Genomic DNA, 70760 nt, shown 5'->3' with positions numbered 1-70760 from the left:
TGAGATTTGAATGAGAAGCAGTTCTACCTTAAGCGAAGAACAAAGACGCATCAGGGACATCCAAGAGTACCTCTCTAGAGTTATTTAAGATTTAGGGTAGAGCTGTTTCCTCAGCGACTCTCAGAAAAGAAAAACTTATTTCTGCTCAAAATTCTTGCTTGGCAGAGATTATGAGTCATTGCCAAGAATTCCAGACTGGTTTGACACCCATTAGAACACAGAAATACATCTTCCAATCTGAGCAGCATGAGAAGAAATAAGGAGAAGGGATACACACCCATACAAGCACCACAGTGTTGGACTGTGTCTTGTGTTGTGGTGTTCTAAAGAAATCCCTGCAGAATAGCTAAAGTTTCTGCAAAAATACTCTTAGCAATACATCGCTGGTAAAGAGCTTTCTGTGATATATAAGGTCTGAGAGGCTGCAGCACTGTGGCCATAATTCACTACTTTTTCTTGAAAATAAATCTTGCTCCAAGTAGCATGAAATGAAAGTAGGGAAAGGCAGGGAGAGTGGAGATATTTCAAAGAAAAGCAAAGGGATAATTGCTGTGCAGGACCAATTTTGTCTTAATTCAGCTTGTACATTTTACAGGTCCATGCTCAGCCCTTCTTCACCCATCCTGCTGAGTCACAAGGCCTAAGATTTCTTGCAGATCAGATAATACTGATACTGCAAAAGGACAGCTTGTACACAGTAGTCACATTGTGTAGATACAGAAGACGTGAATTTGGTCCTTGTTTCTGGAAGGTAATCTTTGAGTAACAGCAGAAGAAGAAAGATGAGAAGAGTATACAGATAATAAAAGTCATTCTTCTGAGTGAGTGCAAGTGATAGATATTGAACACTTCATTCACCCTTCTCAGCATAAGCACATTTGAAATGCCTCGGGGTAGCCAAAACGTTCATAGAGTGTTGGAAGATATTGTGCAGGATCTGAGGGACAACTTGGAGTAGCTGCTGGAATCCAGACAGAGTATGTAGGACATCCCAGATGACTTTAGATGGCTGCAGTGAGACAAACGAACAGAGCCCTGGAGCCTTTCCTTGTCAATGTGGTTTGGAAGCCTGTATGCAATAAATTGATATATGCTATTTTACCTGCCCATTCTCTTTTTTTTTTTTTTTTTTTTTTTTTCTGTTATGGCAATGAATTTGCATCTAACCACCTTCAAACTGAAGCAATGATATACAAGATGTATAATAATAGGAAATATCTAAAGTGAGAGCTGATATTGAAAGTACTAGTCCTCCCATTTTATATGGCCACATGGAAAACAAAGGTAAGCAGTGGTAAGCTCACTTTTTGTGTAGGACTGCTACGGCTTAGATCCAAGGTAGGAGAGCACCAGAGAGGTAATATTGTCTGAGCAGCAGTGGTGGGTACTTATTTTTGTGCTATAAATTCGTATGGAAAACTATGAAGCTATTCATAGGGGCATAGAAGATGTAAATCCTCAATTTGCCCACAAATCAAACAAAAGAAAAGAGTCCTGGCCCAAACATTGGGCTAGGATTATTTAAAAAAAAAAAAAAAGAGAAATTTGTATCTATTTCTTAATCATAAAAACGAAAGTGGAGAACAATCACTCGAACTTGCTATCACCTCTCTGTTATTGAATAATCTTATATCTAAGCTCAACAAGACTAGAAAAAAAATCTTTTTGTATAAAATGCAGATGCCATTTTACATACTTACAAGAAAGACAGGAAATTAAGGATGAATAATCTTTGAGAGGAAGAGATGAGGAGAGAAAAGGAGTTAAGAATCCACATATAGCTCCAAGGAAAGCTGACAGGAGCAATTAGATACAAAATTTAACATACTTTTCTAGCTCAAGGATATCTCCTATAAATGTAAGTTAAGATGCAGATTGTCCCCAGGGACTGATTTCCTAACCACATGGGTTAAGTAAATGCCTAACAGCTTGTCAGCTGGGAACAGGGAAAGAGATCAATCTTTAGATTTAATCTCAGAATAAGTAGATTAAATATAGTTTTCTTTCTGTTTTGTCACATATTTATAAATCTTCATAGAGTTTATTTTTTGATTTTATAAGTAAATATATTCTTTATTTGCTTTTGCCTTTACCTCCCTTGAGATGATGATGCTTCAAGGTAACTGCATAGTACCATTGTGCTCTGCCTCAAGACATAACGTAAACCATATAGATTCATTCCTTACCCAACCTCTGAGTACCCTGTACCCAAAGGAAGAGTTTGAAAGTCTGTGATTTAGTGGAGTTTTTCACCATAGGCTTCCTCATCTTGGTTTAAGATGATTATGGAGAAAGCAACATGGCAGCCATACTACCACCACTAGTCCATAAGATTGCTTGGTACGTGCTTGGTTAATGGGAAAATTCCATGATCCTAAGAGCTGCTGTAGGAGCTTGCAGAATAGCTCATTGGGGGAGCTCACTCAACACAGGGAGGAAACATGTAGTTTTAAACAGCCTCAGACCTTTCATCTGGCTCTCCTCCTTTAAGATATATGCCTAAATTTTCCATACAGTCTCCAACAGGGGCAGCTTACATTCTCCTTGCTGCTATGAAATCTTCTGGATGAGACTGTGGGCTTGTTGTTCCTGGGCTTCCTACCTTTTAACTTGGTCTAACACTGATCTTCAACAGCAGGCAAAGTCCCCTTACTGTTCATCCACCTCCGGGGCTGTGGAGGACCTCCACGTGTCCTCTGGTATTGGACAGAGAGCCTTAAATTGCCACTGCAAGCAGACCCATCAAACAGTCCATGCTGATATTACTGCAGTATTCATCATTTGTGCCCCACAGAGACGAATGCTTTCCCAAAGCTGGAGCTCTGGGAGTCAACACTGCAAAAAGTAAAGTATACTCTCTTTTCTTGCCAGATACTCCTTGCGGGATGACTGGAGATCATGGGATCAGAATCAGTTTTACATTTTTCCTGCCTGTGAGCATTATGTAAACCTTTGAAATGATACACAAATATTTCCTAATAATACATTAATAATTTGTAGACGTAATTTATTGCCAGAGAAAGCCACCAAATCAGTGCAGGGATTGGAACTTAAAAAGGATGAATGCTTTTATGGTCACTGACAATATTTGTATTTTTATTAACCCAATAAAGGAGAGGTTGAATCTCATGGGCACAGGGTCAGGAACTGTCCTGGCCTTTTCTTCATAGCACAATGTAACCTGCCAAATGCATTAGATTGCTTCCCAACTGCTCCAAGACTGTGTGACAGAAGTTATTGGGTCACTGTGAAATTCAGTGCAGTCCTATAACGTTACTTAGCGCTGATTCTTTAGTGATAAAAATAAGATAAATTCTTTCTTGTATTGCATGTTGATGAGCAGAATTTAAAAGAACTCACTTCTATTTTTCATCTGGTGGCAAAAAGGTAGCAGCTGTAATGAATTGCGGTTAGAGTTTAAGTATTTGTTTGACCCCTCAAATGAATACCTTAACTCTACAGCTTTTAACCTTTCTAAACTGTTAATGGAAGGCATACGTTCCCGTTAGGTAACTAATATGTGTGAATCATCTCAGGATAAAAACATGACACAAGCTGAACACTTCAGTAAACTAAATCTCCTCATGTGAATCCATTTGTAGATTCACAGCTGGAAGCTTGAGATATAACATTATGTAAATGAGAAAATATCATAAGTAAGAGATTTTTTATGACGATACTTTTAGCATCCTTTTTAGAAATTCCATACCAACATACAGTATTTCGGCAAGCAACATACAATATTTAGGCATGCGTTATTTAAACAATTTCTGTTATTTTAATTCCTGAAGTATTACACAATAGGTAAGAGCACCACAGTAGTTCATTTCCCACAACCCACTAACCCTTTTTTTCTTCTTTTTCATGGTTTTAGAAAAAAAATGCACTGACTGTCATATCTGGTGTTTTATATATCTTTGTGGTTAGTTAAGGGAGACTTAAAGCTTCATCGTGCATGAAATTACTTAGGAAAACCTATTCCACAACTTCTGAGAACATTTTTACATTTAAGACAGGATTAATCTTTCTTACTTTTGCCTCTAAACAGTAAGTGTCACTGCATCCTGGTCACAAGTAGATAGTGACTCTCTTAGATTCTGTCTTAGAACAGGATGAATTGCCTGTGGGCATGGCACTATCTCTCCACCACTTTTAGAGGCTATAGAAGAAGTCTAAGGTAGAATAGGTGCCTAGCATTTTATCTGAAAGACTGACTTAGGTACAGACTTACTCAAGAGCAACTTGGCCTCACTACACTTTAATATAGCCTGCTTGGATGGTGGATTTAGTTGAATAGGGGTAAAATACTATATGTGGACACTCAGCAAGCATATCTGCATAGAGAGTATGGGCAGGAAATCAACTACAAACACACAAATTTTCTTACTAACTACTGATGATCAGTATTAAGCCTCATTACCTTACAAGCAGAATGATCACAGATTGTCCCAACAGAGATTTAGTGTGGCTTGATCAAAAGCCAGTGATTTATTAAACTACCATACTTGCAGGCGGGTTGTGTACTTGCATTCACAGAATTATTCCAGAATATATATTACACTTCAAATGTACGTGTTACTGTAGTCTGAATTAACTTTCAATTGAAGATATGGCTGTAATGGTAGATATTCAGAGTAACAATTTCAAATGTACTTAGAGCTCAGATCCTCAAAGATATTTCCATTCAAATGAACAGAAGTTACAGGATTAAATATCTTTAAGGATCAGAAGTCTCGTTTATAAAACAACAGACACTTAAGAGATTAAGCTTTACTGAGAGTCAATGGAACGGAGGTTCCTGAATTCTTTTGGTAAATATAACCAGATTATAAAGTGTGTGCTGACATGCTGGAACATTTTAAAAAGAACTGAGCTAGCTAATTCACAAAAGCAAAGTACAAATTCAAGTAGTCAAGACATGCTTCTTTTACATCCACCTTTTAATATTGTTCTGTATATGGTTATATTGTAGATAATCTGATACATAATAAAGACTCATCCTGGAAAAAAGCACAGATAATTTCTCAAAAAACACAAGGTAAGGTTCTTACTATGCTCTGCTGGGTCTAATGGTACACTCTTCCATAAAATAACTGTACCTCTACTTCCCACATACACACTTTAAATATATATACAGATAAGCCTATCCAGTTATTAACATTTTTCACGTTAAGTCTCTGTCACTTGAATTTGTTACAATGAATGTAAATATAAAAATGATCTTTATGAAACTCACCTCCATCAGAAAGAAACTCATGAGGGATTAATTTTGTCTGTGGCCAAAGGAAAGTGGTGTAGCCATCTTTACCTGTATTCCCACTGCTGTTCTCTGGCTTCTATGAAAGATGTATCAAAAGTCCTCCAAAAAAAAAAAGTCAGTTTGACACTTTTATTGCAGTAGCTCAGACAAGGTACTGCTAAGTTACATTCAACTTTCTCTGTAGCAGAGATTACTATGTCAGTCAGATTTATCCAATGGCGATGCAGGAGGTTATTGTCATCCATATATAAAAGTGAATTAAATTCGTCAAGACTAATGAACAAGGTTTCCTCTTTTGATTTTTATCTTTCTTATCCTGCTCAGGTGTTCAGGTCTTATGGATTATAAGGCCATTAGTGAATATAGGGACATCTAGTCTTACCTTCTGCGTAAGCAATTTTAATCACTTGTTCCACAGGAACCCAGGAATGAGTATTCTTCCTGTCATTGTTCTGCTTGTAATTTGCTCTAAAAAGGGCCATAATTCTAACTTATGTCTGATGGAATCAATCATGGATAAAGACCTACACTATACAAAGATGTGGCAATAGATAAATGAATATTTCTACATAAATTCCTCATAAATCTCAGCTATCAGACACATGTCCAGCTTCTGCTTGCCTATGGAGCTCTTACATATCATCTCTAACTCTCTATGTGCATGTTCTTATCTTACGTAAAATGTAAGACTGTGATGAAGTTCAATCTACTTCTATTGCCTTAAAATCATAGAACCAAGAATCAGTTGAGTTGGAAAGGACCCATGAAGGCCGTCTGGTCCACCTCCCCTGCAATGAACAAATACCCACAGCTCAATCAGGGTGCTCAGAGCCCCTCCATCCTGACCTTAGATGTCTCCAGGGATAGAGCATCCACCACATCTCTGGGCCACCTGTTCCAGTGCCTCATTACTTTTACTGTAAAACCTTCTTCCTTATATCCAATCTAAATCTCCCCTTCTACAGTCTGAAACCATTTTCCATTATTTCTAGCACAGAAGACCCTTTGTCCCCTTATTTCTATATTCTATATAGAATATAGAAATATTCTATATATTCACCTCTATATTTGCAACAAGCTTACGTGTATAAGCATGGGTGTTTTTTTGATCTGCCATATGTTCATATTTTTACACTGTTGAAATTTGACTATTTGCATGAACCATCAACATGTTTTGCTGGAAACAAATGGACTGCATTTTTCCATGAAGAATCCGGGTGCATGTTTGACCCGAGATGAAAAGTGAGCTGAAGGGCTGGCTATATCCCTCCACAGTTAGTGATGCACTGCACACACATCAGAACTCTGTTCCAAATAATACTATTTCACATCCTCCTGATGCTCCCATGTTTGAATTTAATCTGTATGCAGTTCACGTCACATAGGAATGAGAGGAAAGAAATAACACAGTTGTAGTACATGATAATAATGCCTTTCTCGCATTTTTTTATATCTTGACTAACTGAACTACAAATTCTGTGGGACAAAGCATGATTCTTAGTGTGTCTGTTCAGAATGGCCAATATACCAGAGGCCTCTGAGAGTACTGGAAAATATTCTGTGAAAAGCTGGGAAGAACAACTGCTGTCAAGTCTCCACTGACTGTACCGACTAGGTCTTAGCTACAAAGGGCACACAAGGTCATTAAGTCTAAGATATCCAACTGCCCTGTAGATGCTACACTTCAGTCAAATGGACGTTAGGTGAGAAGAATCTTTCCAGATTGTCTCCTTCCCCACTATTTTCAGGCACAAATAAGCATATCCTGTACTTGGTTGTTTTTCCAAATTTTCAGTGGTAACCTTTTCTCTCTAAGCTTGCAGAGTCTTGCAGTGGAAACTGACAGCTCATCTTGATCCTGTGTGGAATTAGAAGCAGCATGACATTCCCCAAGGTTATAACAAAGCCACTATGAAAACGAAAACACATCATGAGGGCTGGCACAAAAATTAAGGCCCTACAATCTTTTTTTTTTTTTTTTTTTTTTGTATAATTTCTGTTTTGTCTGTGATTCTAACTATTTCTGGACAAATGTGTATGTAGATGTGCCACAATATGTCAGACAGAGAATAGGGAGATCTGGGCCATAATAGCAGGGGGCAAGATAGTAAACAAGTAGGTCTTCCAATATTGCTACTTTTTGTAAAATATCCCTCAAAAATATTATTTTTCTGTCCATCCACAGTTAACATGGTCACTATTTTTTCTCACCTTACTTCCTACTACATATCTTTTGTCCAGCCTGTGTGGGTGCAGTCTTCTGCCTGTTCCTAACAAGTAGTCATCTCTAGTGTGGAAATGAAAGGAAAACACAGCCTGTTTGCCTTACTGAATGCTTTTGATGTCACATCTCTCTCTCTCTCTCTGTCTCTTTGTTTCTTAAAGATTTGTTGCTCTATTTATTTGCATGCAACTGATCAGTGCTCTTTTTTGTGAAAGTTAGCTAATACACCAAAAGCCTCCTCCAAAATCCCTCATGCAGTATAGGTAGGCCCTCAGTGCTACAGCTGATCATCCTGAGATATTCTACATCAGTCCTTCAGTGCATCCCATAGTGTTGGACTGATGGTTCTCTCACAGACCTTGTTTTTGACCCTCACAGGTTTAAAAAACACTGAAAGCAAAATTGTCCCTCTCTGTTCAGAAGAATCAGTGGTGAGCTCATTTTTATAACCATAAATATATAATCATCACTAATATAGCCCTGTTCCAATGTCAGATGGCAGCATAGAATTTATTTTATCCAAGTTTCCTGGGTGCTGCTTCTCGATTCAGAGGAGGTCCTCCTTACCTGCAATCGTCTGCAGGTAAAATTGTTCTATTTAGCTCCTACTTTTTGAGCAAGAGTACTTTCTGTATTTTATTCAGGGACCACTTTTTTTTTTTTTTTTTTTCTTCTGATGAATAAAGGGATGTAGAATGTACTAGGAAGAAATTTTAACTTATGGCATCCTAAATCAGTTTCCTTCCAAACAGCATTCTTCCTCTCCACAGCAATTTAAAGAGCTTTCAGAGAAGATTAAGATGAGCAGAAATGCTTCTGTAAGTATTACAGTGAACATCTGTATGCTCCTCCACAGACAAATTGCCAAAGGAAGGAAAGACAGGATGAATACCATTAGGTGAACTGCGAGGAGGAGGGTGTAACCATAGCAGGCAGGGACCAGTACTTCATTTCCTTTTCCATTCCTTCAGCAATACCTCAGAGCTCTGAGTATGCACCACATTTCTGACCTGAAAAACCTTCTGCAATTATATCAGCTTAAGTTTGTTTCAAACACAGCTTTCTCTGTGCACCACCCGCATTAGCCTATGACATTATTTTATTTTATTTTTAGTCAAACCTATGGTTCTTTAAAGTCACAAGTAAAATATTTGAGATGTGCACCAAAGTAACTGTTGTCTATGCCTACTAAATGTTTTCAGACCAGATACAAACATCAACAAAGGAAAAGTTTTTGCTCTGATAAAAACTATTTCCCAGGGAAAACGCAGAAAAACAGCACTTTGCAAAGTCTGTCCAACAGAAAGAAGCTGTGTTTCCTTCTGCATTATAGCAAAATGAGAAATGAAAAAAAAAGTTCTCTTTCATTTGATCATGGATTAATGCCTGTGACTCCTACCACACTAGTTGGAGATGTTTGGCAACTGAAATCCCTCTTTGCAGTTTTCACTGCAATAGCTAAAGCTTTGGAGATATCAGCTGCAAGGTGAAGGCTTTAGATTCTCAAGACCTGTCCATGGAAAAAGTAATGCACAGCAAAACAGGTTGCAAACTTAGAGCATAAGGTGATCTACCTTATGATAACAAGGAAAAACTGCCTATAGATATTTGGGGAAAAAAAAAAGCATTTGTTTTTAAATCTCATTTAACTGCATTCAGATCTGGTGATGGATGCTTCCTTGGAACAAGAGTAGCTTTTATTCAGTTCAGCTTATTCACTTTCATTTTCCAGAGGCTGTACAAGGACTTAACACAGTTTAACTAATACATTATAAATGCTCTTGGTGGTTAAAGCTGGATTTACCCTTCCTCAATGTCACTGTGTGGATGAATGCTCTAGTCATGGGGGTATTTACAAGAATAATGTTAATATAGGGCTGAACAGCCTCCCTCTGCAGTCTGTGCAGAGAGAACGATTATACTTAATGTTAAATGCCATGAGTTGGTCACTTAGAAGAGCTCTCTCCCTTCACTGGCTATGGAAAAATGCTGAGAAGACTAATGTCCTTTTTTTTTTTTCCCTAAATTAGCCTCTAGGTGTACCCTGCAGTCTGCATCCTAATACCTTAATGTACAAAAAGAGGGAAAATAGGTTACTACATTTTGAAAGTAAATAGTCTCTCTATGGATCTGTTGGCACTAGTATAATAATATAAACCAACCTGCAACTGAATGAAAAAGTATAACTACAGAAGAGATAAACAAATGGTTCTGTGCTCTCTGGAAATGTAATAACTCTCAATGCTCCAGACAAAAACCTTTTAAGATGTTTGGCAACAGTATTTTCTACTCCTATTTGTCTTTACCCTAGGCCCATCGGCTGCATTAATAATGAAAGGAGGGGAGAAAATAGCAACTAAGACAATCTTTGTCTTCCTGGAGACATTGATTGCAATTCTACTATAGCTGATTCTTGACCTTATAAAAGCTTTTCCTCTCCTGAGGGCTGAAATCTGAAGATCTGAGGTGGTTGACATTTAAAATAAGTTTAATGAGAATTTTAACTTAAAAATAAAACACACTTGAAAAAAATAAATGTAGAGATGCATGACTTTGTAGAAATAGTATAATTTTCCCAATCAGCAGTGAAGTTATTTGAAATTTACTCTCTTTCTGAATCAAATATCAACTGATTCGGTCTTTGCTGATCTGGAGCAGGAAGGATGAACTGATTCCCATCTCTCTGGGTATTTGGTGGCTGTTAGAGACAGAGCACCACTTTCTTTTCTTTGTTTCCACTATATAGTTACGTATATACCTCTAGTAATGCTTAGCAGCAAACATGGACCTCAATCCAAGCCTGTGGTGGATTTTTGCTCAGTGGAAAGCCAAAGCCAGAACTGGTTAGGGAACTGATAAAGAGGCGATTCCTTTAATATTATTGGGAAAAACTACCAATTAGAGTGGCAGGCTAATTAATAAGAGCCAGTAGTGACACCTGCAAAATCTTTCTCACGGTATCTTCTTTTTTTTTTCCTATTGGTATACTGACTTCTCATAGTTCCTGTTTTGTGCTTCTCATTTTCTCAGTCACCCACTTAGCAGAGTAAGAGAAGTCCACTCTTATTATAAGCATTAGGATATTACTTCAGAGACTGGCCCTCTCATTTTGACATCATTTGTTACTAAGTTGTAACTCCTATTCAAAAAGAGCGATCAGAAAAGAGCTATATGCACAATCTTAAGAATCTGAATTTAAAAAAAAAAAATTTAAAATAATTGGACATGGGAAGGAATCTTTATTCTAGGCATGGGAGGACTTAAATTGTTCCTTCTGTATATACATGTGAGCATAGGATAGTCCATAAACTGAAAGACACCAGTAAGTCCTTGGGTCATTGGAATCTAGATAACTTTCTGACGTAATACTTTCCCTATGCTTTCTTGCTCCTCAAGGCTGTAGCTCAGTGGCTTCCATTCTTCCCCCTCATTTTGCATTTGAACTCTTATCAGCTCAAACATCCCTCATCTTTCAACTGGCAAATGCTTTCCACACACTTATATACCTCATGGTAAGCGAAATGCAACATACTTGATTATAAAGTCACCACACGTTCTAAGGCTTCCCAAACAGCTTCCCCACAGCGTCCCGCACTTGTTCATGGTTGTGAGGATACACTGGAGAAATCAGTATCAGCAAGGCGCATTGTGTGGCTGGTACCCTGCCCTCCTCGTGTAGAACCTGCTCTTACACTCTGGTGTGCCCCTGGGGTTGGAGCAAAGTAGCTCTGCACGGAGGGATTGTGGTCTGGGGACTTTCCCAGACCTCTCCTTTTCTCCTTCTCCAGAGCAGTGTAGACTCTCAGAAAAACACACAACTCCTTCCCTTCCCCAGCCACTGTTGTGCACTGCTTTTGGGGCCATCCACCTCTCCTTCACTGCCTGTTCTCTTGTCTCTCCTCATCTGATAGGGTGTGCACATCAACAGAATGATTAGCGTGGCTATGAATTCTCTGGCATGATGTCCCACGAGATTTTAAGTGCCAAGGAGTCTAATACCTGCAAATATATTTATCCCCCTTTGAATATTTCATCAAGCTGGAATTCGTGAACTGGATCTTTTACACAGAAGCTTTATGAATTATGTACCAGAATCAATGAGTTCCTACTTCACTCATATTTTACTTTGTCTCAAAGCTGCAGTGGGGATCATAGCCCATCAAAGCTGCTGCAGCAATTAGACATCAAATGGCACTGAAGAGGCAGGCATATGGGGCCTACAGTATTCCTGCTATTCACAGCCCAGGGAAAAAAAAAAAAAAAAAAAGCTTTGCTCAGTTGTACCTTGAAGTCTCACTTCTCATTTTGCTATATTTCAACCTTGCTTTTGTGTCTGCCTCACTGCCATGTGGAAGATTGGATCCTTGGGAGCAGATCCACCACTGCCACTCATCAAAAGTATCTCCCTGGCTTCCACCTCTCACTTATCATACCGACATGGTTCCCAGCTCTTCAGTAACGCTGTTGGGAAATGTATCTTTCCTGCAGGCACAGACTATGCTGGTAGCTTTCAGTTTTTATTTGTTTTTTTCAAAGAAGAAGTAAGTGCAAAGATGTTTCACGTAGCCAGATAGCTTCTGGCACAGCCACTAGCAATGCACCATCTTCAGTAAGAGGTACGGAAGGCACATAAGCTTGGAGTTTTGCATATGAAGTATTAAACTAAAAGCAAAATCTCCCATTGCACAGGCAGGTGGGGGGAAGGAGAAAGAGACACAGTCACAGGATGTTAATTGTGCTTGTTGTGCAAGCGGAAGGCATACTGGTACTTTGTTGATGAGTGCAGTATAAAAATAACCCAAATAAATAGAAGAGAAACTTCTACCGTTCTCCTCTGATTCTCACCTCTCCCCTGAATCACACAGGCTGCTGCACTGCCTCCCATGAGGACCACTGAGATTGCTGAACTGAGCGGAGTTTAATTAAAACTGGGATCAAAGGCATGAGAAACAGGCTCTTTCAGGCTGGCATGTAAAGTAGGTTGTGCCAAGCACTTCATACAAAGAAAAGCCTTTCCACTAGATGTTTTCTGCTTCCCAGGTTATCCTGTTGGGAGCTAGTGTTCCTTCCATGTCTCTGAAAAATACCCAAGTCAAGAAAACTACAACTCAGATTGCAGTTAAAAGCTAAGTGGATTCCCTATAAATATTTCTCCCTTGTATTCTTCTCTGTGAAACTCCTCGAATCCAAACCAGCAGAGTTCTTTCCAGCTAAAGGGGAACTTGCCAATTTCTTTAACTACCTGCTCAAGTCTCCTTTCTTACAGGGGCAGCTCTTTCTATCCCAACAGTTCCCTTTCCTTTCATGTCCTCCAGTGGGTTTCTTACTTCTTACAGTCCTGGATCAGTTACCATACTATGAGAGTTGGACTAGATGACCTTTAAAGGGCTCTTTCATTCAAATCATTCTATGATTTTATGATTTCATGACCATAGGAAGGGAATTTTCTTGAACATTCAGACTGATCAATATGCTCTTGTAGGAAGAAGAGAGGACTCCCATATTACTCCCTTAACACAGTCTTTGACATTTCCCCTCTCTTCTGTCTGCATGCTAGGCTCATGCTCCAGGACCTGAACACCTCGCTGCCTCACAAATCAGAAAAGCAGCTACAGATCTTGGCACTCTGGCCCTGGGTCATGAGACAATGTGAGACGACAAACTATTGGCAAGTAGACCTCCCTTGCTTCAGAGTCAAAGATGTGGAACTCAGCATAGCTTCACATTTCTGCAAACGCCATTCTATCACTGAATCTACTATATACTGACCATCTAATTTAACTGCTGTTTCATGGCTACAAGCTTGAATAGAGTACAATTTATGTAGGTAGGGACAGTTTATATAAAGAATGAAGAAGATGTAATACATATCCAGTTAGGGTACAAGTGAGTCTTTTATGCATTGGTTCCTACATGGCCAAAGTCATGCTTCTTCTGGGAAATAATTGGCTATAGAGAGACAAAAGTGCCTTTTAAGTTGAGTCCAATACTAGTAATATGGTAGTAGGTTTCATCCATTGGATATGTTGCAACAAACGGGTATCTTAAGCCTCACTGCTGCAGTGAACACTCACATGAAAGATATACTCCAAATTCCTAGCAGAATTGATACTTTTCTAGCTTTCCAGATAAATCCCAGGTCAGGATGTCATTTAAATAAAATGAGATTGGCAGCCTCATCCCACTTCCTATAAAGATTTTTGTAAATTTAACTCTTCAATTATTTGTGTGGCACTGACTATGTTGACAAAATTAGCTTTGTATCTGCTTGGCTTGCAGCCTCGGTTGTGTTGTTCTGTGACATGGTCAAATATTTGCACAGAATTTACCACTAGCAGACTATTTTTTTCTATCACTACATTCAGTCCAAATCCCTAGAATTTAATGTATGCTGCTACGTGAACATGTAGCTCTCAGCTCTCTGGGTATTTCATAGACACCTTTATGTCATAGTTCATGTACATCTTCTTTTGAAGAAAGCCCTGAACAGCTAGATGAACAGCAGTTTTAAATGTAAATGAGCAATATAGGTGAAATAAAAAATAAATCTGTCTTAATAAAATGCAACAAAGCAACTGACAATCAGCTAGTCAGCAAGATGAGGAATGTAAATTCTTTTTGTTGCAGGAAAATTGCCCTTTTTCTGTCTCAAATCTGATGGTTCCAAAACTCTATCTACACTAACACCACTGCTAAACAGACCTTCCAAGCTTTTAATAAATGCACAAGATACACAGCATAGTGAGATATCTTCCCTCCTTTTATTATTATTATGAGAGGGCAGTGAATATAAATTTCACTGACTAGTGTGTATAATAAAAGAGCTGAGTGCCAACACTGAGAAATGCCAAGGAGTGAAAACAGCCAATAATAAATACCTGTAAGGACCAGAAGGCAAATAAACACCATACTAAAAGGATGGATTTCACAATGCTTTGCTGGTGCCCCCACTTACATAGAAGAACAAAGTTAAGAAGGGAAAGGGGGAAGTAAAAAACCATAAAAATAAATGACCAGATTCTTAGATAGTCAGAAGCTAGGTGAGAGATGTGGTAATGGGATCTCTATGAAAAGGCAAAAGGAAAGTGTGGGAAAGGGAAGAAAGAAGAAAACATAATGAAACTCAAAAAATAACAGTATGGAAGAAAAGCAACAGCTCTGGGGATTGTTAGCAATGAGTTATCACAAAGTTTCTTGCAGATTCAGCCTTGTGTCTCTTTCTGCAACTCTGCATGTCATTGGAGCTGGAATAGCAAACAATTCTTGTCTTTTCACCAATTAAGAGATCATAAAACTACACTTATGACTAAGTAATAAACTGCATTTTCTTTCTTACTACCTAAGGGAAATGCTGAATGTGGTAAACTGCTGATAACACAGGAGATGATGGCTTAAGAAGCAAGCATCCAGAACAGAGAGGACTAAACTTTTTGTTTCCTGGGAAGAGAAGATGCTGTTTACAATCTTATGGAGGGTCCCTCCTCCAGACTATAGCAACACTAAGAAGTGCTTCCAGATACATACTGCATCTTGCCAAGTTTTCAGGAAGCCTCATCAGTTGCTGCTAGATGAATATATAGACATTTTAGATAATTTTTTCCCATTGCAGATGAGCAATATAAAAGTTATCTCAGAGTTGCACCTCTTTTGTTTAAACTTTGCAAGAGAACACCTTTCCTATGACACCATGGACTGCTGCAACAGTGTACCAATGTGGAAAACAGATCCACCAAGGACTCATAAGCAGGAAGTGTACTTGCAGTACTTTGTTGATACCATAAAATGTAGAGGTGCATTTTTTTCCAGAACAAGAGGCATTTACAAAGTATCAGCACAGCACTAACAGGCAAATAGTTTCCTTGAGTCTTTCTGTACAGATGAGCTTCAGCTTTGCCCTGTATATTCCAAAGCCTATGTCATGTCTGAAGCTTTCCAAGACACAAAGGGACATTTAACGGTTTCTTAATACATTGCAAGCAAGCCCAGTGCAAAACTGAAGTCATGCGATAATTTCTTCCAAGCCTCTATTTGCCAGGTACCTACGTGTTTGTCACAGGGTCTTCAACCTAGTGAAGTCCAGAGTCGTGGATTCATTTGAGCTGGATGGGAGCCTCAAAGATCATAGAATCATAAAATCACCAAAGTTGGAAAAGACCTCCAAGACTATCCAGTCCAACCATCCACCCCCCACCAATATTTTCCCACTAAACCATGTACCTTAGTACAACATCTAAACATTTCTTGAACTCATCAAGTTCAATCATCTAGTTCACTCCCTGCAATGAAGAGTGACACCTACAGCTAGATTGAGTTGCCCCCTCCTCCAGCCTGATCTTGAATGTCTCCAGGGATGATTCTACCACTTCTCTGGGCAGTCCGTTCCAGTGCTTCATTACTATTATTGTATAAATGTTTTCATTATATCCAGACTAAATCTCTCCTCTTTTAGTTTGAAACCATTTCCCCTTGTCACAAAAACCTTGCTAAAGAATCTGTCCCCTTTTTCCTTATAGTCTCCCTTTAAATACTGGACGGCTACTCTCAGATCTCCCTGGAGCCTTCTCTTCTTCAAACTGATCGGCCCCAACTCTCTCAGACTGTCCTTGCAGGTGAGGTGTTCCATATCTTGAAAAATTTTTGTGGCCCTCCTCTGGATGCACTCCTTTGGATGAACATAAAGTTTTAGGCATTCATCCCATTCTCAGAACAGGTTTATGAAGTGAGAGACAGTGAGGTTCATTTCCACTATGACAGAGAAAAAATCTTGTTCCTTCACCTAAAAGTGTTAGATCACTCAACACTGTAGTCCCAAGCCCTAATTTCACCAGTAGGATCCTGATCTCAACTGGAACTGCAACATTTTTTCAGCTTATTAGAACAAAGAAGGTAAGAAGAAATTAAACTTTTGCTCATCTTTATTTCATGACTATAGTCACCAACCACATCAAAACTCTGCTTGGAAAAATGAACATTGTTTCGAGGAGTGTGTGTTTTCTCATACACTAGTGTAAAGTACTTTGTGTTGCATAAGCACTGATGGATTCCTGAGTCCAAGCTTTTATTTTTTTCTGTTTGTATCAAAATCAACTTTCATCTCCTTCTCTCCTCCTCAGTGCAAAAAGAACTAGTCAACTTCTCTAGATTCAATCTCACAACAGTCTCTCCTCAAAAGCTATCTCCTTATAGCAGCACTCCAACAGATCGTACTGTATTTTCTGGATCATCTTGTGGCTCATCTGCTTTGAAACCAATGAGAGGTTTCAAAGGAGTAAAATCCTGGAAAAGTATAAAATCATTAAAGTTGGAAAAGACCTCTTGTCCAACCATTGAGATATCACCACCGTGCTCACTAAACCTAAATGCTACATCTGCTTGGAGCCATTTTGCTTGCATTTTCCAGTCTGCATTCTCAACTGACAAGTAGGTTATGTTTGAGAAATACCAAATCCCAAATCAGGCAGGCTTTTAAAAAAAGACTTTTGGAGCTATTGCACACATTTATAGATTGAATCATCTTTTTGGAACTATTTGTCTCCAGCAACACAATGGTAATCCCTATGTTCAAGAGGCAGTTGAACCACTACTAGTGATTATCTCAGTGATCAGTTTAGCAGTGAAACTAGTGGAATGATATAAATAATACTGCTTTGAAAGAAATAGTATTTTGAAATTAATCTTTTTTTACTAAGTGAGTAAGCATTAATACTTTTAGAGAGGAAAATATGTAGAGCTTTTCTACAATTTCTTCATATGAAAGATTTCTCTAAATCACTCCGGTATTATTGAATGGCTTTAAAACTTTTTGCCTCATTAAAAATCACACTAATTTCCTATAAACCAGCGTGTTTATATTTTAGATTTTTTCAAGGGTGATTAAAAGGAGTTCTGTAAGGGCAAAATATCTTCTAATTAGTCTCTGAAGTTGCACAATCTGCTGATGGATTTTGCAAAACATACAGATTATTGCACCCTTAAGAGTCATGGATAGTTGCAGCACACATCTGATGGTGTGATTAATCATGTCAGCAGAATTGTCCCACATGTGGAAGGAACTGTGGGCATTTCAGCTCCTACTGGAGAAAAACTTATGGTTTTAAGTACTCAGCACCTCTCTCCACACTTGCCTTTGCTCCCAATTCAAACATGACTTTTATGAAGGGTCTTCTAAGACCTATTAGTCTTTATATCTGTCCTGTTCCTGTGACGTGTGTTGTGGACTGTTGCACTTGATGAAAGAGCTGCATCAGCTGTTACAAAGAGGCAGCTTTATCGGGCATCTAGTGTAAGTTTCCTCCTCCTGGGAACAGAAGGCGTTGGCTGAAAGAGCTGGATAATGTGTTTGATGAGTCCTTTGTCAAGGTCACACCTGGCTAACTGCCTCTGTGAGATCCTGGGTATCAGTAATTTAGAACATCCCCCTCTTCTCCGCAGATGAGTTTTTGTTCTTTCTTTTAAAGTTCTCATGTCTGCTCCAAACTCTACAGAGAGAAAGTGAGTGAAGGGGCCTCATTATTTTAAATGGGGCTTGACAGAACCTAACAAAGAGCATAAAACAGAGCAATTTTCACAGGCAATCGCACCAAGGCAGTTAAAGCAAGGCTGAGAACTCAATTACAGCCCATTACTGTCGGAGCTGTCTCTCGCTCTCTTGCTCTTTCCCTGTCCATTGGTTTCTGCAAGAGGAGCTTGATATTGGCAAAGGTCATTCTTTTCAGTTGCAGCTTTTTGGCTAGCAGTTCTCATCAGACAGTGATCAGTGAAGGTGCAAGTATTCCCACAGATAGGAGGAAAACAATTCAGGGGAAAAAAAACGTGTTTGTAAGGTGGCAGTTTTCCTCTTAGCTAATAGAGAAAAATAGCAAGATCCACTCCACAGCAAAGTTGCCTGCTCTGATCTCTGACTGCCATGAATGAGTCATCAGGAGACACTGAAATACTGCAAGTCCTCAGGAATGTGTTAGAATAAGGCTGAGACACTGGAATAGCACTGCTCTGTATCTTTGAAGATTACTGGCCACATGGCTGCAGCAGAATGAATATGCCCGCTGCATACAACAGACTAGCACTGAACAGCCTGCTCTCTTCTCTGGTTATGACAAACAGATACACTTCAATGTGAAGTGAAATGATTTTGGGAAAAAAAAAATAATATAAGGTTTAAATGACAGTAAGGTAAAAGATAGCAGATTTAAGATGAATTTCACAACAGAATCCACTTTCTCTGTTTAAATTACCACTGGATTTTTGCCCAACATCTAGAAGAAAGGTTGCAGCTGAATTTGGAATAAAACCAAGCCATCCTAGGTCTCAGGCCAGCTTTTAAAGCAGAGAATATCCTTTCTGTTTATGGCAACTCCTGTCTTATTCTTTGGCCACTCTGTGTACTGAAGAAGTCAAGAATCCTGGGGGAAAGTGATATACACTTGCAGAATGCAATTCTGACGTTTCCTCAGCTTCATGACATGACGTTGCAAACTTGTAATATTGAGGTTCATATTATACTTGAATATGCATCGTGACTTCCACACCACAACATTTCATGTAGAACAACATTTATTTTCCATCCCTGTAAGGCTGTAATTTCACTTAATGGCATAACTAATATAGCTGATAGCCTGATTGTATGAACTAGCGACAGAAGAGAAAGAAAACACACTGCACAAGTGTAGCAAAAAATCTTTGTTGACAAGGCCAGGATTATATATTGGGAGAGTTTAGATCTCTGGATGCTGTTCGATTTATCTGAGAAGACAATAGTTTTGTGCCATGACACAGTCAAAAAACATAGAAGAGACAGCTGAGGGAAGCCTGGAAACATGCAGAACACACAGGGTCTTCTGAAAAGTGCTCGGTGACAGGACAAGGGGCAGTGGGCACAAATCAAAACGTAAGAAGTTCCATATGAACACGAGGAATAACTTCTTTGCTTTGAGTTTGGCAAGCACAGGAAAAAGATGCCCGAGGTTCATGTGGAGTCTCCCTCTCCGGAGACTCACCCACCCGGACGCTTTCCTGTGGAACCTAGTGCAGGGAACCCGCTTTAGCAGGGAATTGGACTAGATGATCCCCAAAGATCCCTTGTAACCCGTAAAACTCTCTGACTCTGTCATTCTGAGTAATCTTTTTTTATTTTTATTTTTTAAGGGAAGAGAAGTGTAAAGCCCTGCTAGTGAGGCCGAGGGGGCGGCCTCTTGCAGGGCGGCTGTGGGTCCTGGTCACTGTCGGCTCTCCTCTTAGGGGGCCGCCGGGCCCTCTCAGGAGAGTGGCCAGGAGCAGAGGGGCTGCTGCCCCGGGCAGAGGGACCTGCTGCTGTTGCCTGCTCCATCTCTTCATGGGGCTCCTCCGCTTCCCTCGCCGAGTGTGCAGCGGGGACGAGACCGGGACACGCAAGAACGTCAGCCACTGCTGTGCGGGTCTCCTCCTCAATGCTGGGACATGCAGTGCTGACTCTGGGCCCCGACGTGAGGTCCGGTTCTGGGGAGGCTGTGGGACCAGGGGCGGCCACAGGGCTGTCCTCCTGCCCCCTGGCTGCTGGGCCTTCCTCCCGCCCCTCAGGCACGTGGGCGTCCTGCAGACCCAGCAGTCTGTGCGCCTCCTCGCCGCAGTGGCGCACGATGTTGTCGAGGAGCTCCTGGACGAACGCCTCCGCTCTGTTCTCCAGGGCAGGCCGCGTCATCTCCGTCAGCCACTCGCTGTCCGGCCCGATTTCACACAGGGCATTCAGGAGGTAGGCCTCCGCTGCCATTGCCGGCCACCAGTGTGTGTGAAAGGTGGCTCGCAGCTGTTGGCGCAGCCAGGGCAGCACAGGGTCCAGGATCTGCTGGCGCTGCCTGAACAGATCTGCCCAGATGTCAGGTGGGAGACCGCCCACCGTAGGCACCTCCTCTGCTTCTGCCTCTGCCTCTGCCTCCTCGTCCTCTGCCTCCTCATCCTCCTCCTCGTCCGACCACGGTGAAGGGGGTGGTGAAGAGGACAGCGAAGAGCCTGAGCTGCTGAAACTGGGAGCTGCGGCTTCCTGGAAGCAGGCAGGTACGGGTGGTGCTGGAGGCCAGATGACGAAGTCCAGGTCCTCGTCATCATCCAACGCTGCCACCTTGACCACTTCCATGACCCTCCTGCAGAGAGGGCAGCTCTCCTGCTGCTTGCCCCACCGCAGGATGCAGCCGAGGCAGAACTCGTGACGGCACGGCATCGCGTAGGCAACGTCCTTGCGCTCGTCACGGCAGATGGGACATACCCATTCCTCCTTTGCCGCCATGCTCCTCACTCTGTGGTTTGCTGGGGAGCGAAGATGAAGAGCTGCTCCTCTTCTGCAGCACCACAGGGGTAAATGTTGTGCACTGCAAAGACAGAGGCCGCGGTCAGTCAGTGTCCCAGGGACAGAGGACAGAAACACCCAGGTCCCTCGGCAGGACACCCTCCCGGCCCTACTGGGGCCCGCCCATGCTCCATGCCCTCCCAGGGCCCTCAGGCTGTGGCCCTGGCCCTGGCAGCTCCCCATATCTCAGCGCTTGCTCCATTGCCACCCTGGGGGACGTGTCCCCACCCAGCTCACCTCTGCTGCTGCGCGTGCACCCCGTGGGGCCCCGGTAGCCTGAGCCAGGCAGACCAGGGAAATGCAAGTGATGGCTGTAAGGATGGGCACCAAAAGCCACTGCCAGCAGCGCCCAAAGCACAGCCCAACACCCAAGACAAATGCTCGCTCCACCTCCAAGCCTCGCAAACACACGCTCGGCAGGAGTCCAGGCACGAGACTGACTGGGCCAGGCTCTGCCTGCGCCCAAAGCTGAGCAGTGAGGGTGCTGAGGTCACAGTGCCTCGCACAGTGACATTACAGCCTGTTGCTCGGTGACGTCACCGCAATCCTTCTGCCCCCACAGCACTTGCCCCAGCAGCACTTTGCATCCCTGTGTCTGCACGTACCTTTGCACCCCAAATGTACATTTGACCCCGGTGCCTCTTCCAGCCACTGCCACTCCCTCCCCTCCTCTCTCCCCTTCTCCTTGCCAGCAGTTTAGTGCCCTGGGCTATGCCTTGCCAGAGGCCCATCTGATGCCCTTGTCCCTCCCTTCGTGGTGTCCAAAATAACAATCAAGGTTGTCTAAAAGTAGTTCCCGGAGTTTCAGAGAACACCAGACGTTGCTTCCACTTTTTTTGTTTGGCTTTCCATTTTGAATATGCCAGCGAGATCCACTGCTTCCAAGATCTGCTTTTCCTTGCTCTTGTAGAGGAGAGTGTTCATTGCTAACGTACTCAGCACCTCTCCTCAGCAACCTCATCCCATTTAAATGCTCCGTGATCCTTAAGGACAAAATAAATTGTATAGACATGATGTTTTGCTGGTGATAGATTGACGGGGGGAAGAAAGCAGCACTGTGCACATGGCAGCCCCAGCGCTCTCGAGCAAAAAGCAAGAAAGACCCTGTGGAAGAGTAAGGCCGGAGAGTGGGGAGTGGGTGGGGAGGAACCCGATGAGGTTCAACAAAAGCAGGTGCAGAGACCCACGCCTGGGGAGGAATAACCACACACGCTGGTAAAGGTGAGGGGCTGAGGCGTTGGAAAGGAACTCTGCGGGCAAGGACCTGGGTGTCCTGGTGGGCAGCGGGTCGGCCATGATCCAGCAGGGTGCCCTCGTGGCCCAGAAGACCAACGGCATCGTAGGTGCATTGCAAAGAGCGTGGCCAGCAGGCGGAGGGAGGCGACCCTCCCCCTCTGCTCTACCCTGCTGAGGCCACATCAGGATTGATGTGTCCGCTTCTGTGCTCCTCAGTTCAAGAAGAACAGGGAACTTGTAGAGAGAGCCCAGTGGAGGGCCACCAAGACGATGAGGGGTCTGGAGCACCTCCTGTATGCGGAAAGGCCGAGAGCCCCGCGACAGTTCAGCCTGGAGAGGTGAAGACTGAGAGAGGATCTTATTGATGTTTATAAATATCCCATTGGTGGGAGTCAAGTGAATGGAGCCAGGCTCTTCCAAATAGTGCTCGGTGACAGGACAAGGGGCAGTGGGCACAAATCAAAACGTAAGAAGTTCCATATGAACACGAGGAATAACTTCTTTGCTTTGAGTTTGGCAAGCACAGGAAAAAGATGCCCGAGGTTCATGTGGAGTCTCCCTCTCCGGAGACTCACCCACCCGGACGCTTTCCTGTGGAACCTAGTGCAGGGAACCCGCTTTAGCAGGGAATTGGACTAGATGATCCCCAAAGATCCCTTGTAACCCGTAAAACTCTCTGACTCTGTCATTCTGAGTAATCTTTTTTTAATTTTATTTTTTAAGGGAAGAGAAGTGTAAAGCCCTGCTAGTGAGGCCGAGGGGGCGGCCTCTTGCAGGGCGGCTGTGGGTTCCTGGTCACTGTCGGCTCTCCTCTTAGGGGGCCGCCGGGCCCTCTCAGGAGAGTGGCCAGGAGCAGAGGGGCTGCTGCCCCGGGCAGAGGGACCTGCTGCTGTTGCCTGCTCCATCTCTTCATGGGGCTCCTCCGCTTCCCTCGCCGAGTGTGCAGCGGGGACGAGACCGGGACACGCAAGAACGTCAGCCACTGCTGTGCGGGTCTCCTCCTCAATGCTGGGACATGCAGTGCTGACTCTGGGCCCCGACGTGAGGTCCGGTTCTGGGGAGGCTGTGGGACCAGGGGCGGCCACAGGGCTGTCCTCCTGCCCCCTGGCTGCTGGGCCTTCCTCCCGCCCCTCAGGCACGTGGGCGTCCTGCAGACCCAGCAGTCTGTGCGCCTCCTCGCCGCAGTGGCGCACGATGTTGTCGAGGAGCTCCTGGACGAACGCCTCCGCTCTGTTCTCCAGGGCAGGCCGCGTCATCTCCGTCAGCCACTCGCTGTCCGGCCCGATTTCACACAGGGCATTCAGGAGGTAGGCCTCCGCTGCCATTGCCGGCCACCAGTGTGTGTGAAAGGTGGCTCGCAGCTGTTGGCGCAGCCAGGGCAGCACAGGGTCCAGGATCTGCTGGCGCTGCCTGAACAGATCTGCCCAGATGTCAGGTGGGAGACCGCCCACCGTAGGCACCTCCTCTGCTTCTGCCTCTGCCTCTGCCTCCTCGTCCTCTGCCTCCTCATCCTCCTCCTCGTCCGACCACGGTGAAGGGGGTGGTGAAGAGGACAGCGAAGAGCCTGAGCTGCTGAAACTGGGAGCTGCGGCTTCCTGGAAGCAGGCAGGTACGGGTGGTGCTGGAGGCCAGATGACGAAGTCCAGGTCCTCGTCATCATCCAACGCTGCCACCTTGACCACTTCCATGACCCTCCTGCAGAGAGGGCAGCTCTCCTGCTGCTTGCCCCACCGCAGGATGCAGCCGAGGCAGAACTCGTGACGGCACGGCATCGCGTAGGCAACGTCCTTGCGCTCGTCACGGCAGATGGGACATACCCATTCCTCCTTTGCCGCCATGCTCCTCACTCTGTGGTTTGCTGGGGAGCGAAGATGAAGAGCTGCTCCTCTTCTGCAGCACCACAGGGGTAAATGTTGTGCACTGCAAAGACAGAGGCCGCGGTCAGTCAGTGTCCCAGGGACAGAGGACAGAAACACCCAGGTCCCTCGGCAGGACACCCTCCCGGCCCTACTGGGGCCCGCCCATGCTCCATGCCCTCCCAGGGCCCTCAGGCTGTGGCCCTGGCCCTGGCAGCTCCCCATATCTCAGCGCTTGCTCCATTGCCACCCTGGGGGACGTGTCCCCACCCAGCTCACCTCTGCTGCTGCGCGTGCACCCCGTGGGGCCCCGGTAGCCTGAGCCAGGCAGACCAGGGAAATGCAAGTGATGGCTGTAAGGATGGGCACCAAAAGCCACTGCCAGCAGCGCCCAAAGCACAGCCCAACACCCAAGACAAATGCTCGCTCCACCTCCAAGCCTCGCAAACACACGCTCGGCAGGAGTCCAGGCACGAGACTGACTGGGCCAGGCTCTGCCTGCGCCCAAAGCTGAGCAGTGAGGGTGCTGAGGTCACAGTGCCTCGCACAGTGACATTACAGCCTGTTGCTCGGTGACGTCACCGCAATCCTTCTGCCCCCACAGCACTTGCCCCAGCAGCACTTTGCATCCCTGTGTCTGCACGTACCTTTGCACCCCAAATGTACATTTGACCCCGGTGCCTCTTCCAGCCACTGCCACTCCCTCCCCTCCTCTCTCCCCTTCTCCTTGCCAGCAGTTTAGTGCCCTGGGCTATGCCTTGCCAGAGGCCCATCTGATGCCCTTGTCCCTCCCTTCGTGGTGTCCAAAATAACAATCAAGGTTGTCTAAAAGTAGTTCCCGGAGTTTCAGAGAACACCAGACGTTGCTTCCACTTTTTTTGTTTGGCTTTCCATTTTGAATATGCCAGCGAGATCCACTGCTTCCAAGATCTGCTTTTCCTTGCTCTTGTAGAGGAGAGTGTTCATTGCTAACGTACTCAGCACCTCTCCTCAGCAACCTCATCCCATTTAAATGCTCCGTGATCCTTAAGGACAAAATAAATTGTATAGACATGATGTTTTGCTGGTGATAGATTGACGGGGGGAAGAAAGCAGCACTGTGCACATGGCAGCCCCAGCGCTCTCGAGCAAAAAGCAAGAAAGACCCTGTGGAAGAGTAAGGCCGGAGAGTGGGGAGTGGGTGGGGAGGAACCCGATGAGGTTCAACAAAAGCAGGTGCAGAGACCCACGCCTGGGGAGGAATAACCACACACGCTGGTAAAGGTGAGGGGCTGAGGCGTTGGAAAGGAACTCTGCGGGCAAGGACCTGGGTGTCCTGGTGGGCAGCGGGTCGGCCATGATCCAGCAGGGTGCCCTCGTGGCCCAGAAGACCAACGGCATCGTAGGTGCATTGCAAAGAGCGTGGCCAGCAGGCGGAGGGAGGCGACCCTCCCCCTCTGCTCTACCCTGCTGAGGCCACATCAGGATTGATGTGTCCGCTTCTGTGCTCCTCAGTTCAAGAAGAACAGGGAACTTGTAGAGAGAGCCCAGTGGAGGGCCACCAAGACGATGAGGGGTCTGGAGCACCTCCTGTATGCGGAAAGGCCGAGAGCCCCGCGACAGTTCAGCCTGGAGAGGTGAAGACTGAGAGAGGATCTTATTGATGTTTATAAATATCCCATTGGTGGGAGTCAAGTGAATGGAGCCAGGCTCTTCCAAATAGTGCTCGGTGACAGGACAAGGGGCAGTGGGCACAAATCAAAACGTAAGAAGTTCCATATGAACACGAGGAATAACTTCTTTGCTTTGAGTTTGGCAAGCACAGGAAAAAGATGCCCGAGGTTCATGTGGAGTCTCCCTCTCCGGAGACTCACCCACCCGGACGCTTTCCTGTGGAACCTAGTGCAGGGAACCCGCTTTAGCAGGGAATTGGACTAGATGATCCCCAAAGATCCCTTGTAACCCGTAAAACTCTCTGACTCTGTCATTCTGAGTAATCTTTTTTTATTTTTACTTTTTAAGGGAAGAGAAGTGTAAAGCCCTGCTAGTGAGGCCGAGGGGGCGGCCTCTTGCAGGGCGGCTGTGGGTCCTGGTCACTGTCGGCTCTCCTCTTAGGGGGCCGCCGGGCCCTCTCAGGAGAGTGGCCAGGAGCAGAGGGGCTGCTGCCCCGGGCAGAGGGACCTGCTGCTGTTGCCTGCTCCATCTCTTCATGGGGCTCCTCCGCTTCCCTCGCCGAGTGTGCAGCGGGGACGAGACCGGGACACGCAAGAACGTCAGCCACTGCTGTGCGGGTCTCCTCCTCAATGCTGGGACATGCAGTGCTGACTCTGGGCCCCGACGTGAGGTCCGGTTCTGGGGAGGCTGTGGGACCAGGGGCGGCCACAGGGCTGTCCTCCTGCCCCCTGGCTGCTGGGCCTTCCTCCCGCCCCTCAGGCACGTGGGCGTCCTGCAGACCCAGCAGTCTGTGCGCCTCCTCGCCGCAGTGGCGCACGATGTTGTCGAGGAGCTCCTGGACGAACGCCTCCGCTCTGTTCTCCAGGGCAGGCCGCGTCATCTCCGTCAGCCACTCGCTGTCCGGCCCGATTTCACACAGGGCATTCAGGAGGTAGGCCTCCGCTGCCATTGCCGGCCACCAGTGTGTGTGAAAGGTGGCTCGCAGCTGTTGGCGCAGCCAGGGCAGCACAGGGTCCAGGATCTGCTGGCGCTGCCTGAACAGATCTGCCCAGATGTCAGGTGGGAGACCGCCCACCGTAGGCACCTCCTCTGCTTCTGCCTCTGCCTCTGCCTCCTCGTCCTCTGCCTCCTCATCCTCCTCCTCGTCCGACCACGGTGAAGGGGGTGGTGAAGAGGACAGCGAAGAGCCTGAGCTGCTGAAACTGGGAGCTGCGGCTTCCTGGAAGCAGGCAGGTACGGGTGGTGCTGGAGGCCAGATGACGAAGTCCAGGTCCTCGTCATCATCCAACGCTGCCACCTTGACCACTTCCATGACCCTCCTGCAGAGAGGGCAGCTCTCCTGCTGCTTGCCCCACCGCAGGATGCAGCCGAGGCAGAACTCGTGACGGCACGGCATCGCGTAGGCAACGTCCTTGCGCTCGTCACGGCAGATGGGACATACCCATTCCTCCTTTGCCGCCATGCTCCTCACTCTGTGGTTTGCTGGGGAGCGAAGATGAAGAGCTGCTCCTCTTCTGCAGCACCACAGGGGTAAATGTTGTGCACTGCAAAGACAGAGGCCGCGGTCAGTCAGTGTCCCAGGGACAGAGGACAGAAACACCCAGGTCCCTCGGCAGGACACCCTCCCGGCCCTACTGGGGCCCGCCCATGCTCCATGCCCTCCCAGGGCCCTCAGGCTGTGGCCCTGGCCCTGGCAGCTCCCCATATCTCAGCGCTTGCTCCATTGCCACCCTGGGGGACGTGTCCCCACCCAGCTCACCTCTGCTGCTGCGCGTGCACCCCGTGGGGCCCCGGTAGCCTGAGCCAGGCAGACCAGGGAAATGCAAGTGATGGCTGTAAGGATGGGCACCAAAAGCCACTGCCAGCAGCGCCCAAAGCACAGCCCAACACCCAAGACAAATGCTCGCTCCACCTCCAAGCCTCGCAAACACACGCTCGGCAGGAGTCCAGGCACGAGACTGACTGGGCCAGGCTCTGCCTGCGCCCAAAGCTGAGCAGTGAGGGTGCTGAGGTCACAGTGCCTCGCACAGTGACATTACAGCCTGTTGCTCGGTGACGTCACCGCAATCCTTCTGCCCCCACAGCACTTGCCCCAGCAGCACTTTGCATCCCTGTGTCTGCACGTACCTTTGCACCCCAAATGTACATTTGACCCCGGTGCCTCTTCCAGCCACTGCCACTCCCTCCCCTCCTCTCTCCCCTTCTCCTTGCCAGCAGTTTAGTGCCCTGGGCTATGCCTTGCCAGAGGCCCATCTGATGCCCTTGTCCCTCCCTTCGTGGTGTCCAAAATAACAATCAAGGTTGTCTAAAAGTAGTTCCCGGAGTTTCAGAGAACACCAGACGTTGCTTCCACTTTTTTTGTTTGGCTTTCCATTTTGAATATGCCAGCGAGATCCACTGCTTCCAAGATCTGCTTTTCCTTGCTCTTGTAGAGGAGAGTATTCATTGCTAACGTACTCAGCACCTCTCCTCAGCAACCTCATCCCATTTAAATGCTCCGTGATCCTTAAGGACAAAATAAATTGTATAGACATGATGTTTTGCTGGTGATAGATTGACGGGGGGAAGAAAGCAGCACTGTGCACATGGCAGCCCCAGCGCTCTCGAGCAAAAAGCAAGAAAGACCCTGTGGAAGAGTAAGGCCGGAGAGTGGGGAGTGGGTGGGGAGGAACCCGATGAGGTTCAACAAAAGCAGGTGCAGAGACCCACGCCTGGGGAGGAATAACCACACACGCTGGTAAAGGTGAGGGGCTGAGGCGTTGGAAAGGAACTCTGCGGGCAAGGACCTGGGTGTCCTGGTGGGCAGCGGGTCGGCCATGATCCAGCAGGGTGCCCTCGTGGCCCAGAAGACCAACGGCATCGTAGGTGCATTGCAAAGAGCGTGGCCAGCAGGCGGAGGGAGGCGACCCTCCCCCTCTGCTCTACCCTGCTGAGGCCACATCAGGATTGATGTGTCCGCTTCTGTGCTCCTCAGTTCAAGAAGAACAGGGAACTTGTAGAGAGAGCCCAGTGGAGGGCCACCAAGACGATGAGGGGTCTGGAGCACCTCCTGTATGCGGAAAGGCCGAGAGCCCCGCGACAGTTCAGCCTGGAGAGGTGAAGACTGAGAGAGGATCTTATTGATGTTTATAAATATCCCATTGGTGGGAGTCAAGTGAATGGAGCCAGGCTCTTCCAAATAGTGCTCGGTGACAGGACAAGGGGCAGTGGGCACAAATCAAAACGTAAGAAGTTCCATATGAACACGAGGAATAACTTCTTTGCTTTGAGTTTGGCAAGCACAGGAAAAAGATGCCCGAGGTTCATGTGGAGTCTCCCTCTCCGGAGACTCACCCACCCGGACGCTTTCCTGTGGAACCTAGTGCAGGGAACCCGCTTTAGCAGGGAATTGGACTAGATGATCCCCAAAGATCCCTTGTAACCCGTAAAACTCTCTGACTCTGTCATTCTGAGTAATCTTTTTTTATTTTTATTTTTTAAGGGAAGAGAAGTGTAAAGCCCTGCTAGTGAGGCCGAGGGGGCGGCCTCTTGCAGGGCGGCTGTGGGTCCTGGTCACTGTCGGCTCTCCTCTTAGGGGGCCGCCGGGCCCTCTCAGGAGAGTGGCCAGGAGCAGAGGGGCTGCTGCCCCGGGCAGAGGGACCTGCTGCTGTTGCCTGCTCCATCTCTTCATGGGGCTCCTCCGCTTCCCTCGCCGAGTGTGCAGCGGGGACGAGACCGGGACACGCAAGAACGTCAGCCACTGCTGTGCGGGTCTCCTCCTCAATGCTGGGACATGCAGTGCTGACTCTGGGCCCCGACGTGAGGTCCGGTTCTGGGGAGGCTGTGGGACCAGGGGCGGCCACAGGGCTGTCCTCCTGCCCCCTGGCTGCTGGGCCTTCCTCCCGCCCCTCAGGCACGTGGGCGTCCTGCAGACCCAGCAGTCTGTGCGCCTCCTCGCCGCAGTGGCGCACGATGTTGTCGAGGAGCTCCTGGACGAACGCCTCCGCTCTGTTCTCCAGGGCAGGCCGCGTCATCTCCGTCAGCCACTCGCTGTCCGGCCCGATTTCACACAGGGCATTCAGGAGGTAGGCCTCCGCTGCCATTGCCGGCCACCAGTGTGTGTGAAAGGTGGCTCGCAGCTGTTGGCGCAGCCAGGGCAGCACAGGGTCCAGGATCTGCTGGCGCTGCCTGAACAGATCTGCCCAGATGTCAGGTGGGAGACCGCCCACCGTAGGCACCTCCTCTGCTTCTGCCTCTGCCTCTGCCTCCTCGTCCTCTGCCTCCTCATCCTCCTCCTCGTCCGACCACGGTGAAGGGGGTGGTGAAGAGGACAGCGAAGAGCCTGAGCTGCTGAAACTGGGAGCTGCGGCTTCCTGGAAGCAGGCAGGTACGGGTGGTGCTGGAGGCCAGATGACGAAGTCCAGGTCCTCGTCATCATCCAACGCTGCCACCTTGACCACTTCCATGACCCTCCTGCAGAGAGGGCAGCTCTCCTGCTGCTTGCCCCACCGCAGGATGCAGCCGAGGCAGAACTCGTGACGGCACGGCATCGCGTAGGCAACGTCCTTGCGCTCGTCACGGCAGATGGGACATACCCATTCCTCCTTTGCCGCCATGCTCCTCACTCTGTGGTTTGCTGGGGAGCGAAGATGAAGAGCTGCTCCTCTTCTGCAGCACCACAGGGGTAAATGTTGTGCACTGCAAAGACAGAGGCCGCGGTCAGTCAGTGTCCCAGGGACAGAGGACAGAAACACCCAGGTCCCTCGGCAGGACACCCTCCCGGCCCTACTGGGGCCCGCCCATGCTCCATGCCCTCCCAGGGCCCTCAGGCTGTGGCCCTGGCCCTGGCAGCTCCCCATATCTCAGCGCTTGCTCCATTGCCACCCTGGGGGACGTGTCCCCACCCAGCTCACCTCTGCTGCTGCGCGTGCACCCCGTGGGGCCCCGGTAGCCTGAGCCAGGCAGACCAGGGAAATGCAAGTGATGGCTGTAAGGATGGGCACCAAAAGCCACTGCCAGCAGCGCCCAAAGCACAGCCCAACACCCAAGACAAATGCTCGCTCCACCTCCAAGCCTCGCAAACACACGCTCGGCAGGAGTCCAGGCACGAGACTGACTGGGCCAGGCTCTGCCTGCGCCCAAAGCTGAGCAGTGAGGGTGCTGAGGTCACAGTGCCTCGCACAGTGACATTACAGCCTGTTGCTCGGTGACGTCACCGCAATCCTTCTGCCCCCACAGCACTTGCCCCAGCAGCACTTTGCATCCCTGTGTCTGCACGTACCTTTGCACCCCAAATGTACATTTGACCCCGGTGCCTCTTCCAGCCACTGCCACTCCCTCCCCTCCTCTCTCCCCTTCTCCTTGCCAGCAGTTTAGTGCCCTGGGCTATGCCTTGCCAGAGGCCCATCTGATGCCCTTGTCCCTCCCTTCGTGGTGTCCAAAATAACAATCAAGGTTGTCTAAAAGTAGTTCCCGGAGTTTCAGAGAACACCAGACGTTGCTTCCACTTTTTTTGTTTGGCTTTCCATTTTGAATATGCCAGCGAGATCCACTGCTTCCAAGATCTGCTTTTCCTTGCTCTTGTAGAGGAGAGTGTTCATTGCTAACGTACTCAGCACCTCTCCTCAGCAACCTCATCCCATTTAAATGCTCCGTGATCCTTAAGGACAAAATAAATTGTATAGACATGATGTTTTGCTGGTGATAGATTGACGGGGGGAAGAAAGCAGCACTGTGCACATGGCAGCCCCAGCGCTCTCGAGCAAAAAGCAAGAAAGACCCTGTGGAAGAGTAAGGCCGGAGAGTGGGGAGTGGGTGGGGAGGAACCCGATGAGGTTCAACAAAAGCAGGTGCAGAGACCCACGCCTGGGGAGGAATAACCACACACGCTGGTAAAGGTGAGGGGCTGAGGCGTTGGAAAGGAACTCTGCGGGCAAGGACCTGGGTGTCCTGGTGGGCAGCGGGTCGGCCATGATCCAGCAGGGTGCCCTCGTGGCCCAGAAGACCAACGGCATCGTAGGTGCATTGCAAAGAGCGTGGCCAGCAGGCGGAGGGAGGCGACCCTCCCCCTCTGCTCTACCCTGCTGAGGCCACATCAGGATTGATGTGTCCGCTTCTGTGCTCCTCAGTTCAAGAAGAACAGGGAACTTGTAGAGAGAGCCCAGTGGAGGGCCACCAAGACGATGAGGGGTCTGGAGCACCTCCTGTATGCGGAAAGGCCGAGAGCCCCGCGACAGTTCAGCCTGGAGAGGTGAAGACTGAGAGAGGATCTTATTGATGTTTATAAATATCCCATTGGTGGGAGTCAAGTGAATGGAGCCAGGCTCTTCCAAATAGTGCTCGGTGACAGGACAAGGGGCAGTGGGCACAAATCAAAACGTAAGAAGTTCCATATGAACACGAGGAATAACTTCTTTGCTTTGAGTTTGGCAAGCACAGGAAAAAGATGCCCGAGGTTCATGTGGAGTCTCCCTCTCCGGAGACTCACCCACCCGGACGCTTTCCTGTGGAACCTAGTGCAGGGAACCCGCTTTAGCAGGGAATTGGACTAGATGATCCCCAAAGATCCCTTGTAACCCGTAAAACTCTCTGACTCTGTCATTCTGAGTAATCTTTTTTTATTTTTACTTTTTAAGGGAAGAGAAGTGTAAAGCCCTGCTAGTGAGGCCGAGGGGGCGGCCTCTTGCAGGGCGGCTGTGGGTCCTGGTCACTGTCGGCTCTCCTCTTAGGGGGCCGCCGGGCCCTCTCAGGAGAGTGGCCAGGAGCAGAGGGGCTGCTGCCCCGGGCAGAGGGACCTGCTGCTGTTGCCTGCTCCATCTCTTCATGGGGCTCCTCCGCTTCCCTCGCCGAGTGTGCAGCGGGGACGAGACCGGGACACGCAAGAACGTCAGCCACTGCTGTGCGGGTCTCCTCCTCAATGCTGGGACATGCAGTGCTGACTCTGGGCCCCGACGTGAGGTCCGGTTCTGGGGAGGCTGTGGGACCAGGGGCGGCCACAGGGCTGTCCTCCTGCCCCCTGGCTGCTGGGCCTTCCTCCCGCCCCTCAGGCACGTGGGCGTCCTGCAGACCCAGCAGTCTGTGCGCCTCCTCGCCGCAGTGGCGCACGATGTTGTCGAGGAGCTCCTGGACGAACGCCTCCGCTCTGTTCTCCAGGGCAGGCCGCGTCATCTCCGTCAGCCACTCGCTGTCCGGCCCGATTTCACACAGGGCATTCAGGAGGTAGGCCTCCGCTGCCATTGCCGGCCACCAGTGTGTGTGAAAGGTGGCTCGCAGCTGTTGGCGCAGCCAGGGCAGCACAGGGTCCAGGATCTGCTGGCGCTGCCTGAACAGATCTGCCCAGATGTCAGGTGGGAGACCGCCCACCGTAGGCACCTCCTCTGCTTCTGCCTCTGCCTCTGCCTCCTCGTCCTCTGCCTCCTCATCCTCCTCCTCGTCCGACCACGGTGAAGGGGGTGGTGAAGAGGACAGCGAAGAGCCTGAGCTGCTGAAACTGGGAGCTGCGGCTTCCTGGAAGCAGGCAGGTACGGGTGGTGCTGGAGGCCAGATGACGAAGTCCAGGTCCTCGTCATCATCCAACGCTGCCACCTTGACCACTTCCATGACCCTCCTGCAGAGAGGGCAGCTCTCCTGCTGCTTGCCCCACCGCAGGATGCAGCCGAGGCAGAACTCGTGACGGCACGGCATCGCGTAGGCAACGTCCTTGCGCTCGTCACGGCAGATGGGACATACCCATTCCTCCTTTGCCGCCATGCTCCTCACTCTGTGGTTTGCTGGGGAGCGAAGATGAAGAGCTGCTCCTCTTCTGCAGCACCACAGGGGTAAATGTTGTGCACTGCAAAGACAGAGGCCGCGGTCAGTCAGTGTCCCAGGGACAGAGGACAGAAACACCCAGGTCCCTCGGCAGGACACCCTCCCGGCCCTACTGGGGCCCGCCCATGCTCCATGCCCTCCCAGGGCCCTCAGGCTGTGGCCCTGGCCCTGGCAGCTCCCCATATCTCAGCGCTTGCTCCATTGCCACCCTGGGGGACGTGTCCCCACCCAGCTCACCTCTGCTGCTGCGCGTGCACCCCGTGGGGCCCCGGTAGCCTGAGCCAGGCAGACCAGGGAAATGCAAGTGATGGCTGTAAGGATGGGCACCAAAAGCCACTGCCAGCAGCGCCCAAAGCACAGCCCAACACCCAAGACAAATGCTCGCTCCACCTCCAAGCCTCGCAAACACACGCTCGGCAGGAGTCCAGGCACGAGACTGACTGGGCCAGGCTCTGCCTGCGCCCAAAGCTGAGCAGTGAGGGTGCTGAGGTCACAGTGCCTCGCACAGTGACATTACAGCCTGTTGCTCGGTGACGTCACCGCAATCCTTCTGCCCCCACAGCACTTGCCCCAGCAGCACTTTGCATCCCTGTGTCTGCACGTACCTTTGCACCCCAAATGTACATTTGACCCCGGTGCCTCTTCCAGCCACTGCCACTCCCTCCCCTCCTCTCTCCCCTTCTCCTTGCCAGCAGTTTAGTGCCCTGGGCTATGCCTTGCCAGAGGCCCATCTGATGCCCTTGTCCCTCCCTTCGTGGTGTCCAAAATAACAATCAAGGTTGTCTAAAAGTAGTTCCCGGAGTTTCAGAGAACACCAGACGTTGCTTCCACTTTTTTTGTTTGGCTTTCCATTTTGAATATGCCAGCGAGATCCACTGCTTCCAAGATCTGCTTTTCCTTGCTCTTGTAGAGGAGAGTGTTCATTGCTAACGTACTCAGCACCTCTCCTCAGCAACCTCATCCCATTTAAATGCTCCGTGATCCTTAAGGACAAAATAAATTGTATAGACATGATGTTTTGCTGGTGATAGATTGACGGGGGGAAGAAAGCAGCACTGTGCACATGGCAGCCCCAGCGCTCTCGAGCAAAAAGCAAGAAAGACCCTGTGGAAGAGTAAGGCCGGAGAGTGGGGAGTGGGTGGGGAGGAACCCGATGAGGTTCAACAAAAGCAGGTGCAGAGACCCACGCCTGGGGAGGAATAACCACACACGCTGGTAAAGGTGAGGGGCTGAGGCGTTGGAAAGGAACTCTGCGGGCAAGGACCTGGGTGTCCTGGTGGGCAGCGGGTCGGCCATGATCCAGCAGGGTGCCCTCGTGGCCCAGAAGACCAACGGCATCGTAGGTGCATTGCAAAGAGCGTGGCCAGCAGGCGGAGGGAGGCGACCCTCCCCCTCTGCTCTACCCTGCTGAGGCCACATCAGGATTGATGTGTCCGCTTCTGTGCTCCTCAGTTCAAGAAGAACAGGGAACTTGTAGAGAGAGCCCAGTGGAGGGCCACCAAGACGATGAGGGGTCTGGAGCACCTCCTGTATGCGGAAAGGCCGAGAGCCCTGCGACAGTTCAGCCTGGAGAGGTGAAGACTGAGAGAGGATCTTATTGATGTTTATAAATATCCCATTGGTGGGAGTCAAGTGAATGGAGCCAGGCTCTTCCAAATAGTGCTCGGTGACAGGACAAGGGGCAGTGGGCACAAATCAAAACGTAAGAAGTTCCATATGAACACGAGGAATAACTTCTTTGCTTTGAGTTTGGCAAGCACAGGAAAAAGATGCCCGAGGTTCATGTGGAGTCTCCCTCTCCGGAGACTCACCCACCCGGACGCTTTCCTGTGGAACCTAGTGCAGGGAACCCGCTTTAGCAGGGAATTGGACTAGATGATCCCCAAAGATCCCTTGTAACCCGTAAAACTCTCTGACTCTGTCATTCTGAGTAATCTTTTTTTATTTTTACTTTTTAAGGGAAGAGAAGTGTAAAGCCCTGCTAGTGAGGCCGAGGGGGCGGCCTCTTGCAGGGCGGCTGTGGGTCCTGGTCACTGTCGGCTCTCCTCTTAGGGGGCCGCCGGGCCCTCTCAGGAGAGTGGCCAGGAGCAGAGGGGCTGCTGCCCCGGGCAGAGGGACCTGCTGCTGTTGCCTGCTCCATCTCTTCATGGGGCTCCTCCGCTTCCCTCGCCGAGTGTGCAGCGGGGACGAGACCGGGACACGCAAGAACGTCAGCCACTGCTGTGCGGGTCTCCTCCTCAATGCTGGGACATGCAGTGCTGACTCTGGGCCCCGACGTGAGGTCCGGTTCTGGGGAGGCTGTGGGACCAGGGGCGGCCACAGGGCTGTCCTCCTGCCCCCTGGCTGCTGGGCCTTCCTCCCGCCCCTCAGGCACGTGGGCGTCCTGCAGACCCAGCAGTCTGTGCGCCTCCTCGCCGCAGTGGCGCACGATGTTGTCGAGGAGCTCCTGGACGAACGCCTCCGCTCTGTTCTCCAGGGCAGGCCGCGTCATCTCCGTCAGCCACTCGCTGTCCGGCCCGATTTCACACAGGGCATTCAGGAGGTAGGCCTCCGCTGCCATTGCCGGCCACCAGTGTGTGTGAAAGGTGGCTCGCAGCTGTTGGCGCAGCCAGGGCAGCACAGGGTCCAGGATCTGCTGGCGCTGCCTGAACAGATCTGCCCAGATGTCAGGTGGGAGACCGCCCACCGTAGGCACCTCCTCTGCTTCTGCCTCTGCCTCTGCCTCCTCGTCCTCTGCCTCCTCATCCTCCTCCTCGTCCGACCACGGTGAAGGGGGTGGTGAAGAGGACAGCGAAGAGCCTGAGCTGCTGAAACTGGGAGCTGCGGCTTCCTGGAAGCAGGCAGGTACGGGTGGTGCTGGAGGCCAGATGACGAAGTCCAGGTCCTCGTCATCATCCAACGCTGCCACCTTGACCACTTCCATGACCCTCCTGCAGAGAGGGCAGCTCTCCTGCTGCTTGCCCCACCGCAGGATGCAGCCGAGGCAGAACTCGTGACGGCACGGCATCGCGTAGGCAACGTCCTTGCGCTCGTCACGGCAGATGGGACATACCCATTCCTCCTTTGCCGCCATGCTCCTCACTCTGTGGTTTGCTGGGGAGCGAAGATGAAGAGCTGCTCCTCTTCTGCAGCACCACAGGGGTAAATGTTGTGCACTGCAAAGACAGAGGCCGCGGTCAGTCAGTGTCCCAGGGACAGAGGACAGAAACACCCAGGTCCCTCGGCAGGACACCCTCCCGGCCCTACTGGGGCCCGCCCATGCTCCATGCCCTCCCAGGGCCCTCAGGCTGTGGCCCTGGCCCTGGCAGCTCCCCATATCTCAGCGCTTGCTCCATTGCCACCCTGGGGGACGTGTCCCCACCCAGCTCACCTCTGCTGCTGCGCGTGCACCCCGTGGGGCCCCGGTAGCCTGAGCCAGGCAGACCAGGGAAATGCAAGTGATGGCTGTAAGGATGGGCACCAAAAGCCACTGCCAGCAGCGCCCAAAGCACAGCCCAACACCCAAGACAAATGCTCGCTCCACCTCCAAGCCTCGCAAACACACGCTCGGCAGGAGTCCAGGCACGAGACTGACTGGGCCAGGCTCTGCCTGCGCCCAAAGCTGAGCAGTGAGGGTGCTGAGGTCACAGTGCCTCGCACAGTGACATTACAGCCTGTTGCTCGGTGACGTCACCGCAATCCTTCTGCCCCCACAGCACTTGCCCCAGCAGCACTTTGCATCCCTGTGTCTGCACGTACCTTTGCACCCCAAATGTACATTTGACCCCGGTGCCTCTTCCAGCCACTGCCACTCCCTCCCCTCCTCTCTCCCCTTCTCCTTGCCAGCAGTTTAGTGCCCTGGGCTATGCCTTGCCAGAGGCCCATCTGATGCCCTTGTCCCTCCCTTCGTGGTGTCCAAAATAACAATCAAGGTTGTCTAAAAGTAGTTCCCGGAGTTTCAGAGAACACCAGACGTTGCTTCCACTTTTTTTGTTTGGCTTTCCATTTTGAATATGCCAGCGAGATCCACTGCTTCCAAGATCTGCTTTTCCTTGCTCTTGTAGAGGAGAGTATTCATTGCTAACGTACTCAGCACCTCTCCTCAGCAACCTCATCCCATTTAAATGCTCCGTGATCCTTAAGGACAAAATAAATTGTATAGACATGATGTTTTGCTGGTGATAGATTGACGGGGGGAAGAAAGCAGCACTGTGCACATGGCAGCCCCAGCGCTCTCGAGCAAAAAGCAAGAAAGACCCTGTGGAAGAGTAAGGCCGGAGAGTGGGGAGTGGGTGGGGAGGAACCCGATGAGGTTCAACAAAAGCAGGTGCAGAGACCCACGCCTGGGGAGGAATAACCACACACGCTGGTAAAGGTGAGGGGCTGAGGCGTTGGAAAGGAACTCTGCGGGCAAGGACCTGGGTGTCCTGGTGGGCAGCGGGTCGGCCATGATCCAGCAGGGTGCCCTCGTGGCCCAGAAGACCAACGGCATCGTAGGTGCATTGCAAAGAGCGTGGCCAGCAGGCGGAGGGAGGCGACCCTCCCCCTCTGCTCTACCCTGCTGAGGCCACATCAGGATTGATGTGTCCGCTTCTGTGCTCCTCAGTTCAAGAAGAACAGGGAACTTGTAGAGAGAGCCCAGTGGAGGGCCACCAAGACGATGAGGGGTCTGGAGCACCTCCTGTATGCGGAAAGGCCGAGAGCCCCGCGACAGTTCAGCCTGGAGAGGTGAAGACTGAGAGAGGATCTTATTGATGTTTATAAATATCCCATTGGTGGGAGTCAAGTGAATGGAGCCAGGCTCTTCCAAATAGTGCTCGGTGACAGGACAAGGGGCAGTGGGCACAAATCAAAACGTAAGAAGTTCCATATGAACACGAGGAATAACTTCTTTGCTTTGAGTTTGGCAAGCACAGGAAAAAGATGCCCGAGGTTCATGTGGAGTCTCCCTCTCCGGAGACTCACCCACCCGGACGCTTTCCTGTGGAACCTAGTGCAGGGAACCCGCTTTAGCAGGGAATTGGACTAGATGATCCCCAAAGATCCCTTGTAACCCGTAAAACTCTCTGACTCTGTCATTCTGAGTAATCTTTTTTTATTTTTATTTTTTAAGGGAAGAGAAGTGTAAAGCCCTGCTAGTGAGGCCGAGGGGGCGGCCTCTTGCAGGGCGGCTGTGGGTCCTGGTCACTGTCGGCTCTCCTCTTAGGGGGCCGCCGGGCCCTCTCAGGAGAGTGGCCAGGAGCAGAGGGGCTGCTGCCCCGGGCAGAGGGACCTGCTGCTGTTGCCTGCTCCATCTCTTCATGGGGCTCCTCCGCTTCCCTCGCCGAGTGTGCAGCGGGGACGAGACCGGGACACGCAAGAACGTCAGCCACTGCTGTGCGGGTCTCCTCCTCAATGCTGGGACATGCAGTGCTGACTCTGGGCCCCGACGTGAGGTCCGGTTCTGGGGAGGCTGTGGGACCAGGGGCGGCCACAGGGCTGTCCTCCTGCCCCCTGGCTGCTGGGCCTTCCTCCCGCCCCTCAGGCACGTGGGCGTCCTGCAGACCCAGCAGTCTGTGCGCCTCCTCGCCGCAGTGGCGCACGATGTTGTCGAGGAGCTCCTGGACGAACGCCTCCGCTCTGTTCTCCAGGGCAGGCCGCGTCATCTCCGTCAGCCACTCGCTGTCCGGCCCGATTTCACACAGGGCATTCAGGAGGTAGGCCTCCGCTGCCATTGCCGGCCACCAGTGTGTGTGAAAGGTGGCTCGCAGCTGTTGGCGCAGCCAGGGCAGCACAGGGTCCAGGATCTGCTGGCGCTGCCTGAACAGATCTGCCCAGATGTCAGGTGGGAGACCGCCCACCGTAGGCACCTCCTCTGCTTCTGCCTCTGCCTCTGCCTCCTCGTCCTCTGCCTCCTCATCCTCCTCCTCGTCCGACCACGGTGAAGGGGGTGGTGAAGAGGACAGCGAAGAGCCTGAGCTGCTGAAACTGGGAGCTGCGGCTTCCTGGAAGCAGGCAGGTACGGGTGGTGCTGGAGGCCAGATGACGAAGTCCAGGTCCTCGTCATCATCCAACGCTGCCACCTTGACCACTTCCATGACCCTCCTGCAGAGAGGGCAGCTCTCCTGCTGCTTGCCCCACCGCAGGATGCAGCCGAGGCAGAACTCGTGACGGCACGGCATCGCGTAGGCAACGTCCTTGCGCTCGTCACGGCAGATGGGACATACCCATTCCTCCTTTGCCGCCATGCTCCTCACTCTGTGGTTTGCTGGGGAGCGAAGATGAAGAGCTGCTCCTCTTCTGCAGCACCACAGGGGTAAATGTTGTGCACTGCAAAGACAGAGGCCGCGGTCAGTCAGTGTCCCAGGGACAGAGGACAGAAACACCCAGGTCCCTCGGCAGGACACCCTCCCGGCCCTACTGGGGCCCGCCCATGCTCCATGCCCTCCCAGGGCCCTCAGGCTGTGGCCCTGGCCCTGGCAGCTCCCCATATCTCAGCGCTTGCTCCATTGCCACCCTGGGGGACGTGTCCCCACCCAGCTCACCTCTGCTGCTGCGCGTGCACCCCGTGGGGCCCCGGTAGCCTGAGCCAGGCAGACCAGGGAAATGCAAGTGATGGCTGTAAGGATGGGCACCAAAAGCCACTGCCAGCAGCGCCCAAAGCACAGCCCAACACCCAAGACAAATGCTCGCTCCACCTCCAAGCCTCGCAAACACACGCTCGGCAGGAGTCCAGGCACGAGACTGACTGGGCCAGGCTCTGCCTGCGCCCAAAGCTGAGCAGTGAGGGTGCTGAGGTCACAGTGCCTCGCACAGTGACATCACAGCCTGTTGCTCGGTGGCATCACTGCAATCCTTCTAGTCTTTCTATAGCCAGTCTTCCACTTTCCTGAACTTTAAATTCCTGTCTCTTGCCTTATCTCAGTCTATCTTCCTTCAGATCAGGTTTTCCCTTTGGACATTTTTGTTGTAGCCCATGCTGCATCCATTCTTACTCTCTTCGTTGTTCTCCTCCTCACTGGTGAGCTGCAAATCCAGTAGCACTTCACCTCTGCTTGGTCTCATTAATACGTGTACCAGAATATTATCATCTACCCACTCCAGTTGACTCCTTCATAGCTTGCAGCCCTATGTGTTATTTTCCCAGTCATTTATCTGAGATTTTTCATTCTTCCATCAGGATGTGACCTGTGATGTTATTCCTCTTTTAGCAGACGAGAGAATGCCTACTCAACAGCTCCCCTGGATCGGATGGCTATAGCAGACTGCAACCGTCAGTTGTCCTTTATTTGTCTAGTCCTCAGTTTTAACCCACAGCTCTCAATCAGGTCACAGGTCATCACCCCCACATCTCACACAGATCCCAGCCCATGTGTAGACACTTCCCCTGACTATGTGTAGCCGTGGAAGTATGTAGTCAGCAATGCTATTGCTGTATGAAATATTCCGGCCCATTATCATGAGGAGAACAGTCTGGAAACTTATTAACTTTGCAACTTTTGTATGTAGAGATTATGCAGATCATTTTGTGCTTGTGTGTGATCTGTGGGAACTCACCGGGCACCCAGGTTTGCAATCCTGAAATAAATAAGCAATGCCTTTCCTGAGTTTGTTGTGAGTGATTTATTGCACACTGGGTGGCAAATCTGCTTTTAGGACAACAAAACCAGAAAAAAATTTTTGAGGTTTTGCTTTTTGGGGGCCATTTATGCACTAGAAACAAGCATATTGGAACACAGCTAAAAAGCTGAGAATTTACATTTCCTTTAACTGAAAATAGTGCGTTTGTACAGCATGTAGAAAATTGTGCCAAGAGCTTTCCCCAGGTGGGATTTGCCTCCAAGCCCCTGTGTTCCACAACTTAGTGCTGTGGAAACAGTAACACTACCAGACTGGGAGGTACTGGGCCATCTTCCTGATACAGGGCCACTATAGCACAACTAAGGCCTGAGCAGCACCAGGGCACTGTGATTCTAAAGATACTGTATGGCTTTGACTGTATGGCTTTGACTTCATTGTGCTGGTATGTCCTGCAGTGGTCAAACACTTCCCCTACTCTATTTCTATTAGATAGGTAGTAGCTTATGACGTCTGATATATGACAGTTCTGCAATCAGATTTTGTTTGGTTGGGTCCCCAGACACTAGAAGAATTCTTGTGCGATCTAACACGCTGAAGGTTATTTTTAGTCAGGACAACTTACTTCCCTAACTTTTGGTTGGGTTTAAAGATGTCTTACAGGACTTGGATGTCGTTGAATTGAAGCAGGTTTCCCTAAGAAGCAGTACAGTCCTCTTTTACGATACCCATCCCTTAAAACATATATTGTTGCTACAAGCATTTTCAGAGTTCTGACAATAAATCTGATTCTCCTATTTCTTTTCAGGTTTATTTTTACACTCCTGGGGTAATGGCTACATTTTTGTGTTGCTTGAAATAATGGCTAGCAGACAGATAAACAAATACAAAATGGGACCTCCGGGCCCTGCCACAGTGTAACAAATATCCATATTTCTGCTGCTCCTTTTTCCTGTTCACTTTCTCTCTCTCTTTCTGCATCCCCCCTTCCCCCCCCCAATAACTTCTCTTCCTTCCCTGTTTACCAACAATCTTCCCATTCTTTGTCTCACATCTAGTAAATTTTCTTTTTCCTCTGAAGAGTGGAGAATGATAGAAGGAGGAAAACTGGTGAGGAACTCTCTGTTTTGCCCCTCCCCTCCCTCTTGCATCTCTGGCACGTTTTCTGATGTTTACACAGGCTGGGTGTGGGGGAGTTTCTACTGTACTTGTGGCCCCTTTCTCAGATGCTCTGCTCTTTGCAGTCAGATATTGTTAGGAAAGGAAGAAAAGAAATAAGATGACTTGCTAGCTCTCATGATGCGTCTGCCACCTACACCCTTGGAACCCATATGGTAAAAAGATTTTAGTCTGCTTTCTTGTCTGCATACCAGTAACCCCTTTCCCCAAAATAATATTTCCTGCTTTGAAGCATTCATCATCTTGTCAAGAGCTAAATTAAATAGCTTTGGAAATTACACTTTGGAAAGTCCAAAATCTGACCTCATTTTCATGTAGAGAAATTCATAATCTCCATTTGCATTGTATTCTAAATCTCACTGAAAACAACAAGAATCCTTAAATTCAGGAAGAGCTTCAGAAATTGTATGTTATTCAAGATTGCATGAGCAAGACAAGCAGTTGATTTTCTGGCAGTCAGAACAACAACAAAAATTCAAGGGAAAAAAAGGCATTTGCTGCTTTGCCTTTATTCTCAGAAACACTATTAAATGCCTTCTCAGACAACCTCAACAAAAAGTTGCACCACCAGTTCTCTTAGTTTCATCCCTGCTCCCTAGAACTTTCTACCCATGTCTCCGTAATGATGAACACGAAAACTCAGAAAGACATGTCAGACACAACTACAGTTCGAATAAAAGTAGTATACTCAGAATTTATCTTTCCACACAAAGAACTTTGTTTTCTTTCCTCTCTGAAACAAACTATGCTTCAAGAACTTCTTCCATCATTTTGAATATACCCTATACATCATACCATTAAGGTCTCGCCTAAAAGAACATGCTCACATTCAGATTTTAAAGCCAGACATACTACAAATATGCTTCATACTACACAAACTCCCTCCATGATAGCTTTTCCAGTTCCTGTGCAACATCAGCAACCATTTCTGAAGGAGTAATAATCGGAGAAAAATGTTGTGTTCAGAGTTTGACAAGTTTTATATAGTAGGACATCTGTGTTGTACAAGGATGATTTCTTCTGCATCTGTCTTAAAACCTCAGAATACCATAGTGATTTTCCTTGCTAATTTATTATCAACCTCTTTTCTATTAGAGTGCCCATGGATTTCACCAACCTCAACTTTCTAGCTATTATAGTCAACGCTACAAAAGAAATTCATTTTACTATGGTCAGAACTCCCTAAAACAACCTCATATCTCTTCACAAACCAAGCAACCAAAAAAGAATACAAGGCAGGTTTGACAAAGAGCACTAGATAGCACCAGGTTGGGTTAGAGAAATAAATACAAAGAAACAAACAAAACCCAGATTCTTAGATTTATAGAATCATCAGGGATCCTACAATAGGTACACTGAAATGAACAAATTGCTACCTTGCTCAAATTGGTGTGAAATCCACAGAGGTGAAGTTAAACATCAAAAAGATCAAATTCATACAGTATAGAATGAATGGGAGGACCCAACTATGAATGGAAGGATATTTCTTACAAAACAGCCTTGCCATTTCTGATCACCAGTAATTGTGTGCTAACACTCATCACTCATAGACTCAGCAGATGTCCACCAGTCATTTCCTTTCATTTTGCCTCTTAAATCTCTACTCCAAAATGCAAACAACTTTCTTCCCTCCCTCTCTTACTTTACAGCTGCATTCCCAATTTTCCATTTTCCTCATATATATTATCCACTACTTTCTCCATTTAAGAGTTCAACACAATTAGATCAATTAGAAAGCAATTGTTTCTACTCTATGGTTCAGTTTGGGCTTCGGTGCTCACCACATTTGACAAAGAGACAGGTACAAAGTTTCTGTTCTTTCCAGCACTGTACAAAGTGGTAGTACTCTCTATTAGACAAACTGACAAGCTTCATTAATTTTTTTCATTGAATTTGATTTGACGTGAAGCCTGTTTGAAGACCGTACATTTACAAACAAATTTTGTGCTGGAATTCAGTGAGCATTACATGCCATCAAGCTGCATTTAATGGAGTCTCATGAGTGTGAGCAGGTCTATAACCTATTAATTAAAAACTGTGTTTCGCAAAGGGACTTGAAAGACAGCAACAGTATCTGATACAGAATTAAATCTAAGTCCTTATGGCTTTGTTTCCTGCTTGTAGTAATAAAATAGAACAATCAGAACATTCAATAAAAATCTATCAGTCCATGGGAAAAGACATATTTTTTGTGCAAGCCTGGAAAATGTTAATCTATTTGTGAGCAGTGTTACAAATATTCTTTTTCACATAATGAATCCTTTGGTGGCAGAGCTAGTTTAAGTGATTTACATCCTGCCAAAAGTTATTCTTCTTTTTCCATCCATTCTACTATATGCGTGGGCCTGCTTTAAAGGTTTGGGAAATCATCTATTTAGCACACATACACAAACCCCCAAACTCCTCATAAGCGTTTGCGTTCTTTTAAGCAAGATTATACCAATTTAATGCAATTTAGACCAGAGTACTAGCAAGAGGTTGGTAAGTGCCAAGAGGGCACTGAGGATGAGGGAAGCAGCTCGAGGGCAGCAAAATCTTAAGCACTATCTCACAGGGAATGCTGCCACATGAAAAGTTATTCTGAATACTTCCAGAAGATGTTTGATGAACTGTTTTAAAAGCAACAATTGGAAACACCTGGTGACTTTGTACTTCTCTAGAAAAAAAGATTTAGATCTTATCTAAGTGAATTGACTATGTACAATGCCATCCATCAGCAAACAGTCCATAACTTGGCACAAAATTCTGCCAAAATTATCTGCCTTGCAGTTTCAATCATATGTATTATACTTTTTTATTTCAATTGATTTCAGTCGTGATCAAATGCACCCACTTCATGGGAAAGACTAAGATCACTTACTTTGGTTTTCATTAAACCCAGAAGTGATCAGATGTCATAGCAGAGCCTATTTTCATTCCAGGATATGTATAATCCATTGCTGTAGATAACCAATCTAACTTTTAATGTCTTGGTCTTCAAATCTTTTAAATATGAGACTCTCACTTCTGATTCTGCAGTAAGATCCTAGCTTTGATCAAGGCAAGCTTGAGCCATTGTGATCACTACCCAAGAGAATTATTTTGCCTACAATATTTTTCTTGTAGATTACATATCAGAAATTGTGCCTGTGTTGCCATCAAGTCTGTGAACATTTTGGACAAATAATTTAATGTTTCTTAGCCTTTACCTTCGGCAGATTTTTTAACATGGAAAAAGCAAGCAATTAAGCCTGCTTGGTCTTTGGATATTTTGTCATCAAGCTGCTGAACATGGGATACATTTTTCTAATTCTCTGCCTAGGCCATTCACCTACGTTATGTCAGAGCTGATTTAATTATCCCTAAAAGCTCCCCTCAAGATGAAATTCCTGCCTACTCTTAAATATCTCTCTGTATAAAGCATGCCTAGTTTTTTTGTTTGTTTGTTTTGTTTTGTTTTGTTTTCTGCTCTTAAAGTAATATAAAACTGAGTTACACTGTAGAGATGGTTTTCACTCTTTCATAGCAGGAAGGCAAAGAGTACAACAGTCCTGTCATAATATCCATTTCCCTTAGCAGTATGGATAACCCCTTGAGTATTCCCGATCCTATCTTTCATATTAGCATCCTCATTGCTGAAAATCCCTACTACCCTGCAATTGCTTGACTCATTACTGTTTTCTAAAGAGTGAACTGAACAAGATTTTTACCTTCTGCAGTAAGTCACTAAGCATTTGTGAAAAATTAAAAAAAAACACATGCATTTTGGTGGAAAAACCTTTCTGCTCAGAAGAGTTGCCACAGTATAGGTATAACATAGCTACTTGCCATAGAATGTATCATATTCTCCCCTACCAGTTACATTAGATGTTTTCTCTAGGGAACTTCAACTAACATGCATAATATGAACATCAAGCAACCATACTTTCCTTCTCACAATACATTTTTATGGTTATTGATGCAAGGCAGCACCAAAAATGGTGGCTATTTAGACATACATACAGATGTAGATTGTAGATACTTCTCTTTCAGGAGCTTTATTTTGTTTTTCTACAGAATCAGCATTTTTTCCAGATCAAAATATTGTCACACACACATTTGTCAAAAACTATATTTGGAATAGAGTCCCAATGGAAATTTTTCAGACAGCTGAATTTTGAGTCATTTCTGCTGAATCCTTGTCTTCAGTCACTTTCAAACTACACCAAAGCTTTGCCTGTGGTTCGTTCCTCTTCCCAGTGCTCTTCTAAAGAGACAACTTTAGAGTTATTTGAAGCTTCTTATGTGTGACGTAAGATGGCCCTAAAACTGACATATAAAAGTGTTCTCAAGGAAACTGTGGGTCTAAGTACTCTTTAAACAGCTTTATTTTCTATACCCTTAAAATGCCTGCCATACATGCCTCTACTATCTGCTTAGGATTTACTAAAAATAAAGGTGAAGTTTGATGGGTTGCTTATATCTTTTAAGTGTCTAATACCTACTACAATGCAAAAGTTAAGAATTTTGTACCAAAGTAGTTTGTATACCAGAGGACATTTCTGCTCTCTTGTCTCTCAGATAAGCTATCAATTTGACATTTATTTCTAAACGTCAGCAAGACCAGAATGAATGAGATGAGTCATGAAACTTGTTTTTCTGTTAGGTAGGGAACAAGAGTGGCTGGTTTAAGACACAAGTATGCAAAGAAGAGGAAAAATCTGTAGTTAATAAGGAGATGAGAAGCTGTATCTTTCTATTGTTGTCTCTCTATATTAGGCTAAGGACACAAAGCAGCAAAGAGTTCAGACTTAGAAGCTAAATATATGTTTGTAAAGTGATGACTGTCTCATACAGGAAACACTGAGAGCTGATGCTCAGTCCCTAGGCATGAAGATGGAAGGAGTTAACAGGGAGCTGTGGCTGACACTCACCTAGAAGTAGAGGCACAGTCCTTTGGGGAACTGAATGTTCCCCAAAGACAAACAGAAAATGCAGGGTACAGGGCATCCATTTTACATTTCAGAGGCAGAGGAAAACTGAGATAGCTCCAGATCTATGCTGTAAAAGGAAGAACCAGCTTCAGTCAAATATTACTCCCTGAAATGCTCTAAAACTAGCTTTTTTAAAGCAAGTTTAACAATCAATACAATCACTGTATTTTCAAGAAGTTACAGAAACTTTATAAGAGATCTTTGAGGGATGTGTTCAAGCAGAATCTTGAACATAAGAATTCAGTTTGCAAGCAGATGCACTTAAACCTGGTCAATTCAGATAATTTCATCCCTTAGACGCAGTTCAACTGATGCAGCTCACACTGAGGTTCATTTGGAAAGCCCAAAGTTTGGAGCACAACTCTGAGTTTTAGTAGTCTCTGTAGGGCCTGACACTGCAGGGATTTGGGCATTCCTGCTAGCGGACACCAACTGGGGCTCCTCCTCGATGGTAAGAGGAAAAGAGGTGCTCAACAGACTTAGCCAAATCCAGGCTCCCTTCCTCCCTCTATTTTATTTTTATTAAATTCATTTGCCTCTCATGCAGACACAGCCTGCAGACACTTCTAGTTTAGCTCTACTTTCACAGGTTTCTAAAAACGGTTTTAAGTGGAGCTGTTACTGCACTGTAATTGTGAGAGTTGTTCCAGGACTCCTCTAGAAATTCTCGCAATAGCTCTCAAATTAATTTCCTTAATGTCTCTTTTAGTCTTCCTATTTTATCTGTTTACTCTATCGCCTCTCCATTTTTCAGTCTTTTCTTTACTGTGCCTCATGTTGCTCACCACCATGTTCAAAGAAACAACATTGACCAGACACTTCTTTCCATGGAGGAATGTAGGACTTGAACTAAAAGACTGTGCTGATCTTTGCCTTATTTTTTTTTTTTATTTAATTTAATCCCATTTTCTTTTATTGTTTTTATTTGCTTTTGCTTTGTTTTTCATTCTCCCACTATATTCAATCCTATTCCTTTTCTGCTTCTCATCTCTAGTCCTGCCCATCCTCTTCTTTTCCTTATTCCCTGTTTTGTGTTTGTGTGACAAATTCATTGAAAGAGTAACTTGCTGCAGGTCAGTTGAAATCAGGAGTATTTTTTTTTGATATTATCACTACAGCTTTGCACAACACAAGTTAATGTAGCGTTGTGGTTGTGATGGTGTTACCAAGCTTCAAGAAAACAGCATTTCAGTTCTAAATCACAGTCATGCTTGGTCTCAGTCCAGGGCTGAATTGGTTTTAGGTACTCTTAAAAAAATCAATCCAGTTGTTTGTACTCTGTTGGTTTTTGTTTTTGCTTTTTTTTTTTTTTTTTTTTTTTTTTTATGTTATCCAATCAGAAGAATGGAAAAAGTGATTTTTCACCACTTAAGATATTTTTCTTGTGTTTTCATCCACAGTAACTGATACCAACTTTATTTTGAAACATGACCCTGGAAAGTGATGTACTCCTAAATGATACATTACCTTGTTTGAAGAAATTTGCTTTGGAAATTACAGAGTTATAAACATTAGAATATTGTGTGCTGAGCATGCACAAGACATTATTTCCCTTCTTTGTTTTAGTCTTCTACCCAATAATGATTAATGGTCCCAGACATGAATATTTGTTTGTGCACTCATGAAAATTAGAGATGAAAAGATCTATTGTATCATCTAGTTCATCTTACCAGCAAAGGCTCAATACCTACACTCTGTATTTGTACATGTAACAGGAGCTGAGAATCACAGAAAGTTAGCTTTCTTTTCTGAAACAAGGAAAGTAATTTTAACTCTTACGCCTACCCTTTCATTTTTAACTTGACTTTGATATCTAAAACATTTCCTAGGACTTTCTGATATGAATTTCAAGAAACATTAAATATGTGCTCAGCAGATTGGGCTATTGCCCAGTAAAGAGTCAAAAACAGAATAATGGAATCATTGAATCATTGAATCACTGAATCATTTAATCATTGAATCATTGAATCAGAGAATGGAGGCACACAGAGGGAAACATGGTTCTCATAGATACTTACAGCATCCCATAACATACCTACTCAAGGAAAAAAAAATCAGCGGCTTAGGAAATTGTATTTTTACTGTTAAAAAGTAAATAAAAAAATAAAAGCTGTTCTTAATCTATCTTTATGATCATAAAATTATAAGTATTTCATCAACAATAAAAATAAAATAAAAAATTAAGAGAAAATAAAACTAATACACAAAAGAAGTTTAATACCACTGAAAAATATTTTGAACTGGGACATTTCAGGCTGTCAGCTATGTTGACAGGGCTGAAGGGCAAACATATTCATATTATACGTGTTTAAAACAAGGTTTGTATCTGTGGAGGGAAAAAAAATTGTTGCTTACAATTGGTTAGCTTATCACAATCAGTCTATCATTCTTCAGAAGAATACTATGAACAATGCAGTTAAAGCAAAATATCAACAGAAACAAAATATTTCTCAATTCCTTAACTTGCTACTCCTGACAGAGACTATGCAATTTAAAAATTAGCAAAGTTCTTTTTTTTCCAAAATGACTGATGGTTTTAGGTGTCTTTAATATTTCTGAGACAGTCAGCTGGATCAGAAAGAAGGAAGAAGTGCAAATTTGAAAAGTGTGCTTTTTTTAGGTGTGTCAAACTGGAAATTGCAAAAGCAGATACTCAGAATCAACATTTCTTTTTGAAAACATGTCCTAATTGTATCACAAGGATTTTGGAAGTGGCATAGCTAGTATGATGCAACATAACCAGTATCCCGGTATTTCTCCTCATCTGTTTGAAAAATACTACTTCTGTTCAAGAAATAATGCATTTGAACGGAAGTAAAATGAAAACTTGTCTGTGGCCTGCAGATCAGGAGTTATTCTTTCCTTAGCTTATTTATGTTAAAAAACAAGCAAACATACAAACAAACAATTTGACATGCAATTGTTTCTGTGAGCTCTCCATAACAAGACTCAATCTTCATGTTTACTATGTTCTCCAAAAATTGGCCCAGAGTGGAAATGTCTTTCTCTGAAGAATTTTAAAGTATTTTCAAAGCATGCCATTGAAAGTGCATGTTGTCGTAATACGGATTTTTTCACAATTAAGTAGTTTCTAAAATGCAATTTGACATTGTCCCTTTAATCCTATTACATCTTGTTCTCTCTCTGTCAGCTAATTAGAATGTTTGGCCCTTGTCATTCTCATAAAATCCATTTAAACATTTATAGTGCCTTATCCTTCCTTCCCATGATCTCACTATAATCATCTTGACTCATCTGTAAATATATAAAGCTGTTAGAAACTCTCTCAGATATATAGGTGGTGTGTATATCCTCTTAATCTGTGTACATAAGTAGGAATACACTGATGTATTGAAGCAGCTGAAAATTTTCTGTTAAGTGCTCCATACATGACAGACAACCTTTTAAAGGCAGAGGAATTTCCATGAAACAACATATCATGATATTCAGAATGTTATATTGTGATTTTAAAACAACGTTGTTTTTTTTTTTTTAAAGCTGTGCATTGTATTTCTAGTATTTCTTCTATGGTATCTTTAAAGCGTATTAGCTGGGAGTTACTGCAATGATGTCTCATGCTCTCAGTCTCTCTGTGGGCTAAACAGAGAGGACTGGGGACATTTAAAATCACTTCACTGTTGGCCAAAATCACTGATACTGCAGTCAGCAGTGGTAGAAGAGTGGGATGGATGCTGTCTCCTTTCAGAAATCTCACCTTTGTGGTCTGCCTTACAAGGAGCCTGCTAGACTTTTGTGAGGCTGAAGCACTTAACAAGAAATATTAGTGATTAATGCTCGAGTACTGTGGTCTGGTATGTAAGGCATACCAAGATAAAAAGCCCCTTTACTGTGCTTATATCATGACAACTTTTCCTGATAATTGCAGTGAGCTTTCAGCAAAATGAAGCATGTGACACAACTGCAGAAGGCAAAGTGACCCATGGCGAAGAATGTTTAAATCAAGACTTTTTTACTACCAGCTCATATTTTTCAACTTCTCAAAAGACCCAGCCAAAGGTAATATTTCCCAGAGACCCTCTTAAGAGAAACAGTGCTTAAAATGATTGCATTTATATCCCGTATAAATGATTGCAATTGTATTTTATGGTGTTTGCTGTTGTTTTAGCTTTGTTGTTTGCTTTGTTTTGTTTTGATTTCTGGAAGGTTCCCTACTTCTCTGCTTCAGAGAATCTCTACATGATTGCAGGCTTCTTGACCTTGCAGTCCAAGTAATAATCCTCAGCTGGCACTATCACATTTATTACTCTCTCATGTATTTATATCACAGCTGCTGAAGCTTCAGGATATTACTGCAGTACCAATAATAAACATTAATATTTCTATAGCAACCAATTACTCTTAATTACTTTCACCACAGGAACCAGGTGAAACAGGAGCAAAGCTCCAAAGAAGTGAAATCCTTATTCAATGCAGTGTTTTCAAAGGAGAGATGTAACACAGAAGGAACTGGAAATTTGCCAACAATGAGACACCTGAAAGAGGAAAAGATAAATATTTAGCCATCGAGATCTGTTAAAGTACAAAACATCATCTATTATTCAGATTCAAAATTATGTTATTTAAACATTGTCACAGCTGCCATACAAACAGGACTATGAAAGCAAATTACAAGGTAAGTATGAGACATGTACCTAAGCTTTAACTTATTTCCTCTCCCCTTGAAATGAGGCTGCTATTGAAACACTTTTTAGACTGTTGCTAAATTTTTATGTTTTTCATGCTATACTTCTAGCTTTATCACAGCTCCAAACATGAACACTGGGAAAACTGAAAAAAACGATGTCTCCAAAATGAGACCTTGAAGCAAATTTTGTGCAAAAGTCCTGGCTTTAACCTTGAGCTCCCTATAAATGGAAAAAAAGGTGATTAAAGACAAAGAGAAGTGGTTGTGGTCACTGGCATAGATAGAAGATGGGATCATACAGAATATTCATGCAGAATATGCAGGCTTCAACTAAGGAAGCTTTGTACTAATGATGTCCATAGATAACATAGCTCCCTCACCTGCCCGTGACAGCAGCACTGTCTGGTGCTGAAGGAGAGAATTGTGGAAACCTCCAGACACTTTCACAAATCTTTCTGTTCTAAGAGGATTTGGGAATAACAAGTCCACTTGTGAACATGCCAAGAGAAAGGGAGTGGACTTGTTATTCCCAGGAGTCAGGAGGTGTTTGTTTTTGGAGCTTTGACTGTCAGTGGGAATAAAGGAAAAAAGCTGTGGAAAAGCCTGGGTTTTTGCAGCAAACATTTGGCCACTAGAGAGGAAAATATTGATGAAGGCTGTAAAAGACACCAGAAATGTGCTGTAAGTTCTTAAAACGGTACAGAAAAGTTTTTGGTTTTGTTCTGGAAAGGATGCAGGATTTACACAAACGGAAAATCTGCTTTCATAACTACTGCAGAGCAGAGTGGTAGGTAAAATCAGCACTGTCTGGGAAAGAAACTCTAGTGTAGGATTTATCTGAGATTGCCAATCATATAAAGGTGAAATATCACCGTAGAGAGAGCAGTTGCTTCTCTGTCATAATCTCTAAAAATTCTTCAATCATTGTGGATGAAAGTACTTACCCAGTCTTTATCAAATAAAAAACACCAGTGAGAGTATACAGATGTTGGATGGAGTGGCAAGAGGATATGGAAGGCTTTTGTGGGAGACTGTTGGGGAAAAAAAAAAAAAAGAGCTGGAACTATTGTTTCTCAGCTATCTATCAAGATAAGGTTTCTAAAAATGACAACTTCCTTCCATCCCATTGGTAGGCAATGGTCAGAAAGCTCAGCTGAAAGGTGTGCTTTGGCTGCTTGACTTGAACAGTCTGTGTTCCTCGCCCTTGAGGCTGGTGACTGGTTGTTTCAGCTGTGTTTGCACGGCTCATTTTTTTGCATCACTGTGCTTCTCCTGGCTGGCACTTCATCCGTTCAACTCAAAAGGTTTGTTTGATGATCACCAAGTGTTTGGTTATTAAAAACAAGCTGTCGGCCGCACAGCTTACAAACTATGATGTACAATTAAATGCATCCTATCTTCTGTTTCCAAAACACTGCTACAATAATGTCAAGTTGTGATAATCTAGTGAGAGGCATCGGGGAGCAAAGGGAGTCAGAAGCGTGGGATGACTCTGCAGCACTGCCATGCTCGTCAGCTGGGGGAGTGATGGCTGAGCACCCATCCCCAGGAGAAGGGGCAGTGACAGTGGGCCAGGGCGAAGCAGGAAGAAAATGTTGTTTTTTGTGTGAGAGAAGGGGAAGAGAAAGATGACAGAGGGTAGAATTCCTGCCTGTAATTACACCACTGATATTTCAAGAAGTTATAAGAAAGGTATTTTTGTGTAAGGGAATGAGTAGTCTACAGCAACCGTGTAAAGAGTCTTTCACAAAAGCAAAAGCCTTTTCTTTCCTTTGTCACTTTGCCAGTGACTTTCATTCCAGTCTACTCCCTCATCAAGATGGAATTTGTTCACCATTCCATTGGCTACCATCAAATCACTTGAAGGATTGAATACAGTGCAATTTATGGCAAAAAGAAATGAGGGAGAAACACAGAGGCTTAGAATCATACAATTGTTTGAGTTGGAAGGGACTTCTGAAGGTTATCTAGTTCAGCTCCTCTGCAATGAACAGAGACACCTACATCTAGGTCAGGGTGCTCAGAACCCTTCCAGTCTGACCTTGAATGTCCCCAGGTATGGGGATCCACCATCTCTCTGGGCAATCTGTTCCAGTGCCTCACCACCCTGACTGTAAAATACTCCTTCCTTACATCCAACCTAAATATTCTACAAAATCCAAAAGCCCATCTTTTCCTTTCAAAATGCATTATCTCCCTTTCTCCCTTCTTCAGAGCAGCAATCCTGACTTCCAACCAATGCTATGCAAGATTCAGATCAGAGAACTGCAATATCCATCTTCCTGGGCTGACAGCTTGCTCTTAATAACTAAATATTTGGTGATAATGAAACAAATTTTTTTAGTTGAACTGATGAAATGCCAACCAGGAGGAGCAATGCAAAAGATGTGGGACTTCTGCAAAAGACATGTCCAGAATATTCAGCCACCACCAGGGAAAGGACCCCAGCAAGGACCGCAGGCTGCACTGCACGGTAAATTGAGCCATCAAAGCGTACCTCTGAGCTGAGATTTCCAACCACTGTCTACTAGTGGGCTGTAAGGAAGATTTCCCATAAAATATAAGTTCATACTTACAAAAAGGAGAATTACAAAGCACCAGTGAGCTCTGCAGCCATCTCACTTTTATGTTCGATACTGTTAAATGTTATTTACAGCATTATTTATTTATTTTTGCTGTTGTTGTTTTGTACTACTTCTTCTTCGTCTAATTTATTACTATTTCATTATATTGTTTGTTAAGCACTGACAGCCTTTGGTTTTTATTGCAGTTATGTGTCTTTGCTTCTCCTGAGCACCTTAATTGCATTAGTTGCTTTGAACAAATCTGTTCTTGGTGCACAGCAGAAAAGTGACATCTCTGGATATTTATAAAGTCTCTTTGTATAAATGATTTGGAAGCAGCACATGGCTTTAGAAATTATATCTCAGACTTGCTTTCCAGGATCGTATGTCAAATGTGAGCAAACAGTTACTGCATATAAGAAACAAAGATAAGAAAGTGAAAGAAACCTCTGTTTGCCATTTAGTACAGTCTTTAGGATATTGTGAACAGGTTACTATGCCAGGAACCACCTGAAATAGTTTTGCAGATCTTTTCAGATCAGTTTCTCCTTTTCCTGTCTCCCCTTCAAAATTTTTTTTCTATGATGAATGAAGCAATTTTTATTTAACTATTTTTTTTTCCCTGTCTCCTTTATTCCATTTACCTGTACAGGGCTATGATAAGAGGAAAATTATTCCTGGTCAGAAAGAGCATCTCTTTAGTCTGATGAGGTCAAAAGCAGTTTAGGTGGAGAGGGAACAGGATAATTTTCAGCACTGTTAGAAAAAGCACATGGGCAAGGTGTTGGTTCAACATAATGTCAGGATTTCTTTGCCAGCTCTGGAAAGTGTTTTGCCTTGTCTTGAAGAGCTATTTCAATTCCTCCCAAAATACAAGAGCTTCAGAAGCAGTCAAGCATCTTAAGAAGGTATACAAACCTTAAAGTTGACACTCTCAAATACCAGGAGAACTGCACACTACTGCAAGGGCACGTGGAAGTCATGTAGAGTGCCTCTCAGTCAATAACTGCCAAAGCAGTGCTGCCTCTGAATAGGTACACCATTGGAGCAAGGTAAGAAAAATGAAAGTTGAATTTGGGGTTCTGGAAATAACCATTAGCCCAGGGATAATAATATTCATGCAGGAATTTATTGGGCAGCCATTCCAACGTACTGGTCGTGGCTGGTTTATTGCTTTTAGATTGGTGTTCATGTATGTTCTAAAATGAAGAATGAGGATATGGATTTTGTTTTTAGCTTGCTTCCACATTATTTTTTCTTATATATTCAGTGTAATCCTGCACTCGTACTTTAATAAAACAGTCTTACTACTTGTATACAAGATCTACCATTGTTTTTAATTAAGAAATCATCTGCCAGTATTTGACAGGCCATCTTCAGCCTGGTTACAAATGTGTTCCTGATTAAATTTCAGGTACATTCAATATCTTGTAAATCAGAGAAGAGTGTTTTCTCTTTTCTATAATTCTTTACTCAACACAATAGATATGATGACTGCCAATAGCATGTGCTTAGCTTAAAATACAATAATAGTAACGGGGAACTGAAAACTATAACCTATATCTCAGCATGGAGCTTAATTTGGTACCTTCTCCAGCTGGAGAATAGTTAGAAAATTGTTCACTGGCACATTCAAGAGGAATGAAAGGAGAGTTGGAAGTCAGTGGTTCTCTCAGGAAAAGGATTTCATGGTTGGAGAGGAGGAAGGAAAAAAAAAGGAATATAAATTGAAGCAGAGCAGAAGAGTTCTATGCTATTCAGTGGGAGACAGATGTGTTGTTATCTCCTCATTCTCCTTTCTTAATAAATCAAATTTCAGTTAGACAGACTGGGTAACATGGGGTTAGTCTAAGGGAATGGGAGAAGACAGGTGGTTGAAAGATGCCCTGCGCTCTGTCAGCAACTGGAAGGACATTCCTGTCTTCAGATTCAGATGATAACAATGTCGTAAATATATGTTCTTCACATTGTATTTTCACATAAGCTAGGTTTCACAACAGCATTTGAGAAAGCCTGAGTGGTTCTTACTGCAGTAATTCTGCTGGTCCGGTCAGGATGAATGTTGAAATAACGAAAGTCCCACTTAACTGCACTCAGATAAAAATTGAATGCATTTACCACCTCCAGTCTAACATTCTACACTTCTTCCCGGAGCTTAGTAGGTTCCTAAATGATCCATACTTAAAATAAATGCCACACTGGCATGACACTGGGTTTACTGACACCTAGCAGAAAGTAACATATAAACTGAAAAACAGAACTGATTTCACGTTTGCTCACAGAAGCAAAACATGAAATTGCAGCCGATCAGAAACAAAAAGAAGTTCTGTGCCCAGAAGAAAGAGTCTGAAAGGTTGCTTGGAAATGATGATAATAGAAAAGCTAAATGATGCCAGAAGTCATTATGTAGGAGGCTTCCACTCTGTGGTTGCCTTCCTACAACTTCATTCAGCACTATCCATTGCCCGGTCCTCCCTGCTGCCCCAGCTATCTTTCACACTTCTGCAAGCACTGGTTAACATATCATTTCCCTTCTCTGCTGCTTAAGAATGTATATAAAAAAGATGGCTTAATTTCCAAAAGGCTTGGTAGTGAGGTATAATATGGAAATAGTGCTGCTTGCAAATTCACTGCTAATACTCTGCCCAGCGCACTTTGTTTGAACATGCTTTAAATTGTCATCTTTTATTCCTGATTTGTGTGACAGTTATATTTTTTCTTTGATCAAAGTGCAAATAAAGAGAAAAGAAAATCACAGATAGGACAGATAAATCAATTCACATTTTTATTGTGACACATGATTCCAAAATACATACTATTCTGTACTGAAAAAGAATTTTAAAACCCACTGCAAACAGGGTTAAAATTGTAGGGTTATATTTAATTTATTCCACTCTTCTTTCTCTTGCCTATTTGGCTTATTATTGTCCTTTAATCTATCTATCTGGTAAGATAAAACTGCATAGCAGATGTAGGTAAACATCTTAGTTTCAAATGACAAAACTCAACTATGTGTGTGGAAGTCTAATCAATAAAACCAAGTCAGAATGTTGTGTTCCAATGTATTCTTATTAGAAAGTGCAGATCTGAACATAATCCAATTATAAGAGAGAGACAGAAGAGAAAAAAGATATATCCATAAGGTAAAAAATTACTTGTGCATTAGAATTCCAATGTTTCATTTTGAAACGAGTCTCAATGTGCTTATTATTTTAAAAATGTAACCTAAGACAATTATCTAACAACTACACACCATTAAACCATATTTTAAAAATTAATAGTAATCTTGCTATATTCCATTGTAGAAACATTCTTCATCAAAAATTAAACCATGATCAAAAAAAGACAAAAATCCAAAAGAACTCGTAATTTTTTTTTTGAAGCATTTTGGGGGTTTGTTTTCCCTAGATTCAAGCAAATAAACAACATAAAATCTTCTGAAATGTCTTTGTGGCATGGACAATTTTACTTTTGCCCAGCATTTGTTATCAGTGGAACTTAACAACAGATCTTCTTGAAGGAAAATAAAGTCAGTGCAATTACTGGTGGATTAGATAGGATTTACTTTTTCTTAGTTGTACAAATATCGTGTGATGTCAATGAAAACTTTCATTTTAAGATTTCAAACTTTGTTTCTTAAAGTAATTTGAATTGTATGAACTGGGGTTACTTCTTCTATTTTTTATTTCTACTAGAAAATTAACTGTCTACAGATATTAGATAAAACTGCAGGCAGTAGCTCCTAGCTACCCATGGTCAGAAATGTGAGAGCTTTGAGGAATGGCAGTTGGTAACTTCTATTTTAGTTTATTGGCTTCTGTTAGGTCTTGAAACTCTGATTTAGTCTTTTGGGTAATGTGCAGACTTGGTAGCACAGAGGACATTGCTAGCAATCACCAAATGCTGCACTGTTTTGATCTCAAGGAGATAAGCACAGATCAAGTCTCTAATAGTGATATCTTTAACCTCAGAGTACCAGAGATGGACATCATTGCAATGGCATTTGTTCTGGGCTCAGACCCTAAATCATCTCTTTCCATTAATATAAGACAAGACTCTTGACTGTCCTCTGGTGGCTTTGAGCTATTCCTGTAGGGCAACAAATGCTATACCAAGGTTGACTGGCTGGTTAAACCAAATTCACAGCTGTTTTCCACTGCCAAAAAGTCACAGTTACACTATACCATGATTACAACTACTGAGAGAAAAGTGTCACAACATTATCAATATTTAACAACAATGGAGTCATTAAGCTCTCATAAGCGTGTTCCTAAGGGGACACAAATTGACATGAAGTAGTTCAGGTCCAGTGGTTATCCTTCCTTGGTCTGTGGCTCTTGTGTACATAAAACGTCTGACAAGAGTAGTGTGCCCTGATATTCTGTGTTATTTCACTTCATACTGGCACAAAACTGGAGATTGTGTATTGTGGTACAATACTTAGTTCATCCTTATCTTTAAGGCACATTCTAAGACATGCAGCTCCGAATTTTCAGAGGTATCTTGGATACTATAAGAGTTCTAACCAAGACGCCAAATTAATAGCAGCTCTCAGAAAAATGTTTCCTGAATAACTAACTCCATCATTTCCAAAAATCAGCAGTCCTAGAGATGATCCATAAGGCTGGGTTATACCTGTCAGCTGTCTTTTGCTCTGATATAGAATGCACTTATCTTGTCCTTCTATTTACTTGTTTCTTTCAGAAAGGGTGTATTGCCAGTGTTACTTTAGATTCTATTTTAAATTGTAGATGAGGTCATAATGTTAGGCCATAATTCTTGATATTGCTTCTTAGCTTAGCACTTCCATCTCTCACAAGCGACAGGACTGCTGGTTTTTTTTGTTGTTGTTGTTTTTATTTTGTTTTGTTTTGTTTTGCCTACTATGACATACTTTGAATTCTGCAGGAAGTCTGCAAAATAAGAATACCTTTGAGGGACTGGCACTTTAGTCACTTAACTTAGAAAGACATTGTTGTACCTGGCATATCCTAGGGCAGTCAAAAGGACTAAATGGAAGCTTCTTTTCTTACCTCTGAACATGGATTACACCATCTTGTGCTTTAGAACAACCCTTGCAGAACTTTGCTAGTTTACTGCAAATGTTGGAAGAGTTCAACAAGTTCACAGTATCCACAAAGCAATATGCTCTGCCTCCAGCACACGGATTCAGAAATGGCAGATGAATATGATGAAGGCTGATCTCTAGGTGGCGGCTCTTCCATACATGAAGAATCTCTAGTCAGAGAGACCCACCAACCTTTCAGATCTGGAATGCTGTGGAATACTCCAGAGATGCCCTTGCTGTTAGCTTCACCCACTAAGCCCTACAGACACTATATGTATTCTTGTATTCCTTCTCTGGTGGCTCAGCTTTAAGCTTACACTTTTCACTCCCTTGATTTAAAGGCAGCCAAAATGGCCTAGAGGCAGTGGAGTCGCCTGCTTTGCTTAACACAAGAGCAAATCAATAAATCCATCGTAAGACAGATGTGTCTTCTCAGCAATTCACAAATAAATGCTCTGCTTAATTTATAAAGTCTGTGAGTTTTGAGAGGGACTCTCTGGTATTTGGTAATAGCTTAATTCTCTATTTTACCTAATATATTACAGAGAAGGAATTTACATGCTCTTAAAAATAACAGTGATATAGTTTTCTCCTTCTCAAACAAACCATTAACTAGTGTTACCAATAGGGCTCTGGGGGATGTGAGCAGGGACAATAACATAACAGCTAAAACAAGCATCATAAAATATCCATACATGCACCATGTCTATGTTGAACAATGTCTACAGCATGAATGACCTGCCAATGCTCCCAGGGGTGTTGCTAATTTCTCTTTGCAAGGCACTGACAGCAAACATCGGTTATTATATCTAAGTGAGAGAAAAAACTTCCAGGAAATGATGGCCAAATAACATATCAAATACAGACAAACTTGTTTTTGAAAAAGACATAAAAAGCAAAAACAAAGAACATACAAAGAAGGAAGAATGATGCAAGCTTTTCAGATGAAATCTTGGATGTGTTTTGAATATTGCTATACAGAAGTGAAAGCATCATGATGTGGATTTTGTTTGGAAAACAGGTATTTAATGTAGCATCATATTTGGTCACAGAACTACTCGAAGGTTCTCTGTCACGTGGAAGTATTTCAGCATGAAAGCTTTGATCTTTCTGCACTATTGACACACTTCCAAAATACTACTTTTCTCAAAGATTCCACAGAGTTCTTTGTCATGACAAGGATTCAGTGAGACCAGTGTGCTGAGAGTGCTGAGGGACTCTGGTAGATGAGCAGTAGTGAATCTTAGTTATGAGTATATATGGATGTGAAAGAGGGTGATCATTATTTTGTCAGTGTCTGCAGAACACAAATTCAAAACAACTGCCCAATTTGTCAGAATCACTCTTCGCATTTCTGAGTGGATATTTATTATAAAACGTTGCTGTGCTTAGTGCTCCTGATCTGCATAGGAAAGTGTCAGAAAATATTGCATTCTGAAGAAATACTGATGCTATTTACTATTTTGTAACCTGCTACTCTACTAACCACATCTAGCAGATCTTTTGAAGGGTTCTGGGCATGTAGGAGGTGAAAGTACAAACTGATGTATGATACTGTCTGTTAAATAGTCTTGGAACTGACACAGTCACTCAACGGTGCCAGAAAATGCACTCAGACTTTCACTGGGCCTTGAAAGCAGATGTCACCCTGCTCACAAGAGTGCTTTCAAGAAGGACTGATGGTAAATGCTCTGCCAGATTTTTTTTCATTTGGAAATGCTAACTGTTCATAGTCTGCTTCATAATCTGCTTCAGAAAGTGGGTTAATTCAGAAGAAAGTTTATTTTCTTATACTTAGGCAAAGGGTTCCCCTGGCTCTTTAATTGTGTCCAGGAATCGAAACACAGTTTGTGGCTGAGTCTTCCTTCACTTCTCTGGCAAAAATATTCTTGAATGAAGAGTGGCTCTGATTCACACTTCCGTAATGCATTGCAGGATCCTGTGCAGACTTTGCCCTCTATTCCCAACCTTACCAAGGATCAAGAAAAATGGATGGCTGATAGAACTCTACCTCCCATTAAATCTGCTGTTTCCTTTCTCCAACTTTTCTAGCATGCATCATGGTTTATGTTCTGTTGTGTAGGATGCATAACTATGGACTGTAATACCAGATGCTCTACAATTCTGTGAATGCTTTTCTGTTGGTAAACTAACGTTCATATAAAGTTTAGGAGAGAAATATGGTAAATCACCAGTAGAAGAGGACGCAACTTCCTTAGCTAATAAAACCATATATATGAAAATAGAATCTTTTCTCTAAAGAAGGTGGAATAGATCACTTCACTACTGATAATCTCTTTGAAAGAGTCATGACATGTCCACGACACTGAGCATAGGCCTTTGAAATGGATTCCCGAAGGTGTCATGTTGCCATGCAGCTATTATTAAGAAATGGTGCTTAGAAGGGCAGTGGTTCTCATACAATTGTTCCGAAGATATCTGCACAGCCAAAAGTAAGGGATGTAAACCATACACAGTTAAAATAAAAGCACAGTGCAGGAATAAGAGTAGAACTTTGTGTGGTGACCCCAAATGCAGTTGCAGCATCTTCTTTCAGTACAGTTCTTAACTAGAGTCAAAAGGGTTCAGAGCTTACTCTGCTTATGTATTAGTACGTGAGCTAGTATAAGAAGGCTGGAACCACTGCATCGTACCATAGTAGAAATTCATTCAATTCACCATTTGACCATTTATAAAGAAGTCTTAAAGATGACAGGCAGAGAGTAGGGAAGAAGTCTTCCCAGATCTTTGCTACACTTGTTGAAGATAGAGGCATGGTGTGGGTTTGCACAGCCTGCATGTTACTTGGTCCTGTTGTTCAAAAGCTGAAGTTAGAAAGTGAAGGGCAAGCAATGGCACTTCAGGCCTGGCAACAGCAACTTCTTTATCTTTGCAGGAAGAGCCCAGGGAGAGGTGAAGAGAGCAAGAAAAATCTGACAAGCAGAGGAACAATGAGAGCAGACAAGGAGAAAGTGAGATAGCATGCAGACAGTTTGAGAAGGAGACAAGGTGCAGATAAGGAGCTGCATCTATCTAAACCAAATTCTAATGGAAATTGTATCTCCCAGAATCTGTCAGTGGAAACCTAATCCATCTCCAAGGGGTATACAGCACTGCTCAAAGCAGAATCTAGATGATGACAAGGTCATTTTCATCTCATCAGCTATAAAGCACAGCCTGACACCTTCCTCCCCCATCTCTTCCCTCACAGAGGTAGAGAGTTGAATGAGAGGTAACATTTGTAAATGCACAGCAGAATCTGGGGACAACTCTCCTTCTGCTGAGGAGAGCTTAACTTTGGTTTTCTCAGGAATAACTGCTCCATTGTTTGTTTGGGGTTCTACAGGTGACCAAGGAGCTGCACCGAGCAAACATCTGCTGGTAATGCAAGATTTAAAGAGCTGGTAGATGAGCTCTCTTTGCCTATCTTCTGATAACGCTGCCAATTGAAAATATATGGTATATTTTGATCTGGTCTCAAAATAGATAATCTTCTGAAGTCCAATTGAATTGAATGATACTATAAATCTCTTTGAGTATATTAAATAGTGTAATACACATGTGTTTATGGATATTTATACATCTGAAGTCCTTTGGCTAGAAAGATAGATCCCAGAAGTATATGAAAACACAATTTATTTATGCTCCAACTTTCTTTTCAGAAGTCATAGCCTAAGAAACAGTGGTCATGTTTCTAGGCATGACTGATCACCTCTCAGAATCAGGAAGAAATATCTTCATTTATTTAATAATTTTTATCATATTGTAAAGTTTACCAGGTTTGTTATGAATTTGTTTCTTCTAATTTACCTATCAACTTCAAAGAGAGTGGATAGGTGTTGAGCTATGCTGTTAAAATGGATTCATCTTCACAAACGAAAGACTTACTTACCAAGGTAAGAGTGTTTAAGTACCAGCTAAAGCTCAGGAAAAGCAGGTAGGACCACATCCACTCACATTCTGTGTGCAAACACTCATATTCTCAAGTTACGTGATGCTGATAATAGTTGTTGTAAAACATAACCCAGATTTCTAGGGATGACAACCTGCTAGCTTTTTTGCCTGCTGTAAGTTCTAGTTCTTTCCCTTTCTATCTGGGAACCCAAACTTAGCTTTAACTGTTGAGTGTCTCTTGACGATTTTTGGAAGATTGCTGTATCTCTTAGGAAGGCTAACATTTCCAAAGCAGGCAAAGCTTGCTTTGCACTATAATGTTGAATAGCCAGGATAACAGGCAAAGGCTCTGCCATTGTCCTTTCCTTCCAGAAGTTCAGATTTTTTCCCTTGGCCCCTTCCTAGGCCACACTGTAAGTGAACTTACATTTTTGCTGGTGTTGATCTTGTCTTAGTGATGAGTTCCTGCTTTGGCATTGGACCTGCCTTGTCAGTGTGGCTTTCCTGGTGATTGTTTAACTGGTGGTGGATCCTGGTTATCCTCAATGGGCTTGCTCTGCTTGCCTTGCTCAGGTACTGGAGGACTGTGACCTTGTCTGTGAGGCCACCATCCCTCCAGTAATGTTCCTCCTGCTCCTGACTCATGCTTGACAGCCTACAGAACAGCCTGCTCTTGCTCGACATGAACTACACTAACAGTGCAGAGATGATCTTAAGAAAAAGATTCTCACAAATACTCAAAACTTAGATGGTCAGAATGAAGCACATTTGGTAAACCATTTTTCAGTGAAATGTATATTCCACTGCAGCTCTGCAACCACATGTTTTTGATGTATCAAGGACTCAGGGCTGTTGGAGGTTACACTCTCCCCTAGAAATCTTCGAACCTCCTACCTTCCCATTGTATGCCTACAACTATGTTCTTGTCATGTATGACTATAAACCATTAATGTATAACTTGCAATTGGCTGCTTCCCATTATTAATGGCCTCCAGGATCAAGCCCGACATATCAAAGTACTAACCAGAGTGATGGAAGAGCATTTGATCTTGGTAGCCTGACTGTGGGGGAACAGAGCAGAATATTACGTGATTAATCTAGATTATTTATGAACCACACATCTGTAATCACAGTGTCAGTGGAGACATCTGTCTGTCTTGTTCTGTGATTCTACTACAGAAAAGGTGTTCTTGCCAAAGTGATGAGAAAACAGCTCAGTGCAGTAAGGAGATAATGCTTTGTAGTTTTCTGAATTATCTTCTAAAATCCATCTTGGTAAGGGGATAAATATGTTCTAAAAGTCTGAGAAACCCCCACATAATCATAAGTTCCCCTGGAGGATGTCATCCCTCTAAGTGCCACTCAAGTGCCACTCTTGGGTTTTGGTTACATGTAAGCTTGATGTTACCCATGTGTGGCATTTGGGGGTAAGTGATGAGTTCCATTCAGACATCACCATTCTAGGACTCTATGACAGGACTGAGTGAGGAGATCAAGGATGCTCCTGTTGGCACCTGTGCCACATCTGCTCTTTGCTAAGCAGCTGAAACTGTAGCTTCCACGGAAACCTATGGTTGTCAAGGGATACACTGAAGAGAAATGAAGCAAGACTGAAGGGCTGGCAGCAGTGGGAACCTGGTTTACCTCTGCCAAAGCCCTACCAGCTTATTGAGTAAGAGCAGAATAGGAATAATGGAGGCCAATCCTTTGCAACTTGATAATCACAGAATACTCCAGCTGGGTTTTTTTAGGGACTCTGAATCTCTCTGATAAGCATGCAGAGAACTGATAGCCTCTGATAGCCTGTGGTGCCTTATAATCTGTAGTACCCAGAGTGCAATTCTCTGCGAAGAAGAATTTGTGAATACTGTGGCATCAAATTGACCTAGTCATTCAGAAGAGTGATTGCAGTAATTTATACTTATGACTCTGTATCAGTGTTAAAAGACTAAAATGGAAAGTATCAGTACTTCTATCTTTAACTTCTCCTTGATGATTATTTTCATGCATATATGAACATGGAGGTCAGGGAGGTCATTGCCATGTTTCATTTTTCATACAGCTTTTGCCCTGCATCAAAACACAAGACATCTTGGTTCACACAATGTTCTTCACAATAAACCACAGCATAAGCCAGAAATCTCCTCTACCCTCTTTCCTACAGTAAATGTCCACAGAGTAATAATGAGAGAATTAATTATCACAGTGTTTTCCATGCTTCCTCCTGAGCTATCTTTCTCAGTCCTTTTCGAGGTCTGCTTTGTAGTAGGTCCTCAAGGAATTAATCCATCAAGCAGCTAACTGGTGGCCTACAGAATTGGCTGTGCTCCTAGGATCCTTCCTCAATATACTGTCATGGCAGTCCCATCAGCCTCGTAATCAAGTCATAGGAGTCTGCTGTTTTTCAGCTTTGGACAACCTAAGCTCTTCCAAAATTGTGGAGGGCAAACAAACACCCTTGCATTTTCTTCCTTTTACCTTACAGAGGGTTTTTTATTTCATTGTGTGGATGTATATATAAGACTGCTAACCATTCCCAGATGGAATGGCTGAACTGCATGTTTTTCATCCCCTGGTCTTACAAACAATATTTTCTACATATATAGAGAATATAACTGATTTTCATTCTCTGATGTCGCTAGATGGCTGGACACTCTGTGGTGGACTTCTGCTTTTTTAGAGCTGGGATCTCCCTGCAGACCAGTCACCACATATGACAAAGAGCTAGTTCCCATCTCAGAAAGTGGAAAGGAATTTCAAGGGAACAGGAGACATGGGAAGCAAGTGTATAGGAGCATTAGAGTACACAGGGGACTGTGAGAACATCGATATGTTGTGTAATTGTAGACATTATCATCTGTGAATTTGGTGACTTCATACTCCAGAGGTGCAGCCTGGGGACAGGTTGTGTGTCTCCACAAGTGAGTGATGCTCACCCCAGAAATAAGTACAATTCATGCGTGCAAATGCCCCAGTGCTGCACATCCTCCCATCAGCTGCAGACAGCTCAGCAGCGTGGGGGAAGCTGAGTGCTCTGCGCCAGCTCCTCCGCACCTCTTTCTCTGCCTATTTCTGTAAGGTGGAAGAAAGGCTCAGGGACATATCACCAGCTGTGCAAGGAGACTTCATTACCTCTCCATGTTGATTTCAGGTCACATCACTGCAGCAATGGAAAAAGTTGGATCCAGAGCCAAGAATCTGTCTGTCAGTCTGCTTTGAAAGACAGGGTAGCAAGCTGGATGTCTCAACTGTCTGCTCCTCTCAGGGGAGACTCATGCTTCTCTGAGAGTGATCAGCTTAGCTAATAAGAACAGAAACACAACTGTAATTAATAGAAATAACAGCTTAGAAAAAGATCCAAAGAGTGAGCCATGCTGATATCTTATAGCTTTAGACGACTCATCAACACTTAATTAACAACGGAAAAATTGCAAAGTTAAAAATATTTACAGCTGCAAGAGGCAGTGCCATTGCAAAGCTGGTCCTATTTAAATTCACTTCTACTGGTAGCATTGGGATGTTTCATGGAGGAGATGTGAATTAATCCACCATAACACAACCCAATCCCATATCCCATACCTTTAATAATATTGCACAAATATATATGAAAGATTTCAATACTATGTTCTGTTGTTATGGCAACTGACATTCTAAAAAATGATGATAAAAAATGAGAAAAGGAAAACTACATAAGAATAAGTGTATCATGTAGTTATAGCAACGTTTAATTCCAAAGAGGATGAAATTATATCTGTGGTAAGTATTGCTGGGAGCCTGCTCCCATGTAAGTGTGGGGTCTCTCCTTCCCAGTTGTGTTCTTGAGAAAATCATGTCATACTACAAACCAGACTGGGTTTTGAGCAAAGTTTTGTTCTTTTGGACTTACAGAGTACATTTTCTGTAAGATGATGATTCTATGATATTTTCTACATCTCTTTCAAACATATGGTCACATGTAGGGTCCACAAGATTTGTATTAAAATAATGAGATTCCCCTGGGAACAAGTGTATAAGTTTATATATTTTCTCAGTCTTGTTTTACATACACCCAAATGTCAATCAGTGTGTGTCACCTTTTCCCTCATTATTTTCATCCTACTCTCCTGTGTTTTTTTTTCTTCTTACACCCATCCTCCCAGAATTGTTCTCAACCTGAGATAACAAGCGATTTTGTGCCTAACAAGCTAAATTTACAGAAATCTTGAGCTCTAAACTCTATCATAGATCTGTTAACAAATCCGGCCTCTTTGCTGATTTCGCTCAGCAAACACAAGAAAACAGAATGGGAAAATCGCAGTGCTGAGAAGAGAAATTTATGAGAATGGAACCAAGCCAGTAATTGCACTTAAATATATGATGAGGCTTCAGACACTGTGTGGAAGAATACTCTGAAAACATTCTATCATCAAAGAAGTGATTAAAAAAAAATCCTTGCAGAGTGCTCCTCAGTCACAAGCCCCAGGACCAACATGGTTTTTTGTGTGTAGCAACAAAGAATAACTTTGTAATCCTGTAATCCTGTAAAAAAATTAGGACCCAATGCCTTCACTTGCTTCACTTGTCTGCAGGGCATAGATACATTAGAAGGGTGGGAAGCAAGTGAGTCCCTTACTTCCAATCCAGAATATCCCAATGACCCAGTCATAGTTAAGCCATAACATCTTTTTAACTGGGAGACAATACCCTCCCAGTTCTGCTTTCTATTGATATCTCAGGAAAATGATTATTCTGTGCAGATGGATTCGTGCCTCAGAGCTGTAGCCTTTTTTCTTGCTTCTAGTGATGGGAAAGGCTATTTATCCTCTTGGAGGATGTGGCAACTAATGAAGATGCATTTCAGACCTTGCTCTTCCAAGCTGGTGGGTCACCTGCAAGCAAAGGCACCGCAGGGATGCGGCAGGCACCAGCTATAACCTCCTTCTTCAGAAAACTGAAAGTTAATTCTGACTCAGGAAGGCACGAGAGGAACACAAGCAGTTGTAACAGGGAAAAGTGGTGCATTAAAGATTTTTGGTTCATACAATGTGCCCTGAGTTTTAGGAATGCTATATGTCTATCTGCATCTCAGAAACACACAGTGACAATTACTGGAGAAGAAACATGGAAAAGCAATTAGACGAGAGGGAATGTGTACCAGGGGAGGCTTGGGTTGTTTATTAGAAAAAAAATTACTTCTCAGAAAGAGCAGTGCTGCAGTGGCACAGGCTGTCCAGGGAGGTGGTACAGTCACCGTCCCTGGAGGTGTTCCAGAACCATGTGGATGTGGCACTGAGATCATGGTCAGTGGGCATGGTGGGGATGGGCTGATGGCTGGACTTGATGATCTTAGAGGTCTTTTCCAACCTTAATGATTTAATGAGTCTATGACTGTACACTGTCTACAAGGATGGCCAGTGGGTATATTGTAAGGTATGTGTTAAAAGTATGTGGTAGAGTTGCAGAAATGGGAAAGGGTGTTCTGGACTCCTGGAGCTCCAAACTTGTGTCACCACAAGGACTAAATCAACACTAAATGTGGGATTAACCTCAGTAGAGTTCTACTGAGAAAGCCAATGCAGCATGAACTACATCTTTCTTCCTGCACATCTTATAAACTTGTTCACCGATGGGTCAAGCCATCTTCTGAGATGTTCATTTCTCCCCACAGGTGAGAAAATTGAGAGAACTGGGAAAGACACCCTGTTCTTTCTGGACAGCTGAAATTAGCTGGATAAGACCTAAACTGTAAAGTTTAAGGAGAGAACATAACCTCTTTGGTCTCCACTAGAAAGCACTGAGATGAGAAAAAGAAAGACGTAGTGGGAGGCTGTGACCCTTGGGTACCAAAACCATCAATGGAAAACACTGGAAGCACACTTTAGTGGACTCAGGTGCAGATCAGCATAGAGGTACCTTTGTCTGTGCTGTGAATTTTAGAAGGTCTGTGAAGCTTCTGAAGGTTTCATGGGTGACCCAATTTTTGGCTTACATGGTCCACAATGAGTAAAGAGGAATTGTCTTGGGTCTCATATAAAATGTATAATATAATGCATGTATATAAGCAACAAAATTTTTTTTATATTAATATATTAAGAAAGGGGGGCAACCAAAACATAAAACTAGAAGGTTGGACATGTATGAATGAGCTGCACATGCATTACACACACTTAGTGCAGGGGCACAGAAAAGATCCCTAGAGCTGTTTGCTACAGCTTAGACTGCCTGCTGGACACTGACCCAAGTAAGGATTAATGAGTAGCTGATCCAGGAATTACTGCAGAAAGAAAAACACAGAAGTGGCTGAAATTTTTAATTTGTAGTGATCTGTTGCCCTGCCTTGTTTTTTTGTTTTTTTGGTTTTTTTTTTTGTTTTTTTTTGTTTTTTTGTTTTTTTGTTGTTTTTTGTTTTGTTTGTTTTTTCCATAAACACAGACATTGCTGTGGTAAAAGCTCATTTCTCATCAAAACTGGGTGTATGGGGCAGATGCTTATTCAGTTTTCATTTATTATTCATCAATGGTGACAGCATTTTTTTCAGTGTGGGAGGTGGTTCATTTCTTTTCTCAGCAAAAGCCTCAAACAATGATCCCCAGTTCAGGTTTGTTCATTTTCTATCAGATAATATATGGATAAAAAACACATTTTCCAGTCAGCCTTCGTTCTCACTCCTACATCTTGATGGCTATGATTCATTGACCTGTACAAGCTTCTCTTTACATTCAAGACAATGGTGACTTTCCATTCTCTCCGTTTTTCCTTCCTCTCATTTTTCCTCTAACACCCAACAGATCCTTCAATGCCACCACTCAGTATGGGGAACTTTGCCTTGCAACATTTTTTTCTTCAATTTTCTAAGCTGCCCTGCAGCCACCACTCCAAAAGGGGTGGATCTCCTGGGGAACTGCTAATCTATCTGCCAGCCCCTTGCAGGGATGCTAAATACTATTTTAGACACCTTAGAGTATCAGACAACTTAATCCCTTGTTCAAAATAATTGTATCACTCTCCTAGTAGGAAGACATGCATTTCAGGATGTACAGATGGGAACAATCCTACCTCATTTCAGAGCTTCATTATGTGCTGGTTCATTCTAGTGACTGTATTACTGCAACAATTGCATAAGAAATATGACATTCACAACCAAATATAACCGAATTATTACTGACACCAAGTACAGAATTAATTAGTAAGTGACAATTGAACTATTTTGACCACTTGGCACCCATCACCAGCAGGCAGAAAATGGGCTTATAAATGTGCTCACTACACTGAGCCAAGCTCCAGAATCAGGAGAGATTCTGCCAGAGAAGAGAGGGATCCTTCCTTCCTTTTATTTCATTGCACAGTGAAGCCTGAGCACACTCTTGCTTGGAAATGTAATGGTAGCTCAACGCTTAGGTGTAGGAACACTGTTTGTATTCCTCCTTGTTTACTGAGATCTTTAAATGCCTCTACAGAGCAGTCTCTACTCTCAAAACAACTGAATATATTTAATTCCAGCAAGACACCTCTTCTCTCTAATCAGAACTGAAAGACTGGTTTTAGAAAACAAATGGGATATTATTGTGGTATAATGAGGGTTTATATTCATATTGCTAGATCTGAAAG

General features: G+C 44.8%; 7 protein-coding genes across 7 annotated transcripts; all 7 read right to left on the bottom strand.

Annotated features, from left to right (window-relative positions):
- Nucleotides 1-19487: 19487 nt before the first annotated feature.
- Nucleotides 19488-20742, bottom strand: LOC146545321 (E3 ubiquitin-protein ligase Topors-like). Its single transcript, XM_085216809.1, has one exon. The coding sequence runs from the start codon at nucleotides 20740-20742 to the stop codon at nucleotides 19651-19653; it is 1092 nt and encodes a 363-aa protein (XP_085072935.1). The 3' UTR covers nucleotides 19488-19650.
- A 2041-nt stretch (nucleotides 20743-22783) lies between these two features.
- Nucleotides 22784-23876, bottom strand: LOC146545320 (E3 ubiquitin-protein ligase Topors-like). The gene is given in 2 exon segments (XM_085239549.1): nucleotides 22784-22825; nucleotides 22827-23876. Coding segments are annotated over 2 exon segments (1092 nt in total).
- Nucleotides 23877-25917: 2041 nt separating this feature from the next.
- LOC146545319 (E3 ubiquitin-protein ligase Topors-like) lies at nucleotides 25918-27009 on the bottom strand. The gene has a single exon (XM_085238628.1). It carries the CDS (start codon nucleotides 27007-27009, stop codon nucleotides 25918-25920), a length of 1092 nt encoding a protein of 363 aa, XP_085094754.1.
- A 1878-nt stretch (nucleotides 27010-28887) lies between these two features.
- Nucleotides 28888-30142, bottom strand: LOC146545318 (E3 ubiquitin-protein ligase Topors-like). The gene has a single exon (XM_085216808.1). The coding sequence runs from the start codon at nucleotides 30140-30142 to the stop codon at nucleotides 29051-29053; it is 1092 nt and encodes a 363-aa protein (XP_085072934.1). The 3' UTR covers nucleotides 28888-29050.
- Nucleotides 30143-32183: 2041 nt separating this feature from the next.
- On the bottom strand, nucleotides 32184-33275 carry LOC146545317 (E3 ubiquitin-protein ligase Topors-like). The gene has a single exon (XM_085237695.1). The coding sequence runs from the start codon at nucleotides 33273-33275 to the stop codon at nucleotides 32184-32186; it is 1092 nt and encodes a 363-aa protein (XP_085093821.1).
- Nucleotides 33276-35299: 2024 nt separating this feature from the next.
- Nucleotides 35300-36408, bottom strand: LOC146545316 (E3 ubiquitin-protein ligase Topors-like). Its single transcript, XM_085216807.1, has one exon. It carries the CDS (start codon nucleotides 36406-36408, stop codon nucleotides 35317-35319), a length of 1092 nt encoding a protein of 363 aa, XP_085072933.1. The 3' UTR covers nucleotides 35300-35316.
- Nucleotides 36409-38286: 1878 nt separating this feature from the next.
- On the bottom strand, nucleotides 38287-39541 carry LOC146545315 (E3 ubiquitin-protein ligase Topors-like). Its single transcript, XM_085216806.1, has one exon. The coding sequence runs from the start codon at nucleotides 39539-39541 to the stop codon at nucleotides 38450-38452; it is 1092 nt and encodes a 363-aa protein (XP_085072932.1). The 3' UTR covers nucleotides 38287-38449.
- Nucleotides 39542-70760: the final 31219 nt, after the last annotated feature.

The sequence above is a fragment of the Meleagris gallopavo genome, chromosome 1 (assembly GCF_905368555.1).
Source record: "Meleagris gallopavo chromosome 1, MGAL_WU_HG_1.1, whole genome shotgun sequence".
Taxonomy (NCBI): domain Eukaryota; kingdom Metazoa; phylum Chordata; class Aves; order Galliformes; family Phasianidae; genus Meleagris; species Meleagris gallopavo.
The sequence above is the reverse complement of the archived record's forward strand: the minus strand, read 5'-3'. Positions and strand labels throughout refer to the sequence as shown.

What these genes read in the sequence shown, in the direction of transcription:
- LOC146545315 (XM_085216806.1), bottom strand. Translation starts at nt 39,541, where the DNA reads ATGGCGGCAAAGGAGGAATGGGTATGTCCCATCTGCCGTGACGAGCGC.
- LOC146545319 (XM_085238628.1), bottom strand. Translation starts at nt 27,009, where the DNA reads ATGGCGGCAAAGGAGGAATGGGTATGTCCCATCTGCCGTGACGAGCGC.
- LOC146545318 (XM_085216808.1), bottom strand. Translation starts at nt 30,142, where the DNA reads ATGGCGGCAAAGGAGGAATGGGTATGTCCCATCTGCCGTGACGAGCGC.
- LOC146545317 (XM_085237695.1), bottom strand. Translation starts at nt 33,275, where the DNA reads ATGGCGGCAAAGGAGGAATGGGTATGTCCCATCTGCCGTGACGAGCGC.
- LOC146545316 (XM_085216807.1), bottom strand. Translation starts at nt 36,408, where the DNA reads ATGGCGGCAAAGGAGGAATGGGTATGTCCCATCTGCCGTGACGAGCGC.
- LOC146545321 (XM_085216809.1), bottom strand. Translation starts at nt 20,742, where the DNA reads ATGGCGGCAAAGGAGGAATGGGTATGTCCCATCTGCCGTGACGAGCGC.